Consider the following 72,089-nt stretch of genomic DNA (forward strand, 5'->3'; position numbering starts at 1 on the left):
CGCTGATCATGCACCCTCCACTCCTGATCACCGCACCCTCCCACTCTGATCACCGCACCATCCCACTCTGATCACCGCACCCTCCCACTCTGATCACTGCACCCTCCTGCTCCTGATCACTGCACCCTCCCACTCTGATCACTGCACCCTCCCACTCTGATCACTGCACCCTCCTGCTCCTGATCACTGCACCCTCCCACTCTGATCACCGCACCCTCCTGCTCCTGATCACCGCACCCTCCCACTCTGAACACTGCACCCTCCCCCTCCTGATCACTGCACCCTCCCACTCTGATCACCGCACCCTCCCACTGTCATCACTGCACCCTCCCTCTCCTGATCACTGCACCCTCCCCCTCTGGTCACTGCAACCTCCCGCTCCTGATCACCGCACCCTCCCACTCCTGATCACTTATCCTCCCGCTCCTGATCTCTGCATGCTCCCACTCTGATCACCACACCCTCCCACTCTGATCACTGCACCCTCCCAGTCTGATCACTGCATCCTCCCACTCTGATCACCGCACCCTCCCACTCTGATCACCGTACCCTCCCCCACTGATCACTGCACCCTCCCACTCTGATCACCGCATCCTCCCACTCTGATCACCGCACCCTCCCACTCTGATCACTGCACCCTCCCACTCTGATCACTGCACCCTCCCACTCTGATCACCGCATCCTCCCACTCTGATCACTGCATCCTCCTACTCTGATCACTGCATTCTCCCTCTCTGATCACTGCATCCTCCCACTCTGATCACTGCTTCTTTCCCTCTGATCACTGCATCCTCCCACTCTGATCACCGCACCCTCCCACTCAGATCACCGCACCCTCCCACTCCTGATTAACGCACCCTCCCACTCTGAACACTGCCCCCTCCTGCTCCTGATCACTGCATCCTCCCTTTCCTGATCACTGCCCCCTCCCACTCTGATCACTGCATCCTACCTCTCTGATCACTGCACCCTCCCACTCTGATCACTGCACCCTCCCACTCTGATCACCGTACCCTCCCACTCTGATCACTGCATCCTCCCACTCTGATCACTGCATCCTCCCACTCTGATCACTGCACCCTCCCGCTCCTGATCACCGCACCCTCCCGCTCCTGATCACCGCATCCTCCCACTCCTGATCACCGCATCCCCCCATTCCTGATCTCTGCACCCTCCCGCTCCTGATCACTGCAAACTCCTGCTCCTCATCACTGCACCCTCCCACTCTGATCACCGCACCCTCCCACTCTGATCACTGCACCCTCCCGCTCCGGATCACTGCACCCTCCTACTCTGATCACTGCACCCTCCCACTCTGATCACCGCACCCTCCCACTCTGCTCACTGCACCCTCCCACTCTGACCACCGCATCCTCCCACTCTGATCACCGCACCCTCCCACTCTGATCACTGCATCCTCCCACTCTGATCACCGTACCCTCCCCCACTGATCACCGCACCCTCACACTCTGATCACCGCATCCTCCCACTCTGATCACTGCATCCTCCCACTCTGATCACTGCACCCTCCCACTCTGATCACCGCACCCTCCCACTCTGATCACTGCACCCTCCCGCTCCTGATCACCGCATCCCCCCGCTCCTGATCACCGCATCCTCCCACTCCTGATCACCGCATCCCCCCATTCCTGATCTCTGCACCCTTCTGCTCCTGATCACCGCAAACCCCTGCTCCTCATCACTGCACCCTCCCACTCTGATCACCGCACCCTCCCACTCTGATCACTGCACACTCCCGCTCCGGATCACTGCACCCTCCTACTCTGATCACTGCACCCTCCCACTCTGATCACCGCACCCTCCCACTCTGATCACTGCACCCTCCCACTCTGATCACCGCATCCTCCCACTCTGATCACCGCACCCTCCCACTCTGATCACTGCATCCTCCCACTCTGATCACCGCACCCTCCCACTCTGATCACTGCACCCTCCTGCTCCTGATCACTGCATCCTCCCACTCTGATCACTGCACCCTCCTGCTCCTGATCACCGCACCCTCCCACTCTGATCACCGTACCCTCCCACTCTGATCACCGCACCCTCCCACTCTGATCACCGTACCCTCCCACTCCTGATCACTGCATCCTCCCACTCTGATCACTGCACCCTCCCACACTGATCACTGCACCCTCCCACTCTGATCACCGCACCCTCCCCCTCCTGCTCACTGCACCCTCCCCCTCCTGATCACTGCACCCTCCCACTTTGATCACTGCACCCTCCCCCTCTGATCACTGCACCCTCCCACTCTGATCACCGCATCCTCCCACTCTGATCACCGCATCCTCCCACTCTGATCACTGCACCCTCCCGCTCCTGATCACTGCATCCCCCCGCTCCTGATCATTGCATCCTCCCACTCCTGATCACCGCATCCCCCCATTCCTGATCTCTGCACCCTTCTGCTCCTGATCACCGCAAACTCCTGCTCCTCATCACTGCACCCTCCCACTCTGATCACCGCACCCTCCCACTCTGATCACTGCACCCTCCCGCTCCGGATCACTGCACCCTCCTACTCTGATCACTGCACCCTCCCACTCTGATCACCGCACCCTCCCACTCTGATCACTGCACCCTCCCACTCTGATCACCGCATCCTCCCACTCTGATCACCGCACCCTCCCACTCTGATCACTGCATCCTCCCACTCTGATCACCGCACCCTCCCACTCTGATCACTGCACCCTCCTGCTCCTGATCACTGCATCCTCCCACTCTGATCACTGCACCCTCCTGCTCCTGATCACCGCACCCTCCCACTCTGATCACCGTACCCTCCCACTCTGATTACCGCACCCTCCCACTCTGATCAGCGTACCCTCCCACTCCTGATCACTGCATCCTCCCACTCTGATCACTGCACCCTCCCACACTGATCACTGCACCCTCCCACTCTGATCACCGCACCCTCCCCCTCCTGATCACTGCACCCTCCCCCTCCTGATCACTGCACCCTCCCCCTCTGATCACTGCATCCTCCCGCTCCTGATCACCGCACCCTCCCCCTGCTGATCACTGCATCCTCCCGATCTGATCACTGCACCCTCCCGCTATTGATCACTGCACCCTCCCACTCTGATCAATGCACCCTCCCACTCCTGATCACTGCACTCTCCCAGTCTGATCACTGCACCCTCCCACTCTGATCACTGCATCCTCCCACTCTGATCACCGCACCCTCCCACTCTGTTCACCGTACCCTCCCACTCCTGATCACTGCACCCTCCCACTCTGATCACCGCATCCTCCCACTCTGATCACCGCACCCTCCCACTCTGATCACCGCACCCTCCCACTCTGATCACTGCACCGTCCCTCTCCTGATCACCGCACCTCCCCCTCTGATCACTGCATCCTCCCACTCTGATCACTGCACCCTCCCACTCTGATCATTGCACCCTCCCTCTCTGATCACTGCACCCTCCCACTCTGATCACTGCACCCTCCCACTCTGATCACCGCACCCTCCCACTCTGATCACTGCATCCTCCCACTCTGATCACTGCATCCTCCCACTCTGATCACTGCACCCTCCCACTCTGATCACTGCACCCTCCCACTCTGATCACTGCATCCTCCCACTCTGATCACTGCACCTTCCCACTCTGATCACTGCATCCTCCCACTCTGATCACCGCACCCTCCCACTCTGATCATCCGTCCGTCCCACTGAGATCACCGCACCATCCCATTCCTGATCACCGCACCCTCCCACTCTGATCACTGCACCCTTCTGCGCCTGATCACTGCATCCTCCCACTCTGATCACTGCACCCTCCCACTCTGATCACTGCACCCTCCCTCTCAGATCACCGCACACTCCCATTCTGATCACTGCATCCTCCTGCTCCTGATCACTGCACTCTCCCACTCTGTTCACCTCACCCTCCAACTCTGATCACTGCACCCTCCCACTCTGATCACTGCACCCTCCCACTCTGATCACTGCATCCTCCCACTCTGATCACCGCACCCTCACACTCTGATCACTGCACCCTCCCACTCTGATCACTGCACCCTCCCACTCTGATCACTGCACCCTCCCACTCCTGATCACCGCACCCTCCCACTCTAATCACTGCACCCTCCTGCTCCTGATCACTGCACCCTCCCACTCTGATCACTGCACCCTCCCACTCTGATCACTGCACCCTCCCACTCAGATCACCGCACCCTCCCACTCTGATCACTGCAACCTCCCACTCTGATCACCGCATCCTCCCACTCTGATCACCGCACCCTCCCACTTTGATCACTGCACCCTCCCCCTCTGATCACTGCACCCTCCCACTCTGATCACCGCATCCTCCCACTCTGTTCACTGCATCCTCCTACTCTGATCACTGCATTCTCCCTCTCTGATCACTGCATCCTCCCACTCTGATCACTGCTTCTTTCCCTCTGATCACTGCATCCTCCCACTCTGATCACCGCACCCTCCCACTCAGATCACCGCACCCTCCCACTCCTGATTAACGCACCCTCCCACTCTGAACACTGCCCCCTCCTGCTCCTGATCACTGCATCCTCCCTTTCCTGATCACTGCCCCCTCCCACTCTGATCACTGCATCCTACCTCTCTGATCACTGCACCCTCCCACTCTGATCACTGCACCCTCGCACTCTGATCACCGTACCCTCCCACTCTGATCACTGCACCCTCCCACTCTGATCACTGCATCCTCCCACTCTGATCACTGCACCCTCCCGCTCCTGATCACCGCATCCCCCCGCTCCTGATCACTGCATCCTCCCACTCCTGATCACCGCATCCCCCCATTCCTGATCTCTGCACCCTTCTGCTCCTGATCACTGCAAACTCCTGCTCCTCATCACTGCACCCTCCCACTCTGATCACCGCACCCTCCCACTCTGATCACTGCACCCTCCCGCTCCGGATCACTGCACCCTCCTACTCTGATCACTGCACCCTCCCACTCTGATCACCGCACCCTCCCACTCTGCTCACTGCACCCTCCCACTCTGAACACCGCATCCTCCCACTCTGATCACCGCACCCTCCCACTCTGATCACTGCATCCTCCCACTCTGATCACCGTACCCTCCCCCACTGATCACCGCACCCTCACACTCTGATCACCGCATCCTCCCACTCTGATCACTGCATCCTCCCACTCTGATCACTGCACCCTCCCACTCTGATCACCGCACCCTCCCACTCTGATCACTGCACCCTCCCGCTCCTGATCACTGCACCCTCACGCTCCTGATCACCGCATCCTCCCACTCCTGATCACCGCATCCCCCCATTCCTGATCTCTGCACCCTTCTGCTCCTGATCACCGCAAACTCCTGCTCCTCATCACTGCACCCTCCCACTCTGATCACCGCACCCTCCCACTCTGATCACTGCACCCTCCCACTCTGATCACTGCACCCTCCCACTCTGATCACCGCACCCTCCCACTCTGATCACTGCACCCTCCCACTCTGATCACCGCATCCTCCCACTCTGATCACCGCACCCTCCCACTCTGATCACTGCATCCTCCCACTCTGATCACTGCACCCTCCCACTCTGATCACTGCACCCTCCTGCTCCTGATCACTGCATCCTCCCACTCTGATCACTGCACCCTCCTGCTCCTGATCACCGCACCCTCCCACTCTGATCACCGTACCCTCCCACTCTGATTACCGCACCCTCCCACTCTGATCACTGCACCCTCCCACTCCTGATCACTGCATCCTCCCACTCTGATCACTGCACCCTCCCACACTGATCACTGCACCCTCCCACTCTGATCACCGCACCCTCCCCCTCCTGCTCACTGCACCCTCCCCCTCCTGATCACTGCACCCTCCCCCTCTGATCACTGCATCCTCCCGCTCCTGATCACCGCACCCTCCCCCTCCTGATCACTGCATCCTCCCGATTTGATCACTGCACCGTCCCGCTACTGATCACCGCACCCTCCCACTCTGATCAATGCACCCTCCCACTCCTGATCACCGTAAACTCCCACTCCTGATCACTGCACCCTCCCACTCTGATCACTGCATCCTCCCACTCTGATCACCGCACCCTCCCACTCTGATTACCGTACCCTCCCACTCCTGATCACTGCACCCTCCCACTCTGATCACCGCATCCTCCCACTCTGATCACCGCACCCTCCCACTCTGATCACCGCACCCTCCCACTCTGATCACTGCACCCTCACGCTCCTGATCACCGCATCCGCCCACTCTGATCACTGCATCCTCCCACTCTGATCACTGCACCCTCCCACTCTGATCACTGCACCCTCCCACTCTGATCACTGCACCCTCCCACTCTGATCACTGCACCCTCCCACTCTGATCACCGCACCCTCCCACTCTGATCATCGCACCCTCCCACTCAGATCACCGCACCCTCCCACTCCTGATCACCGCACCCTCCCACTCTGATCACTGCCCCCTCCTGCTCCTGATCACTGCATCCTCCCGCTCCTGATCACTGCACCCTCCCACTCTGATCACTGCATCCTCCCACTCTGATCACTGCACCCTCCCACTCTGATCACTGCACCCTCCCACTCTGATCACTGCATCCTCCCACTCTAATCTCTGCACCTTCCCACTCTGATCACTGCATCCTCCCACTCTGATCACCGCACCCTCCCACTCTGATCATCCGTCCGTCCCACTGAGATCACCGCACCATCCCATTCCTGATCACCGCACCCTCCCACTCTGATCACTGCACCCTTCTGCGCCTGATCACTGCATCCTCCCACTCTGATCACTGCACCCTCCCACTCTGATCACTGCACCCTCCCTCTCAGATCACCGCACACTCCCATTCTGATCACTGCATCCTCCTGCTCCTGATCACTGCACTCTCCCACTCTGATCACCTCACCCTCCAACTCTGATCACTGCATCCTCCCACTCTGATCACTGCACCCTCCCACTCTGATCACTGCATCCTCCCACTCTGATCACCGCACCCTCACACTCTGATCACTGCACCCTCCCACTCTGATCACTGCACCCTCCCACTCTGATCACTGCACCCTCCCACTCCTGATCACCGCACCCTCGCACTCTAATCACAGCACCCTCCTGCTCCTGATCACTGCACCCTCCCACTCTGATCGCTGCACCCTCCCACTCTGATCACTGCACCCTCCCACTCAGATCACCGCACCCTCCCACTCTGATCACTGCAACCTCCCACTCTGATCACCGCATCCTCCCACTCTGATCACCGCACCCTCCCACTTTGATCACCGCACCCTCCCTCTCTGATCACTGCATCCTTCCACTCTGATCACCGCAGCCTCCCACTCTGATCACTGCATCCTCCTACTCTGATCACTGCATTCTCCCTCTCTGATCACTGCATCCTCCCACTCTGATCACTGCATCCTCCCACTCTGATCACCGCACCCTCCCACTCAGATCACCGCACCCTCCCACTCCTGATTAACGCACCCTCCCACTCTGAACACTGCCCCCTCCTGCTCCTGATCACTGCATCCTCCCTTTCCTGATCACTGCCCCCTCCCACTCTGATCACTGCATCCTACCTCTCTGATCACTGCACCCTCCCACTCTGATCACTGCACCCTCGCACTCTGATCACCGTACCCTCCCACTCTGATCACTGCATCCTCCCACTCTGATCACTGCATCCTCCCACTCTGATCACTGCACCCTCCTGCTCCTGATCACCGCATCCCCCCGCTCCTGATCACTGCATCCTCCCACTCCTGATCACCGCATCCCCCCATTCCTGATCTCTGCACCCTTCTGCTCCTGATCACTGCAAACTCCTGCTCCTCATCACTGCACCCTCCCACTCTGATCACCGCACCCTCCCACTCTGATCACTGCACCCTCCCGCTCCGGATCACTGCACCCTCCTACTCTGATCACTGCACCCTCCCACTCTGATCACCGCACCCTCCCACTCTGCTCACTGCACCCTCCCACTCTGACCACCGCATCCTCCCACTCTGATCACCGCACCCTCCCACTCTGATCACTGCATCCTCCCACTCTGATCACCGTACCCTCCCCCACTGATCACCGCACCCTCACACTCTAATCACCGCATCCTCCCACTCTGATCACTGCATCCTCCCACTCTGATCACTGCACCCTCCCACTCTGATCACCGCACCCTCCCACTCTGATCACTGCACCCTCCCGCTCCTGATCACTGCATCCCCCCGCTCCTGATCATTGCATCCTCCCACTCCTGATCACCGCATCCCCCCATTCCTGATCTCTGCACACTTCTGCTCCTGATCACCGCAAACTCCTGCTCCTCATCACTGCACCCTCCCACTCTGATCACCGCACCCTCCCACTCTGATCACTGCACACTCCCGCTCCGGATCACTGCACCCTCCTACTCTGATCACTGCACCCTCCCACTCTGATCACCGCACCCTCCCACTCTGATCACTGCACCCTCCCACTCTGATCACCGCATCCTCCCACTCTGATCACCGCACCCTCCCACTCTGATCACTGCATCCTCCCACTCTGATCACCGTACCCTCCCACTCTGATCACTGCACCCTCCTGCTCCTGATCACTGCATCCTCCCACTCTGATCACTGCACCCTCCTGCTCCTGATCACCGCACCCTCCCACTCTGATCACCGTACCCTCCCACTCTGATCACCGCACCCTCCCACTCTGATCACCGTACCCTCCCACTCCTGATCACTGCATCCTCCCACTCTGATCACTGCACCCTCCCACACTGATCACTGCACCCTCCCACTCTGATCACCGCACCCTCCCCCTCCTGCTCACTGCACCCTCCCCCTCCTGATCACTGCACCCTCCCACTCTGATCACTGCATCCTCCCGATCCTGATCACCGCACCCTCCCCCTCCTTATCACTGCATCCTCCCGATCTGATCAATGCACCCTCCCGCTATTGATCACTGCACCCTCCCACTCTGATCAATGCACCCTCCCACTCCTGATCACTGCACTCTCCCAGTCTGATCACTGCACCCTCCCACTCTGATCACTGCATCCTCCCACTCTGATCACCGCACCCTCCCACTCTGTTCATTGTACCCTCCCACTCCTGATCACTGCACCCTCCCACTCTGATCACCGCATCCTCCCACTCTGATCACCGCACCCTCCCACTCTGATCACCGCACCCTCCCACTCTGATCACTGCACCGTCCCTCTCCTGATCACCGCACCTCCCCCTCTGATCACTGCATCCTCCCACTCTGATCACTGCACCCTCCCACTCTGATCATTGCACCCTCGCACTCTGATCACTGCACCCTCCCACTTGATCACTGCATCCTCCCACTCTGATCACCGCACCCTCCCACTCTGATCATCGAACCCTCCCACTCAGATCACCGGACCCTCCCACTCCTGATCACCGCACCCTCCCACTCTGATCACTGCACCCTCCCGCTCCTGATCACTGCATCCTCCCGCTCCTGATCACTGCACCTTCCAACTCTGATCACTGCATCCTCCCACTCTGATCACTGCACCCTCCCACTCTGATCACTGCACCCTCCCACTCTGATCACTGCATCCTCCCACTCTGATCACTGCACCTTCCCACTCTGATCACTGCATCCTCCCACTCTGATCACCGCACCCTCCCACTCTGATCATCCGTCCGTCCCACTGAGATCACCGCACCATCCCATTCCTGATCACCGAACCCTCCCACTCTGATCACTGCACCCTTCTGCGCCTGATCACTGCATCCTCCCACTCTGATCACTGCACCCTCCCACTCTGATCACTGCACCCTCCCTCTCAGATCACCGCACACTCCTATTCTGATCACTGCATCCTCCTGCTCCTGATCACTGCACTCTCCCACTCTGATCACCTCACCCTCCAACTCTGATCACTGCACCCTCCCACTCTGATCACTGCAACCTCCCACTCTGATCACTGCATCCTCCCACTCTGATCACCGCACCCTCACACTCTGATCACTGCACCCTCCCACTCTGATCACTGCACCCTCCCACTCTGATCACTGCACCCTCCCACTCCTGATCACCGCACCCTCGCACTCTAATCACAGCACCCTCCTGCTCCTGATCACTGCACCCTCCCACTCTGATCGCTGCACCCTCCCACTCTGATCACTGCACCCTCCCACTCAGATCACCGCACCCTCCCACTCTGATCACTGCATCCTCCCACTCTGATCACTGCATCCTCCCACTCTGATCACTGCATCCTCCCACTCTGATCACTGCATCCTCCCACTCTGATCACTGCATCCTCCCACTCTGATCACTGCATCCTCCCACTCTGATTACTGCATCCTCCCACTCTGATCACTGCACCCTCCCACACCTGATCACCGCACCCTCCCACTCTGATCACTGCACCCTCCCACTCTGATCACTGCATCCTCCCACTCTGATCACTGCACCCTCCCACTCCTGTTCACCGCACCCTCCCACTCTGATCACTGCACCCTCCCACTCTGATCACTGCACCTTCCCGCTCCTGATCACTGCATCCTCCCACTCTGATCACTGCATCCTCCCACTCTGATCACTGAACCCTCCCACTCCTGTTCACCGCACCCTCCCACTCTGATCACTGCACCCTCCCACTCTTATCACTGCCCCTCCCACTCTTATCACTGCATCCTCCCACTCTTATCACTGCCCCTCCCACTCTTATCACTGCATCCTCCCACTCTCATCACTGCATCCTCGCACTCTGATCACCGCACCCTCCCACTCTGATCACTGCACCGTCCCTCTCCTGATCACCGCACCTCCCCCTCTGATCACTGCATCCTCCCACTCTGATCACTGCACCCTCCCACTCTGATCATTGCACCCTCCCACTCTGATCACCGCACCCTCCCACTCTGATCACTGCACCCTCCCACTCTGATCACCGCACCCTCCCACTCTGATCATCGCACCCTCCCACTCAGATCACCGCACCCTCCCACTCCTGATCACCGCACCCTCCCACTCTGATCACTGCACCCTCCTGCTCCTGATCACTGCATCCTCCCGCTCCTGATCACTGCACCCTCCCACTCTGATCACTGCATCCTCCCACTCTGATCACTGCACCCTCCCACTCTGATCACTGCACCCTCCCACTCTGATCACTGCATCCTCCCACTCTGATCACTGCACCTTCCCACTCTGATCACCGCACCCTCCCACTCTGATCATCCGTCCGTCCCACTGAGATCACCGCACCATCCCATTCCTGATCACCGCACCCTCCCACTCTGATCACTGCACCCTTCTGCGCCTGATCACTGCATCCTCCCACTCTGATCACTGCACCCTCCCACTCTGATCACTGCACCCTCCCTCTCAGATCACCGCACACTCCCATTCTGATCACTGCATCCTCCTGCTCCTGATCACTGCACTCTCCCACTCTGTTCACCTCACCCTCCAACTCTGATCACTGCACCCTCCCACTCTGATCACTGCACCCTCCCGCTCTGATCACTGCATCCTCCCACTCTGATCACCGCACCCTCCAACTCTGATCACTGCACCCTCCCACTCTGATCACTGCACCCTCCCACTCTGATCACTGCACCCTCCCACTCCTGATCACCGCACCCTCCCACTCTGATCACAGCACCCTCCTGCTCCTGATCACTGCACCCTCCCACTCTGATCGCTGCACCCTCCCACTCTGATCACTGCACCCTCCCACTCAGATCACCGCACCCTCCCACTCCTGATCACTGCACCCTCCCACTCTGATCACCGCATCCTCCCACTCTGATCACCGCACCCTCCCACTCTGATCACCGCACCCTCCCACTCTGATCACTGCACCGTCCCTCTCCTGATCACCGCACCTCCCCCTCTGATCACTGCATCCTCCCACTCTGATCACTGCACCCTCCCACTCTGATCATTGCACCCTCCCTCTCTGATCACTGCACCCTCCCACTCTGATCACTGCACCCTCCCACTCTGATCACCGCACCCTCCCACTCTGATCATCGCACCCTCCCACTCAGATCACCGCACCCTCCCACTCCTGATCACCGCACCCTCCCACTCTGATCACTGCCCCCTCCTGCTCCTGATCACTGCATCCTCCCGCTCCTGATCACTGCACCCTCCCACTCTGATCACTGCATCCTCCCACTCTGATCACTGCACCCTCCCACTCTGATCACTGCACCCTCCCACTCTGATCACTGCATCCTCCCACTCTAATCTCTGCACCTTCCCACTCTGATCACTGCATCCTCCCACTCTGATCACCGCACCCTCCCACTCTGATCATCCGTCCGTCCCACTGAGATCACCGCACCATCCCATTCCTGATCACCGCACCCTCCCACTCTGATCACTGCACCCTCCTGCTCCTGATCACTGCATCCTCCCACTCTGATCACTGCACCCTCCCACTCTGATCACTGCACCCTCCCTCTCAGATCACCGCACACTCCCATTCTGATCACTGCATCCTCCTGCTCCTGATCACTGCACTCTCCCACTCTGATCACCTCACCCTCCAACTCTGATCACTGCACCCTCCCACTCTGATCACTGCACCCTCCCACTCTGATCACTGCATCCTCCCACTCTGATCACCGCACCCTCCCACTCTGATCACTGCACCCTCCCACTCTGATCACTGCACCCTCCCACTCTGATCACTGCACCCTCCCACTCCTGATCACCGCACCCTCGCACTCTAATCACAGCACCCTCCTGCTCCTGATCACTGCACCCTCCCACTCTGATCGCTGCACCCTCCCACTCTGATCACTGCACCCTCCCACTCAGATCACCGCACCCTCCCACTCTGATCACTGCAACCTCCCACTCTGATCACCGCATCCTCCCACTCTGATCACCGCACCCTCCCACTTTGATCACTGCACCCTCCCACTCAGATCACTGCACCCTCCCACTCTGATCACTGCATCCTCCCGCTCCTGATCACTGCATCCTCCTACTCTGATCACTGCATTCTCCCTCTCTGATCACTGCATTCTCCCACACTGATCACTGCTTCTTCCCCTCTGATCACTGCATCCTCCCACTCTGATCACCGTACCCTCCCACTCAGATCACGCACCCTCCCACTCCTGATTAACGCACCCTCCCACTCTGAACACTGCCCCCTCCTGCTCCTGATCACTGCATCCTCCCTTTCCTGATCACTGCCCCCTCCCACTCTGATCACTGCATCCTACCTCTCTGATCACTGCACCCTCCCACTCTGATCACTGCACCCTCGCACTCTGATCACCGCATCCTCCCACTCTGATCACTGCATCCTCCCACTCTGATCACTGCATCCTCCCACTCTGATCACTGCACCCTCCCGCTCCTGATCACCGCATCCCCCCGCTCCTGATCACCGCATCCTCCCACTCCTGATCACCGCATCCCCCCATTCCTGATCTCTGCACCCTTCTGCTCCTGATCACTGCAAACTCCTGCTCCTCATCACTGCACCCTCCCACTCTGATCACCGCACCCTCCCACTCTGATCACTGCACCCTCCCGCTCCGGATCACTGCACCCTCCTACTCTGATCACTGCACCCTCCCACTCTGATCACCGCACCCTCCCACTCTGCTCACTGCACCCTCCCACTCTGACCACCGCATCCTCCCACTCTGATCACCGCACCCTCCCACTCTGATCACTGCATCCTCCCACTCTGATCACCGTACCCTCCCCCACTGATCACCGCACCCTCACACTCTAATCACCGCATCCTCCCACTCTGATCACTGCACCCTCCCGCTCCTGATCACTGCATCCCCCCGCTCCTGATCATTGCATCCTCCCACTCCTGATCACCGCATCCCCCCATTCCTGATCTCTGCACACTTCTGCACCTGATCACCGCAAACTCCTGCTCCTCATCACTGCACCCTCCCACTCTGATCACCGCACCCTCCCACTCTGATCACTGCACCCTCCCGCTCCGGATCACTGCACCCTCCTACTCTGATCACTGCACCCTCCCACTCTGATCACCGCACCCTCCCACTCTGATCACTGCACCCTCCCACTCTGATCACCGCATCCTCCCACTCTGATCACCGCACCCTCCCACTCTGATCACTGCATCCTCCCACTCTGATCACCGTACCCTCCCACTCTGATCACTGCACCCTCCTGCTCCTGATCACTGCATCCTCCCACTCTGATCACTGCACCCTCCTGCTCCTGATCACCGCACCCTCCCACTCTGATCACCGTACCCTCCCACTCTGATCACCGCACCCTCCCACTCTGATCACCTAACCCTCCCACTCCTGATCACTGCATCCTCCCACTCTGATCACTGCACCCTCCCACACTGATCACTGCACCCTCCCACTCTGATCACCGCACCCTCCCCCTCCTGCTCACTGCACCCTCCCCCTCCTGATCACTGCACCCTCCCCGTCTGATCACTGCATCCTCCCGCTCCTGATCACCGCACCCTCCCCCTCCTGATCACTGCATCCTCCCGATCTGATCACTGCACCCTCCCGCTACTGCTCACTGCACCCTCCCACTCTGATCACTGCACCCTCCCACTCCTGATCACTGCACCCTCCCAGTCTGATCACTGCACCCTCCCACTCTGATCACTGCATCCTCCCACTCTGATCACCGCACCCTCCCACTCTGTTCACTGTACCCTCCCACTCCTGATCACTGCACCCTCCCACTCTGATCACCGCATCCTCCCACTCTGATCACCGCACCCTCCCACTCTGATCACCGCACCCTCCCACTCTGATCACTGCACCGTCCCTCTCCTGATCACCGCACCTCCCCCTCTGATCACTGCATCCTCCCACTCTGATCACTGCACCCTCCCACTCTGATCATTGCACCCTCCCTCTCTGATCACTGCACCCTCCCACTCTGATCACTGCACCCTCCCACTCTGATCACCGCACCCTCCCACTCTGATCATCGCACCCTCCCACTGAGATCACCGCACCATCCCACTCCTGATCACCGCACCCTCCCACTCTGATCACTGCCCCCTCCCGCTCCTGATCACTGCATCCTCCCGCTCCTGATCACTGCACCTTCCAACTCTGATCACTGCATCCTCCCACTCTGATCACTGCACCCTCCCACTCTGATCACTGCACCCTCCCACTCTGATCACTGCATCCTCCCACTCTGATCACTGCACCTTCCCACTCTGATCACTGCATCCTCCCACTCTGATCACCGCACCCTCCCACTCTGATCATCCGTCCGTCCCACTGAGATCACCGCACCATCCCATTCCTGATCACCGCACCCTCCCACTCTGATCACTGCACCCTTCTGCGCCTGATCACTGCATCCTCCCACTCTGATCACTGCACCCTCCCACTCTGATCACTGCACCCTCCCTCTCAGATCACCGCACACTCCTATTCTGATCACTGCATCCTCCTGCTCCTGATCACTGCACTCTCCCACTCTGATCACCTCACCCTCCAACTCTGATCACTGCACCCTCCCACTCTGATCACTGCACCCTCCCACTCTGATCACTGCATCCTCCCACTCTGATCACCGCACCCTCACACTCTGATCACTGCACCCTCCCACTCTGATCACTGCACCCTCCCACTCTGATCACTGCACCCTCCCACTCCTGATCACCGCACCCTCCCACTCTAATCACCGCACCCTCCTGCTCCTGATCACTGCACCCTCCCACTCTGATCGCTGCACCCTCCCACTCTGATCACTGCACCCTCCCACTCAGATCACCGCACCCTCCCACTCTGATCACTGCATCCTCCCACTCTGATCACTGCATCCTCCCACTCTGATCACTGCATCCTCCCACTCTGATCACTGCATCCTCCCACTCTGATCACTGCATCCTCCCACTCTGATCACTGCATCCTCCCACTCTGATTACTGCATCCTCCCACTCTGATCACTGCACCCTCCCACACCTGATCACCGCACCCTCCCACTCTGATCACTGCACCCTCCCACTCTGATCACTGCATCCTCCCACTCTGATCACTGCACCCTCCCACTCCTGTTCACCGCACCCTCCCACTCTGATCACTGCACCCTCCCACTCTGATCACTGCACCCTCCCGCTCCTGATCACTGCATCCTCCCACTCTGATCAATGCATCCTCCCACTCTGATCACCGCACCCTCCCACTCCTGATCACCGCACCCTCCCACTCTGATCACTGCACCCTCCCACTCTTATCACTGCCCCTCCCACTCTTATCACTGCATCCTCCCACTCTTATCACTGCCCCTCCCACTCTTATCACTGCATCCTCCCACTCTCATCACTGCATCCTCGCACTCTGATCACCGCACCCTCCCACTCTGATCACTGCACCGTCCCTCTCCTGATCACCGCACCTCCCCCTCTGATCACTGCATCCTCCCACTCTGATCACTGCACCCTCCCACTCTGATCATTGCACCCTCCCTCTCTGATCACTGCATCCTCCCACTCTGATCACTGCACCCTCCCACTCTGATCACCGCACCCTCCCACTCTGATCATCGCACCCTCCCACTCAGATCACCGCACCCTCCCACTCCTGATCACCGCACCCTCCCACTCTGATCACGGCACCCTCCTGCTCCTGATCATTGCATCCTTCCTCTCCTGATCACTGCACCCTCCAACTCTGATCACTGCATCCTCCCACTCTGATCACTGCACCCTCCCACTCTGATCACTGCACCCTCCCATTCAGATCACCGCACACTCGTACTCTGATCACTGCACCTTCCCACTCTGATCACCGCACCCTCCCACTCTGATCATCCGTCCGTCCCACTGAGATCACCGCACCATCCCATTCCTGATCACCGCACCCTCCCACTCTGATCACTGCACCCTCCTGCGCCTGATCACTGCATCCTCCCACTCTGATCACTGCACCCTCCCACTCTGATCACTGCACCCTCCCACTCAGATCACCGCACACTCCCACTCTGATCACTGCATCCTCCTGCTCCTGATCACTGCACTCTCCCACTCTGTTCACCTCACCCTCCAACTCTGATCACTGCACCCTCCCACTCTGATCACTGCACCCTCCCACTCTGATCACTGCATCCTCCCACTCTGATCACCGCACCCTCACACTCTGATCACTGCACCCTCCCACTCTGATCACTGCACCCTCCCACTCTGATCACTGCACCCTCCCACTCCTGATCACCGCACCCTCGCACTCTAATCACAGCACCCTCCTGCTCCTGATCACTGCACCCTCCCACTCTGATCGCTGCACCCTCCCACTCTGATCACTGCACCCTCCCACTCTGATCGCTGCATCCTCCCACTCTGATCACTGCATCCTCCCACTCTGATCACTGCATTCTCCCACTCTGATCACTGCATCCTCCCACTCTGATCACTGCATCCTCCCACTCTGATCACTGCATCCTCCCACTCTGATCACTGCATCCTCCCACTCTGATCACTGCACCCTCCCACACCTGATCACCGCACCCTCCTACTCTGATCACTGCACCCTCCCACTCTGATCACTGCATCCTCCCACTCTGATCACTGAACCCTCCCACTCCTGTTCACCGCACCCTCCCACTCTGATCACTGCACCCTCCCACTCTGATCACTGCATCCTCCCACTCTGATCACTGAACCCTCCCACTCCTGTTCACCGCACCCTCCCACTCTGATCACTGCACCCTCCCACTCTTATCACTGCCCCTCCCACTCTTATCACTGCATCCTCCCACTCTTATCACTGCCCCTCCCACTCTTATCACTGCCCCTCCCACTCTTATCACTGCATCCTCCCACTCTGATCACTGCACCCTCCCGCTCCTGATCACTGCACCCTCCCACTCTTATCACTGCATCCTCCCACTCTTATCACTGCATCCTCCCACTCTCATCACTGCATCCTCGCACTCTGAACACCGGACCCTCCCACTCTGATCACTGCACCCTCCCGGTCCTGCTCACCGCACCCTCCCGTTCCTGAACACCGCATCCCTCCATTCCTGATCTCTGCACCCTCCTGCTCCTGATTACTGCACCCTCCCAATCTGATCTCTGCACCCTCCCCCTCTGATCACTGCACCCTCCCACTCTGATCTCTGCACCCTCCCCGTCTGATCACTGCATCCTCCCGCTCCTGATCACCGCACCCTCCCACTCCTGATCACTGCACCCTCCCACTCCTGATCACCGCACCCTCCCGGTCTGAAAACTGCATCCTCCCTCTTCCAATTGCTGCACCCGCTCTCTCCTGATCGCTGTAAGCTCCCAATCCTGATCACTGCACTCTCCCTCTCCCAAACACTGCACCCTCCCATTCTCTGATTACCACTCCCTCCCTCTCCCTGATCACTCCTCCTTCTCTCTCCCAATCACTAACCCCTCTTTCTCCATTAACTGCTCTGTCCTTTTTTGGTCCCTCCATCTCCTGATCATTTCTTCCTCCCTTCCCTGTTCATTGTTCTCTCTCTCTCCTGATCATTGCTCCCACCCCCTCCTGATCACTGCTTCATCCCTATCCCGATCGCTGCTTCTTTGTTCACCCGATCACTGTCCCTCCTTCTCCTGAACACTGTCTCACTATCTCTCCTGGTTGCTGCCTTCCTTCTTCTTGAAATGCTTCTTCTAGTTGCCCTCCTGATTACATGAACCCCTCCTCTTCCCATGGCCCCCACATGAGTGTTCGCTTTCTTCTGGCCAACACTTCATTTGTGTCCATTCTGTCCATTCAATGAAGGGTGCAGGAGGGCATGTCAGGAGGAGCACCAGGCATACCTAAAAATAAGTTGTCAAACTGGTGAAGCTATAACACAGGACTACTTGTGTGCCAAACAGTATTAGCAGCGAGTGATTGATAGAGGCAAGTGATCCCATAATCAACTGATCAGATCTAAATTCTGCAGTCCTATCACATCCAATCAGGAATAGTGGTGGATAATTTAAAAATTTACTGGAGGAGGCTCCACAAATATCTCCATTCTCAATGATGGAGGAGCCCAGCACATCAGTGCAAAAGATAAGGCTGAAGCATTTGCTATAATCTTCAGCCAGAAGTGCCAAGTGGATGATCCATCTCGGCCTCCCCCTGAGGTCCCCAGCATCACAGATGCCAGTCCTCAGCCAACTCGATTCATTCCAGGTGATATCAAGAAATGGCTGTAGGCATTGGATACTGCAAAGGCTATGGGCCCTGACAATATTCCGGCAACAGTACTGAAGACTTGTGCTCCAGAACTTGCCATGCCCCTACCCAAACTGTTCCAGTACAGCCACAACGCTGGCATCTATCCAATGTGGAAAATTGCCCAGGTATGTCCTGTACACAAAAAGCAGGACAAATCCAACCTGGCCAATTACTGCTCCATCAGTCTACTCTCGATCATCAGTAAAGTAATGGAAGGAATCATCAACAGTGCTATCAAGCAACACTTGCTTAGCAATAACCTGCTCACTGGCACCCAGTTGGGTTCTGCCAAGGCCACTCAGCTCCTGACCTCATTACAACGTTGATTCAAGCATGAACAAAAGAGCTGAACACCCGAGGTGAGGCGAGAGCAACTGCCCTTGACATCAAGGCCGCATTTGACCAAGTGTGGCATCAAGGAGCCCTAGCAAAACTGGAGTCAGTGGGAATTAGGAGGAAACCTCTCTGCTGGTTGAAGTCATTCCCAGCATAAAGGAAGATGGTTGTGGTTGTCGGAGATCAGTCACCTCAACTCCAGGACATGACTGCAGGAGTTCCTCAGGGTAGTGTCCTAGGCCCAACCATCTTCATCAATGACCTTCCTCCATCAAAAGGTTAGAAGTGGGGATCTTTGCTGATGATTGCACAATGTTCAGCACTGTTCATGACTCCTCAGATACTGAAACAGTCCATGTCCAAATGCAGCAAGACCTGGACAATATCCAAGCTTGGGCTGACAAGTGGCAAGTAACATTCGCACCACACAAGTATCAGGCAATGACCTTCTCCAACAACAGAGAATCCAACCATCGCCCCTTGATATTCAATGGCATTACCATCACCAAATCCCCACTATCGACATCCTGGGCGTTACCATTGACCAGAAACTGAACTGGACTAGCCATACAAATATTGTGGCTACAGGAGCAGGTGAGAGGCTAGTAATCCTGTGACGAGTAACTCACCTCCTGACTCTCCAAAGCCTGTTCACCATCTACAAAGCACAAGACAGGAGTCACTTGCCTGGATGAGTGCAGCTCCCACAACACTGAAGAAGCTGAACACCATCCAGGACAAAGCAGCCGACTTGATTGGCATCACATCCACAAACATTCATTCCCTCCACCACTGATGCACAGTTGCAGCAGTGGGTATCAGCTACAAGATGCACTGCAGGAATTCACCAAGGCTCCTTAGACAGCACCTTCCAAACCCACGACCATCACCATCTGGAAGGGCAAGGGCAGCAGATACATGGGAACACCACCTACTGGAGGTTCCCCTCAAAGTAACTCACCATCCTGACTTGGAAATATCTCGCTGTTCCTTCACTGTCTCTGGGTCAAAATCCTGGAACTCTCTCCCTAACAGCACTGTGAATGTACCTACTGCATATGGACTGCGGTCATTCAAGAAGGCAGCTCACCACCATCTTCTCAAGGGCAACTAGGGATGGGCAATAAATGCTGGCCAAGCCAGTAATGCCCACATTCCATGAATAAATATAAAAAACCTACTTGCAGGTCACAATGCAAATAATCTTTGGCAACGAGGAGCTGGGAATGCCCAGCAGGCTCAGCTCACTGTAACACTGAGGATAAAAAATTTTTGACGGTTCTTTGAAGGCTCTGATATGGCAGGTAATATAGTTGACAAAGCCAAATTTATGAAGGGATAATACTTGCTGATGCAATGACACCCACATGCCTACTCTACTCCAGTGTTGGCACAGTCAGTGTATAAGAAATGACAAAACCCAACAGAAAATAGTTCTGAGATGTTCATACATAACGTGGGCTCTGGACCATTTTCTAGGGAGCTGGGGAACCGTCCTGCAGGCTGGGACTGCAGGCTGGGACTGCAAGGTCTATCTCCCTCTGTAGCTTAATTCTTTTTCCATGACGTACCAATTCCCATGATGCAGGTTGCTTTAATCACACGCTGAATGATTTTATTAGTTTTTTTAACATTCAGATAACAGCACAGATTTTCCAAACAACACATACCATTGCAGCAGACTGCCGTTATGCTGCTGCTGCACTGTGATATGATCGCGCAAGAGTTGTTGAATCCCATAAGGTGCCAGGCTGGCTAGCGTATGGCTTGTGAGATGGTTCTAACAAATAGTGGTGCATTTTGACCATTGTTTTATTATATGATAGTAATTGAATATGGTATCATAATGGTTATATTACTGGACTAACAATCCCAGAGTTTTGTAACTGTAATCCTGGCAATGTGGGCTCAAATCTCAGTTTGTGTATTTATATTCAAGTTAAAGCAAGCTGGAAATAATTGTTCTTTTGGGAAGGAAATGGCTGTTATTACCTTTATCTGACCCATTTATGACTTCAGTCCCACGCCAATGTGTTTGACTTTTAACTACTTTTTGAAGTCAAGTAGCAAGCCGTTCAGTTGTATCGTGTTGTTCCTAAAACAAAAGAATCGCAAGATCTCCCATCATCTTTACAGTGCAACCATGCATAGGCAATAAATGCCAGCTGTGCTAGCAATGCTCACGGCTCAAGAATGAATAAAATATAAAGTACTTCAACAAATATGTCTGTATTTTTGTGGTGGCTCTTCCATCGTAAGTTCATTAGAAATCACAGAGATCAGGAGAACCTCTGTGGATGTTCTACCTTATAATTATTGTAACAAAAATAACTGGCATAGAAAGGGCTAATATTCAGCAAAAGAATCTTTCTCATTAGTAGCACATAGTAGAAAATTGTGGGCAGTATGCTGTAGTTGAGATTGCATGTCAACAGCACAGACTTGGAGCATTACCTCCATAAAGTTAGCATGAGAGATTACAATTTGAAAAGATAGCCTCACTGAGTGTTGATGTGCATGTGTCACATGTTACATTGTGAGCTAAAAATGGGACTACTTTCAGAAATAATCTGCAAATAAGTCATTGGTATTCATTCCACATGTCTCAGTATTATACAGAACAATGGAAATCATTCAGTGGAAGCCTGCATCAGCTGTAACTATGTATTTATATACTTATATATATATATAAATAATATAAATAAAGCTATGGTATAAAATTAATGACTGTTTTAAGGTAACTTGTTTTAAAATGGGGAGAGAGTGTATTCAAGTTCAGGAGATAATTAGATAGACTTTAGTGAAGGCAATGGAGGCTCAAGCTGTAAACAGAATTAAATATTTGTAGTGTTTGCATTGAGAGTGTTTATACTAGTAGCAAAATCTTGAGGTAGAGATATGGGGAGGACTCAATTATTTAATATCTTAATAGACACTTTCTTCCCCTTTGAGGTATAGTGGGGAAGTTTCAGAAGGATTATAGACTGATTTTCAATCTTTTTATACTGGGTCAGGAATGCTCCTCCTGTGGTGAACAAAGGGGCTTTTAGCCAGAGCTACTGTTGCACTACCTAGTGCATCACAAGACCTCAAAGGATGCAATAATTCTGAAGACAACATTCTAAGAAAATGCCAAGGATTCTAACACATTGCAGTGTAAGTTCTGAGCTCCAGTGTATCTGCGGGTACCCAAAAGATGTGCTGGGGAACACCCACCAGATTTTCCCAGGTAAGGATTGTACAGCAATTGCCCAGGAAGTTCAAACTTCTGACCCTGCACTGGGAACCATCCAAAAATAGAATTTAAATCTCAAACTTTGGATGGTTCTTACTGTCCTACAGCAATAGTTACCCAGAAAATGTCAGAAGAATTAAAATCACCTCTAGCTCCTGGGTAACAATTGTACTGACCTCCCCTGACCCCCCACGGGAACCTCTGACCATACCACCCATTTTCCCCTCTGAGTCTACACACCTCTGTCCAACTGCCCACCCCCGGATCACCCAACATCCCCACCCCTCCGGACCACCCTAACCCATTCCCCAGGACCACCCCATACACCTCCGCACCCTATCCTGCCCACTTACCTTATATGCCTATTTCTCAGCAGCTGAACCTTTACCTGGCTTATGACAGCTAGTGCCATAAAAAGGGTGTGTGGCTTACTTACCTTCGACTGAGCTGCCCTCGAACGTAGGCCCCAGGAACCCATTGCGCTACACAGATCTCATCCGGCCTGAGTGAGAGTGGAAGATGGGAGGTGGAGTGGAGATCAGATTAGATCTGAGTCAACTGCCACTCCACCGGGAGTTATGGGCCATTGTGATTACTAATTGCAGCACTGTCACTGACAAAGCCCATAAGGTTCAAATTATATAGTATCGCATAATATTTACAACTTAGAAACAAGACATTGGTCCCAACAGGTTCATGCTGGTGGTTATGTTCCATATGAACCTCCTCTAGCTCTTCTCATCCTATCAATATAACTTTTTATTCCACTCTCCCTCATGCGTTTATCTAGCTTTCCCTTAAATGCAACAATGCTAGTCACCACAACCACTCCTTGGAACAGAGAGTTTCACCTTCTGACTACTCTCTGGGTAAAGATATTCCTCTGAATGCCCTGCTGGATTTATTAGCGACTATCTTATACTTACGCCCCTAGTTCTGGTTTACCCACATGTAGAAACATTTTCTCTTTGCCTACCTTATCAAATCCTTTCATAATCTTAATGATCTCTTCTCAGGTGACACCTTAGTCTTCTCTTTACTTGAGGAAGAGTCCCAGTGCTTTGTTTTCTTTTGAGCTTATTAACCTGCATCGCTATTTATCTTTATCATATCTGTACTCTCAGGGTCCCTCTGCTCCTCTATCCCATTTAGACATTTATTTCACAAGGACTATTTGAACTCTGTATTTTTCCAATCAACATGTCCCACCTTATCTGTATTGATGTTCACTTGCCCAATTACATGCCCATTTTGGAAGTTTATTAAAGCCTTTCTGTACCTTGTTGCTGTCCTGCTCTGTATTAACAATATCCCCCAATTTGTTGTTGGCATAAATTTTGAAACTATGTTTCTGATTTCCAAGCCCAAATCATTCATGTAGTCCAAGTCATTTAATATTTTAGTATAGTTTGGCATCAAGTTTTGTGGTAAAATTGTTCCATTTATGTTTTTTGTTCCAGTGATAGAAATGGTAAGCCTGATTATGCAGATGATTTTTAACAGAAGATGTGGACATGGCCATTTTATTGCTTTTCATGTCACATTTTTACTTTGCAGCATAGTCTAGGATATTTAGGTCGGTGAGCAGGGTGGGGGCAGGGCCCACTAGCCGACGCTTAAAATGACGTGGGGTGATATCAGGCGGAACTCCCGATGTCACTCCGCATCATTTCAATTTTCAGGTTGGCAGGGGTGCAGCCGAATCAGCGCTGCGCCTGCTGACCTGTCAACAGCCTATTGAGGCCATTTAAAAAGTAATTGAAATAATTAATGGACCTGCCCGTCCAACCTTAAAGTTGGCTGGGAGCCCTGGCGGGCTTCAGAAAAAGCATGAAACCTCATCCACAGGCTGGATGAGGTTTCATGAGGGTTTTAAAAAATTTAATAAATGTTTGATTAGATGTGATGGACATGTCCCAACTCACGTGGCAGTGTCACATGAGGGGACATGTCAGGGAAATTTTATTTTTGCCTCTTCACCGTTTTTGAATTTGGCACCAATCTCCCTGAAGCAGCACTTAGCCTCAGGGAGATGAGTGCACCTTTTGCACTCCTGTACGAAAGAGCGCACTCTCAGCTGAGGGATTCCCCTCTGCCCGCACAGGGAGTGCATAGCGCTTCCTGGCGGACGTCACGCTGGGCGGCCTTAATTGGCCCACCCACATAAAATGGTGGCGCGCCCCTGATCGGGGGCGCTGATTGGAGGCACACTTCCACATGCCTGCTCCTGAACTTCCGCCCGATGGGGGGAAAATACTTCCCATAGTGGCTATGTTACTGGTCTAGTAATCCAGAGGCTTGGACTAATGATCCTGAAACATGAATTCAAGTCCCACCACTATAGCTGGGGAATTTAAATTTAGTTAATTAAGTAAGTCTGGAATTTAAAAAAATAGTATCAGTCCAGGTCGCCATGTCGCAATTGGATTGTCATAAAAACCCTTCTGGTTCTTAATGTCCTTTAGGGAAGGAAATCTACCATCCTTAGCTGATTTGGTCTATATGGCAATGTGGTTGACTGAACTCACATTCAAAAGACTGCACTATCCACTCAGTTGCACTAAACTACTACTACAACAATAAAAGCAACAACTTATATTTATATAGTGCCTTTAACATAATGAAACTTTCCAAGGCGATTCACAGGAGCATTTTAAAACAAAGTATGACATCGAACCACATAAGGAGATATTAGGTCAGATGACCTCATGTATTAATGTATTAAGAAGTGTCTTAAAGGAAGAAAGGGAAGTAGCGAGGTGTAGGGAGGGTATTCCAGAGCTTAGAGCCTAGACAACTCAAGGCACAGCAACCAATTATAATTGGGAATGCGCAAGAGGCCAGAATTAGAGAAGCAGAAATATCTCAGAGGTTTGTGGAGTTGGGGGAGAGATAGGGAGGGGCAAGGCCATAGGGATTTAAAAACAAAGATGAGGATTTAAAAATCAAGGCGTTGCTTGACTGGGAACCCATGTAGGTCAGCGAGCACAGGGGTGATAGGGGAACAGGACTCGCTGTGAGTTATGACACGGCCAGCAGAGTTTTGGAAGACCTCAAGTTTACGGAGGCTAAAATGTGAGAAACCAGCCAGGAGTGCGCTGGAATCAAATCTAGAGGTAATGAAGGAATGGATGAGGATTTCAGCAACAAATGACCTGAGATGGGGGCAAAGTCAATGATGTTACAGGGGTAGAAATAAGTGATAAAGTACAGTACTATGAAAAATCATAATAAGAATAAGGCCTGGTGGACCACCTGGCCTTGACCTAGACACCAGGTTTAGACACGAGAAAAGTGAAACTAGCCCAGTTGACTTGACACACTAACATCTGGGGACTTGTACTAATATTGGGAGAGCTGTCCCACAGGCAAGTTGAACAAAAGCTGACAGATTCATACTCACAAAATCATACCTTACAGCCAATGCCGTAAACTCTTCTATCACAATCCCAGGGTATGTCCTGTTCCACTGGCAGCACATATTCGCCACAAGTGGCAGGAGAGTGGTATGCTGTCAGGAGGGAGTGGCCTTGCAAGTCTTCAACATTGACACTGTGTCAATGACATCAGTTCAGGCATGGGCAAGGAAACTTCCTGCTCATTACCATCGACTGTACTCCCTCAGCTGATGAATCAGTACTTCTCCATGTTGAACCCCAGTTATGGTGGCAAGGGCATAGAACACAATCTGGGTGGAGAACTTCAAAGTCTATCATCAATAGGTGTTCAGTAGCACCACTATACTGACTCAGTTAACCAGGAGCAGCATCAGGCACAGCTAAAAATGAGGTGCCAATCAGGTGAAGCTGAAAGACATTCATGCTAAACAGCAGAAGCAGCATGCTAAGGACAGAACAGAGCGATCCCACAAGCAAAACATTAGATCATTGCTGTCACATCCAGTCATAAATGGCTCTGGGCAATTAAAAAAATAATAGAAGGAGCTGGGTCCATGAACTTCCCCAACCTGAATTATGGTGAAGTCCAGCATGTTAATGCAAAAGACAAAACCGAAGCATCTGCAACCAGCTTCAGCCAGAATGGCAGAGTGGATGATCCATCTCAGAATCCTTCTGAGATCACCTCCATTATTAATGTGAGTCTTCAGCTTTTCACTCTATGTGATATTGAAAAATTGAGTGAACTGGAAACAGCAAAGGCTATGGGCTCTGAAGACTTGTTCTTCAGAAATAGCTATGCCTCTATAAAAGTGTTTCTAGTACAGCTGCATCAGTGGCATAACTACTTGACAATTTGGAAAATTGCCCAGGTATGCCCTGGGCACACAAAGCAGGACAAATCCAATCCAACCAAGTACTGCCCTATCAGTCCACTCTCAATCATCAGCAAAATGATAGAAGGTGTCATTGACAGTGCTATTGAGCAGCATTTACTCATCAATGGTAAGTTTGGTGTTTTGCCAGGGTCACTTGGCCCCTGACCTCATTATAGCAGGGACAGACCATGGACAAAATAATTAAATTCCAAAGGCGAGGTGCAAGTAGCTGCCCTTACTATCAAGGCAGCATTTAACCAAATGCAGCACCAGTAAGTTCTATTAGATTGAAGTCAATAGGTATCAGGGGGAAACCTCTCCACTTGTAGGAATCATACAAAGTAGAAAGGAAGGTGCTTGTTGTTGCTGTTTTGCTCTGTGCAAAGCCCTGAGCCAAGTTGGAACTTTACTCCTCAATGTTCCTTGACAATGACAGTAGGCTTTTTGGCAGGTCAGACAATGCACCAAGTATTTCTGTTAGAATGCCAATCAGCCTTTCTCTGCATACCATCTCATCGAAGACCTCCTGTGGCAGAACTCATGTGCAATGTTGCCCTTTGGGGAGCTGGCATCCATGCTATCATTTTTCCTGCCTAGGCTGCTGTGCACTTGTGACTTGTGGCAACTCACTTGCGGATCCCACCTTAATGCTGCCTTCTAATGTGTGCACAGTGCCACTATCTGAATTGGTGGCTGCGAGTATGACATTGGGTGATAGCGTTTATTCATCATCAGTGTTCTATTCCTCTTGGCTTTTCTGCTGCCCTACTGTGCCTGGCCAGGGTGGTTCTTGAATATCTGAAAGAAGGAAGGCACGAGGCTTGTTCTGAGGGGAGTGGGTGTGGGGTGGGAGATTCAAGATGTCCACACTGATAGCAGCTGCAGCTTGTACAACAGAAGAGATTGTGGGCTGAGTGGGAAGTGGGATGTGAGAACTTGGATTAGATTGGAACATATGTCATCTTCTATGGTCTCAGCTCTGACATTGGCCAAATTCTAAGCAACGGCTACTCCAATTATGATGACCACTTTCTCTTGCATCAGGGTGAGGACATGTAGCCATAAGGCATAAGCCATAAAATAGCTGAATCTACATCCGTCTATGATCCCTGAACAAAAGAAGCCATGCCATAGTTTCAGGGAAACTTGCACCTCATCATCTCTAAGGAGCCACAAAGGACCACCTGTGGACTGTGCAGCCCAACCTCAAAAAGAGCTATGCAAACGCCATCTTCATTTAATAACACAGGCTGGCCAGAAGAAGACTGATGGTCTTCTAACACAAAAGGCGCCACAACCTTTCTTTCAATTCATAATGGCTGAGACATTTAGTAAACTTTGAGACCCAGCTAAACTCCAGGCATGGGGTACACATCCTTTGTTGAAGACCTAGTGAAGAGGTGGGGTCATGTGATGTAGGCCACTGGCTTGTTGAACAAGTAATATTGCCTTGCTGAGTTGAAGAGTTCAGTCTGCTGCTTTAACATCTGAGTAGCAGGCCACGCTGAAAGAGTGCTCTCCCAGGTTGGACACCTGGCCCCTTCTACCCTGCTTCTAGTATAATTTCTGTACCATTGCCTACAAAACTGATTCATCTCCGACTGCCTATTTCAGCATGTGAAGTCAACACCACCAGAAAAGAGAATTATACAACATCAGTTTTCAGCCAGCCGACATCCATTTGGATTTTGATTCTGGACTCTGGAACTCATGTGAGCCAATATTTGTATTCTCTGCGGTCTCTGTACTGTAAAGCCTTCCTTTCTCTAACACTTTCTTTACAATCTGAGTGTGGAGGTGACGATACGACCCTCCTTTCGTGTTTTGAATATGTTCATCCTATCTCGAGTTTGCTGTGGGGTTAGTCATAGAAAATTAGATCCACAAAAACCGAGGGGTTGGAGAAATACATCACTGCTTATAACAAGGGAAACACATCAAAACATCTTTCTGTTTACGGATGGGTGGTGAGAGGAGAAATTAGTGCTGTTTAAATTTTCCGTAACAGTGAAAACCTGGGAACTCACACTCTGCACGTTGCACCATTGACATTCTTCCCATTGGCCAGGCACTCACCTACAAATAATTCCAGTACCTGTTGCAGCAAGAATGCCCCTCCCCTTTAAGAGGTGCAGCCTGGCTTTCAGTGGTGCTAATCTCACGCGAATTTAGACCCCTGCTGAATTGTGCAGTCACTCAGCAACATGTTTAGCTCTAGGCTGCACTCTACCATCATTTAACTGAGTAGGTAGCAGAAAGTTTTCAGCAATTGTTGAACTTTTAGTGCGGTGAGTTTAACGATAATAATCTATCAGTGAATGAGGTCAAGTCAGGGAAAATGGTAAAAAGGTATAATTAAAGGTGCTTTATCTGAGTGCATGAAACTTTTGTATCAAGGTAAATGAATTAATGGCACAAATAGCGATAAATGGATCTCATATAATTGTCATTACAAAGTTAATCCCATTGGTGGAAGGATCAAGAACCAGAGGTAAGGTAATTGGCAAACGAAGCAATGGGGTCATCAGGAAAAGCTTTTTCACACAGAGTGGTTAGGATCTGGAATGCGCTGTTTGAGACTGTGGTGGGGAAAGGTTCATTTGAGGCTTTCAGAAAAGAATTAGATCAATATCTGAAAAGGCGAGTAATTGCAAGGCATTGGGGAAAGACACCAAGTTAACAACTGTTTTCCTGCTTTGACATGAAATAAGCCTCATTGTTTTAACTTCATTGTGCTTCCATTATCTTCTATTAATCATCAGAGCTAATATCAATAAAAATATTAGTTTCAGATAATGAAAGCATGTTTTTAGGGGCTTTTAGTTCTATTTCAATTCCTTGAAACATTCAGGATTTCAGTAAGATTATAAAAGGTTATTTTTTTTTTCTTTTGCGTTATTAATGCCCCAGGTTATTACCATGGGAGTTCCCAAGGGTAGTGTCCTAAACCCACCTCTCTTTCAGCTGCTTCATGGATGACCTTCGCTTCAACAAAAGATCAGGAGTGGTGATAAAAACAAAAATTGCTGGACATGCTCAGTTGGTCAGGCAGCGTCTGTGGAGAGAATCAGAGTTAATGTTTCAGGTTGATTATGTTTCATCAGAACAATCTCCCTTTGACAGCACCTTCCAAACCTGGACCTGTACCACCTAGAAGGAGAATGGCAGCAGGTGCATGGAACACCACCGCTTGTAAGTTCCCCTCCAAGATGCACACCATTGTGACTTGGAACTATATCACCATATCTTCACTGTTGCTGGGCCAGCATATTGGAACCATCTTCACAACAGTAATGTGGATGCAACTACACCACATGGACTGCAGCGATTCAAGAGGGCAGCTCACCACCACTTCCTGAAGGGCAGTTAGGAATGGGCAATAAATGCTGGCCCAGCCAGCAACGCTCACATTCCAGGAACAAATTTTTAAAATGATTCGTGCTTACAAATGACAAATTATGATGTTTTGCTGTACCACTGTAGGCTTTTCAAAGTTTGTTTTAAAATGTTTTGCATTCAGAATACATGAAAAGTATTTTCCAGACTTTATGTCATAAGAAGGGCTTGTCATGGGAAACCTCTTGTGGGAATTCTTACTGAGTTGCTTGGAAACAGTCCTACTTTTTAAAATAAACAATAAAGTTGAGAAGCAGTTTCCATGACTGTACTGACATTGTAAAAGTTATTCAAATTGCAATGGCCTACAGAGCACCATACTTGAGAATTAAACACAGACTAAGTGTTCAAGTATAAAATGCATCTATGCTGGCAAATTCCTGCTAACTTCAATATGCATTTATTGAGTGTGACCTTTCCATTACTGAACTACAGGGGTCTACTAGTATGTGATATTTGTAGAGATAATTACTTATTTGTGGCATTAGAAATGAAAAAAAGGAAAATGAACTATGCAACATTTGTCACTTATGGAGTAGCCTTTAAACTAGAAGAATGTGTTCCAAAAAATGCATTCTACAGTTATATGCAGTGACATCAGCAAGGCTGGACTTTGGCATATTGGTGAATTGAGCTGTTGACCCTTCTGGAATTTACAGGATCAACCCTATACCATATTGAATGGTTAGTCAGGAATACAACAGCAGCGTGACACAAGAGTACATCAATGGGAAAGAGGTCCTTTTGCTGAAACTTTCATAGGCCTACAGCAAGTTGGGTTTACAGCAGATCCATGGAGGTGCAGCAAGCAGGTTTGCAATTTTGCAAAACAATATTTAACCTCAGTAATTTTTTTCCGTCAGAATACGAACCATTTTACTGAAGTCTCTCTCTTGATTGAGCACAGATGGAATTGAAAAGCCATTAAGGAGACATGATTGCAAAGTGACCAAGGTTAGGAGCTAAATACTTAAGAGAAAGATAAAATAAAAATGGGAAATTGCTGCTCTGGTAATAAAAGATTGGATAAAGACAGTGGAGAGAAGGAACCTTAGCTCAGAAACCACAAAGTGGACTCAGTTTGGGAGGAACTAAGAAACAGCAAGGGTGAGAAAAAATGATGGCACTTGTAATTGTAAAATAGGGCAGATAATGATCAATCATGATCATAATGAATGGTGGAGCAGGTTCGAAGGGCCGAATGGCCTACTTCTGCTCCTAGCTTCTATGTTTCTATTATAAATCAGGGATTCAGAGGCATACATAATAAAGATAATATAGTAATCATGGGGGATTTTAATCTTCATATAGACTGAACAAACCAGATTTACAGTAATAGTGAATGGTGCAGAGGACAAGTTCATGGCATGTATACAAGGTAGTGTTCTAGCTCAGGAGGTCAAGGAACCGATATGCAGAGGCTATTTTGGATCTGGTATTGTGCAATAGAAAGGGCTAGTTAATAACCTTGTAGAAAAGGGGCCTCAAGATCATAATATAATAGAATTTGACATTGAGTTTGAACGTAATTTACTTCGTCCTGAAAGCAAGGCCTTAAAAATAAACAAAGCAAGCTACTGTGGCATGAGGGGTGAGTTGGCAAAGGCAGATTAGAAACCGCATTAAAAGTATGAGGGTAGACAAGCAATGGCCAGTATTTAAGGAATTAAAACATAATTTGCAATAAATATGCATTCCTTTAAGGCTCTACAGAAGAAGTGATCCAAATATGGCTAACAAGAGGAGTTAAAGATATCATTAGATCAAACAAAGAGGTTCTTAACATTGCCAAAACAATTGGCAAGTCTGAGGATTGGGAAAACTTTAGAATTCAGCAGAGGAGGCCCATGAAATTGATGAGGAAAGAGGAAAGTGAATATGAGAGTAGACTAGTAAGAGTCATGACAACAGATTGCAAATATTTTGAGAAGTATGTAAATTGGAGGAGATCTGAGGAAGTAAATAAAGACTCTTCAGAAGCAAAGGCTGGTGATATTTCCCAATGGGGAATAAGGAAATAGCAGAGACATTAAACAAATGTCTTGTATCAGTCTTCATGTTAGAAGGCACAAAAAAATTCCAATTATGATGTAGGTCCAAGAGTCTTGCAAGAATGTGGCATTTAAATCGGTCAGTATAAGTAAAAAAATAGTACTATAGAAATTAATTGGACTATGTGGTGACAAATTCCTTGGATAGGATGAATTGCATCCTAGGGTTTTAAAAGAGATAGCTGCAGAGGTAGTGGATGCTTTGATTTTGACCTTTCAGAATTTTCTAGATTCTGGAAGATCAAAGGATTGAAAGTAATAAGCAGAACCCTGTTATTTAAGAAAAGAAAAAAAGACTTGATTTATATAGCACTTTTCACAACCACCAGATATCTCAAAGTTCTTTACAGCTAATGAAGTGCTTCTGAAATGTTGTCACTGTTGTAATTTAGGAAATATGGCAGTCAATTTCCATGCAGTAAATACTCACATACAGTGATGTGATAATTCAGGACCACATAATATGTTTTTGTGATGTTGATTGTGGGTTAGATATTAACCAAGACACCAGGAATAATTTCCTGGACCTTCTTCAAAATAGTGCCAAGTGATCTTTTACATTCATTCAGCTAGGCAGGTTGTGGCTCATTTTAATGTTTTATCTGAAAGACAGAACCTCCAGTGTACTGCACTAGAGTGTCAACCTTGAAATTTGTGCTTAAGCCTTGTAGTAGGACTTCAACCCAGAACCTTGTGACTCAGTAGCAAGAGTGCTACAACTGAGCCACAGAAAGGAGAAAGAGAGAAATGGGGAACTATAGGCTAGTTAACCTAATGTCAATGGTAGGCAAAATCTAAAATTTATTATTAAGGACGTGGTCACAAGGCACTCGGAAAAGCATAATATGATTAAACAGAATCAGCACAAGTTTATAAAAGGGTTTGTATTTGACAAATCTGTTCAAATTTTTGAAGATGTGACTAGTAGGATGGATAAACTGGAAACCAATGGGTGTGGTATACTTGGATTTTCAAAAAACATTTGATTATGTACCATGCAAGAGGTTATTACACAAAATTAGACTCATGGGATTGGTCGTAATATATTAGCAAGGATTGAGGATTGGTCAATGGACAGAAAACAGAGTAGGAATGAACTGGACATTTTTTGTGTTGGCAGGCTGCAACAATTGGTGTACAGCAAGAATCATACTTAGGCCTCAGCTATTTATAATCTATATTTGTCATTTATATGAGGGGACTGAATGTATTGTATCTGGGTTTGCTAATGATATGAAATTAGGAAGGAAAGTAAGGAGTGAGGAGGATGCAAAAAGGATGCCGAGGAATATAGACTGGTTGGGTAAGCAGGCAAGAACAATGAAGAGAAATGCAAAGTTATCCAATTCGGTAGAAAAAATAAAAAAAACAGAATATTTTTTGAATGGTAAGGACTGGGAAATGTTTACATTCAATGGAACCTGAGTGTCCTTGCATATGAATCACAGAAAGCTAACATGCAGATACAGCCCAAATTAGCAAGGCAGCTGGTATGTTAAGTTTTGTTACAAAGGGTTTGGAGCATAAGAATAAAGAAGTCTTGCTACAGTTATACAGGGCATTGATGAGGCCACACCTGAAATGCTGTGTGCAGTTTTGGTCCCCTTTCCTGAGGAAGGACATGTTTGCCTTGGAGAGAATGAAACAAAGGTTAACTAGACATGTTCCTGGGATGAAGGTATTGTCCAGTAAGGAGAAATTGCGTAGACTGGGCTTATATTATCTGGTGATTAGAAGGATGAGAGGCGTTCAAAATAAAATTTATAGAATTCTTAAGGAGCTTGACAGAGTAGATGGTAAGAAAATGTTTCCCTGGCTGGGGAGTTTAGATCATGGAGTCACAGTCTCAGAATAAGAGGTTGGCCATTTAGGACTGAGATGAGGAGAAGGCTCTTCACCTAAAAGTTGTGAATCTTTGGAATTCTCTACTGCAGAAAGCTGTAAATGCTCAGTCATTGCAATGTGGCTGCCATCTATTGTTATTGAACTCCAGGAAATTCAACAGCATGATGAAATTGAACATCTCTTTCATTCAAGTGCCTAGGAGTCAACCCAAGTAAAATTGCCACCTCTCCTGCATATGCCATTGGTGTCCTGAAGTAGGCACATGTGGGTTCTGATAGTTCCCTGGCTGATATTGCTTAAGTCTTTGCTTGTAGCTTGGAAACTGTAAGGAAAGTGTTAATGGATTAGCTATAAGTTCAGAGCAGTGTTTGTTATGTAGAAACCAGATGGGTGCGATACTTGCTAATTTCATTGATCTGTGTTAACTGCAGTGACGCTGCTGAATTGTCTAGACCAATTTGAATTGAATGGAACTGTTAATCACAGCAAACTGGTTGAAACCAGTGGAGGCCGATTGAAACCAGACAGTTAATCACAGAGGGACAGGAAGAAGTCCTTACATGGCTAAGCCAATGGTAGACTACTTGGAAATATGCTAACCAACCAACAGCTGATCTTGCACCTAACAAATCTGCATCCAGAAAAAGATTGTGCATGAGCTCTTATAAAAATTGTAATCTCTATGTAAACCTCTGAAAAATCTCTCAAAGGAACGCTCAAGAAAGAAGACAGAAGATACATATTGATGAGCAGAGACCTGATGAACTAAGCGGGAAGATGTTGGTCAAAGGTTGCTCCAAAGCGACATACAGTTATATCAGGTTGACCACCTGTGAGGCAACTGTATGATTTAATTGAAACTGTTTTGTTTAAAATTCTCAATAAGGATGTTGGATTTCATGTGACATTATGTCAATTGTAATTCTTGGTCTCCAAATTTAAGAGAGAAGCAAAATCACCAGCAGTGAGTGTAGCATAAAAGCTGAGAGTTGTGCTGATTTTGAAAGGCACAGAAAGAGCTGTTTTGTTTGTTGATCTAGATTGCAGGTCATCATGAAGTCATCATGTGGTATAACTCAGCCAATGTAGTAAAGTCACCAAAGACAGAGCTCCTTGTTAAGTCCCTTGTCAGGTTCCAATGCCGATATATACTCTGTGGGGGTTATTGCTGGTTGGTGTTATTCATCCTTCATGCTACTTCTCTCTCCTTTGCTTCTTCTCCTTTGCCATAAAGATAGCATAAAGAAACTTCCCAGCGTGAAACCTAAGGCTGAAATCTTTGGTTGGTGACTGGGGGCAGGGCCTGCTCGCTGACACGTAAAATGACGCACGGTTATGTTGGGTGGGTGCCCTGATGTCACCGTGCGTCATTTAGATTTTCAGTTCGGCAGGCGCGCGGCCGAGTCGGACTTTTAAGGCCTATTAAAAACTAATTTAAATAATTAAATGATCTGCCAATCCAACCTTAAGGTTGGCGGACAGGCGGAGGGCCCAGACGGCTTTTGCGTTTTTCATGGAACCTCAGCCAGGGCGGGTAATCACAGAATCACAGTGCAGAAGAGGCCCTTCGGCCCATCGAGGCTGCACTGACACATGAGAAACACCTGGTGTACCTACCTAATCCCATTTACCAGCGCTTGGCCCATAGCCTTGAATATTATGACATGCCAAGTGCTCATCCAGGTACTTTTTAAAGGATGTGAGGCAACCTGCCTCACCACCCTCCCAGGCAGTGCATTCCAGACTGTCACCACCCTCTGGGTAAAAAGGTTTTCCTCACATTCCCCCTAAACCTCCTGCCCCTCACCTTGAACTTATGCCCCCTTGTGACTGACCCTTCAACTAAGGGTTACAGCTGCTCCCTATCCACCCTGGCCATGCCCCTCAGAATCTTGTACACCTTGATCAGGTCGTCCCTCAGTCTGCTCTGCTCCAACAAAAACAACCCAAGTCTATCCAACCTCTCTTCATAACTTAAACATTTCATCCCAGGCAACATCCTGGTGAATCTCCTCTGCAACCCCTCCAGTGCTATCACATCCCTCCTATAATGTGGCGACCAGAACTGCACACAGTACTCCAGCTGTGGCCTCACCAAGTTTCTATACAACTCCAACATGACCTCCCTACTTTTGTAATCTATGCATTGATTGATAAAGGCAAGTGTCCTATATGCCTTTTTCACCACCTCACTAACATGCTCCTCTGCCTTTAAAGATCTATGGACACACACGCCAAGGTCCCTTTGTTCCTCAGAACTTCCTAGTGCCATGCCATTCATTGAATACTTCATTGTCAAATTACTCCTTCAAAAGTGTATCACCTCACACTTTTCAGGGTTAAATTCCAACTGCCATTTATCTGCCCATTTGACCATCTCATCTATATCTTCCCGTAGCCCAAGAGACTCAACCTCACTGTTAACCACCCGGCCAATTTTTGTTTCATCCGCAAACTTACTAATCCTACCCCCCACATAGTCATCGATGTCGTTTATATAAATGATGAATAATAGGGGACCCAGCACAGATCCCTGTGGTATGCTACCGGACACTGGCTTCCAGTCACTAAAGCATCCTTCTGTCATCACCCTCTGTCTCCTACAACTAAGCCAATTTTGAATCCATCTTATCCAATTACCCCGTATCCCATGTGCCTTTGCCTTCTTTATAAGTCTCCCATGTGGGACTTTGTCAAAGGCTTTGCTGAAATCCATATAAACTACATCAACTGCACTAACCTCATCTACACACCTGGTCACCTCCTCAAAAAATTCAATCAAATTTGTTAGGCTTGACCTCCCTCTGACAAAGCCATGCTGACTATCCCTGATCAAACCTTGCCCCTCCAAGTGGAGATAGATTCTCTCCTTCAGAAATTTCTCCAAAATTTCCCTACCACTGACGTGAGACTCACTGGCCTGTAGTTCCCTGGCTTATCTCTACAACCCTTCTTAAATAGCAGAACCACATTAGCTGTTCTCCAGTCTTCTGGCACCTCCCCCGTGGCCAGAGAGGAATTAAAAATTTGGGTCAGAGCCCCTGTAATCTCATCCCTTGCCTCCCTCAGCAGTCTGGGACACAAATCAAGGTTTCATGAAGTGTTTAACAATTCAATAAAATTAAAAAAAAAATCATTGATACGTCCCAGCTCATGTGGTATTATCACATGAGGGAACATGTTTTAAAAGTTTTGAAATACTTTATTTTGAAGTTTTAAACTTAAACAAATCTCCCTGAGGCACCTTTGCATGTGCGAAAGAGCACAGGCCCAGACTCAGGGAATCCAACCCCCCCGCGCCCTCAAAGGGAGCGCTCAGTGCTTTGGGCGAGCATCATGCTGGGCGGGCCTTAATTGGCCCGCCCACATAAAATGGTGGCGCGCACCCAAACGGGTTCGTGCTCGCTCCCACCCACCCCCGCACAAACCCCCCCCCCCCCCGACGGGGGGCAAATTTCAGCCCCTAATGTAAAGAACCTATTTTTTATTTTCTTGGACTGTGGCTTTAAAAAACTACCATAGCTGCATTTGAAAGACATGTTTGCTGGAACAGGATGAAGAATATCTACAATGTTGCTATCCTGGAACATAGAGTGCCATAAGAGAATAACATGGTGCTGGAAAGGAGCTTTGGACGAGGGGGAACTGCCTAACGACAGCATTTTAATTGGCTCCTGACTAGCTGACCAGGGTTTTGTGTGGTAACAGTGCTGGCAGAACAGCTCCTAGCCTACAAAGAGGGAAGGCCTGAAACCTCTTTTTCCTGTGTTTGTAAGATTCCAGCAATTCTTCCATAATATCTAGCTGGCTGTCCTTCATATCTCTGTAACCAGCTTTCTCTGAAAATCCCTGTCAAGAGGAAAAGGGGAAAATCACCAGTAGAGACATTGAAAAGCAAGTTTTTTCAACCAGTGAACCACAGGCTGAAAGTGCTGGGAGACCACCTTGTGTCATCAACAACAAATTGCAAGGAATTTTGAAGACATCAGTGAAAATCAACCCATTTAATCTTGTACTCCAGATTGGTGCTATTGAACTGTTTTATCTCACTCTTAAAATCCATGTTTTGTGTGTCTTATGTGTGTGTGTGTTTGTGTATAGGGCTTTAAGATGGGGTAGAGTTTAAGTTATTGAATTAGAAATTAGCAGTTCATATTTCTTTCTATTGCCACTAGTTACAGACAATTTGTTCAACAAACAGTTACTTAATTATTAAATTTACAAACCGGGTGCTCATATTCTGTTAACCTAAATTAAACAGTCAGGCAGAATTGGGGTAATCTGGTGGTTCAGTCAAACTTTTCACATTTGTCATGGTTTGGGGAACAGTGGGGCTTGTTATTACAGCACACTAACCCCAGTGAGTTTTGACACTAAGCAGATCTATTATATCCCTTACTGTGGATGAGGATCAAAAATATGCTGGTGACCAGAGTGTCTCAACCTGGCAGTTTGAAATGCAGCTCAACACTTCTCAAGGCAAAAAGTGAGTAAGCAAACAGACCTGCCAAACGTGCAGAAGTAACTGGGAAGTAACCACATTTAAATGGATCACATTCACTTAATGTATCAACTTGTGAGAAGGCTAACTACTTATAAGTTGGATTGATGGAAACTGTCTAAAGGGGGCATTAATTGATGAGCATTCTGATGCCTTGCACCAAGCATCTGATTTGGATGTGCAGAGCAAAGTGGCACCTATAGGAAATAGACCCTTCCATCTCGATGCAAAGAAGAATGGGTGAAATATTGATGTTAAAGTTCCCGGTTGAGAAACCTGCCCTTCAAAATGTTGTTACCTTAACGTTACTTTCATAATCCTATCAAAATCAAGACAGAGTTTTGGTCTCTGGACCTTTATTCTTTACCCCCTAATCTCTAGAAGGAACTAGTTCATGCTAGGGTACAATCCTGTGGGCTTAACAATCTTTCAGTAACTTCCCTAAATGGCTATTCTCCAAATGTAACTGGACAGGGTGTTGTGAACATTTTTAACCCAGGCGGGAACTTCATTGATGAGCTATTTCTCACCTGGTGTCTACATACTAGTACTTTCACAGTAATGGCTTCACTAGATAACCATAAGGAGGGGAATTCTGGCTGAGTAATTCTTCTTTCCTAGCCGGGAAACACCAAATCTAAGAGTAGCAAGTTGCCATCAACTAAATTGAGGCCAGCTAATTTAGCACAGATCAGGAATCCAATCTTGAATCATCCTGCTCTGCATCACTCACATCAGGCAATGTACTTACACCTGGGCCACTGGGGAGTTGATCTATTGTTCATTCACAAGAAATCTTAGATTGCCATATCATGGAAAATACTTGACAGTGCTATTTCATAGACCATTTTTTTACCTTTCATTTTATGCATTGACTGAGTTTTCAACTGTTCCTCATGCAAACCTGTTCCTAATTGTTGCAATGATTTGAATTTATAAACAGAGATTGTGTAATTAGTTATAACAAGCTGAATCAGCACTATATACACTAGCAAGAAAAACAATGTAGAGAAGGATAGATTTATTACTGTCCCGTGTTTATATTCCTAGCCTGGGGCTATGGCTTTTTCTGCAGAAGGCCGTTCAATTTTTCCCACAAAATAATTATGTTTGTTTTTTATGGAATGTTTGCCCAGATCAGCAAAAATCTCTGGATCATTGGAGGTTCTTGAGGGTGAATAATTTGTCTGGTGTGTTCTAGTACTCAAGAATATAAAACCTCTACATCAAGATCTGGGGGATAAAAACACAACGTAGTTTTTTTTAAAAATCCGACTGATGACATGTTCACTTCTTAAACCACACCAAAGTTTCATCTCCTAAGTTTATCAAGTGTGAGATCAACAGGTTCCAAATGGAGTTAGTTGTTACTCCCGCCTTCACCAGTCATTGCAGTTCGGAACTTCCTCCCTAACAGCACTGTGGTGAACCTATACCACAGGGACTGCAGCTGTTCGAGAAGGCACCACCGTTTCAAGGGCAATTAGGGATGGGCAATAAATGTTGGCCTAGCCAGCATCCCACATCCCATAAATGAATAAAAAGAGTAATATGACTTGATCATTAAAAGCAAGTTTAGTGTTTTGTGATGGCTTCCAATGATTAAAGTTCAAGACATTGGCTTATATTTTGAATTAATTAAAACTGGAGAAAATGAGTTAAAGTCTCCAATTTTTTCTGCAGTTCTGCATTAAAACTACCCAGACGTGGATGCTCAATTTTACGTAAATCGTAAAATTTTAAGACCTGCTATGTGCAGATAATATTGGAACGTGAAAAGAATTACATTGTTTATTAGTTTAAATATTTGATGTAATTCGGGAAGTTCCTTCTATGTAGGGAAATTACTCATGTATGTTTAGAATATTTTTGAAGAAGTTCGTCCACGTATCCATATTAACACCTGTTTAAAGATAATTGAAAGTAATTTAACAAAGTACCTTTGGGGTTTCTGACAATCCCTAATGAGCACAATCGACAAAATGGATAGTAGCGCAAGTATTTGAAAGTCTCATACCAATGTCATTTTATTTTCTTACATTAAATGCCGAACAAGAACAATGATTTGGAAATTCAATGGGACAGTATCCATTTTTCAGATACTGAACAGGCAGCCTAGAATCCAATATGATAAGCAGAATGTGCTCATTACGAGCTGGTAGTGTGCTGCCACTATATTAGATCAGGCAACTTATCATCAAAGATTTGTCATAGCTGTAACTCTAATGCTGGAATGCCCTGAAAAGATACACTAACAAGGTATTCTGATAACCCAGCTCCATATTCAACAATAAAACAGAGAGAAGCTGCAGTAGGCACAGTCAGAACAATAATAAAATTGTAATTTGATACCACGAAAACATTAATGCCAATCAGAAGTGGAATCTAAGTCTTTAACTTTAATGTGGTTTGACATAAGACGCTTTTTACTGGAGACTCATCTACTGAAATTAAATTCCCTGAAGCAAATATTTTGGTTTAATTCTTAAATTGTCAAAGTGTGACTGAGATTCAACAGGAAATTGAGGTTTTTTTGTTCCTGGGATGTGAGCCTCGCTGGCAAAGTCAGCATTTATTTCCCATCACTAATTCACCTTGAGAAGGTGATAGGGAGCTGCCTTCTTGAACTGCTGCAGTCCATATGGTGTGAGTCCATCCACAGTGCTGTTAACAAGGGAGTTCCAAGCTTTTGGTCCAGAGACAGTGAAGGAACAACAATATAGTTCCAAGTCACGATAGTGTGTCGTTTAGAGAGGATCTTGAAGGTGTTGGTGTTCCCATGTGTCTGCTGCCCTTGTTCTTCTGGGTGGTAGAGCTTGTGGGTTTGGAAGGCATTGTTGAAGGAGCCTTGATGAGTTGCTGCACTGCATTGTGCATCTGGTATACACTGCTGCCACGTGTGTCGGTGGTGGAGAGATTGAATGTTTAGGGTGGTTAATGGGGTATCAATCAAGCCAGCTGCTTTGTTCTGGATGGTTTTAAGATTCTTGAGTTTTATTGGAGCTGCACTCATCCAGGCAAGTGAGGAGTATTCCATTTCACTCCTGACTTATCCCTTCTAGATGGTGACCAGGTTTTAGGGAGTCACGAGATGAGCAAATATTTTGGTTTAATTCTTAAATTGCCTTTAATTGGAGTGTGATTGAGATTCAACAGGAATCCCCAGAATTCCCAGTGTCTGACCTGCTGTTGTAACTGCAATACTTTTATCGCTGTCTCAGTTAATTTTCTTCTCAATGGTAATCCCAAGAATATTAATTCAGCATTGATAATGCCATTGAATAGCAAGGTGCAATGTTTAGATTCTCCCTTGTTGGAGATTGTCATTGCCTGACATCTGCATAGCAGGAATGTTAGTTGCTACTGATCAGCCCAAGCCTGAATACTGTCCAGGTCTAGTTGCTTGTGGGCATGGATTATTTCATTATGTGGGAAATTGCGAATGGTACTGAACACTGTGCAATCAGCAGCGAACTTTCCCACTTCTGACCTTAGGAAAGATACCTTCCATTCCTTCCAAACACCCTGCTATGTCACTAAAATCAATTCTCAAAATCTGAACCATGTTCACATGAGAATACCTCTGAGAAACATTTCTCAAGATACACATGAAATGACCTTACATCAGGTTATCGACCTGAAATGTTAACTTATGGCCAGCATAATGGAGAGGGGAGGGGGTGGACAACATGCACCCCCAACTCCCGCACCAGAAACAATGTCGGCCCTACAATGATCTGCTCCGCATCAGGATGGATTAATGAGGGCCAAGTGGAACTTCTGCCCCTCATGGGGTGAAAGTACCGTCCTCTGTATCTGCTGGCCGATCGGATTGATTGACAGCTCCATCAGTCCTGGCAGTGCCACAAAGGCGTGAATGGCCACTGCTGGGACTGCAGCAGAGGGAGAAGATGAATAGCTGGAGCAGGTGAGCCTGGGGTTTTGGGCTGGGAGGGTTTGATTAGGTTAGGGAGAGGGGCATTTGAGAGGAAGTGGGTGGGACCTTGGGGGGGGCCACCCACAAACGGCAAAGGACAGCTCCCAAAATGCGGACACCCCCTCCCCCCACTTCCTTCTTACCCATTACCTTTCTTGGGGGAAAAATAAATTGGCTGCCCGCTCGTACCCGGCTGCCCATGCCCATGTCTTACGGTATGTGCAGCATATTATAAGGGTCAATTGGCTTGATAACAAACCCAACTGACTGTTAATTGTTCATTCAAATATGGCAGGTGGGCTGCCAATTTTGGCACCTGCTCATTCTTCGTATTATGGGAGTGAGCTTGTGGGTGGCTAGAGAGGTGGGTGGGGTGGTGGGGGGGGTGGGGCATCCATTTTACATGCCACTCCCCTCCCACAGGAAACATGCCTGCTGGGGGCACATAAAATGCAGCCCTATTTCTCTCCACAGATGCTGCCTGATCCCCTGACTATTTCCGGCATGTTCTGTTTTTAATTTCAGATTCCCAGCATCTGCAGTATTTTGCTTCTGTATTAGGGAGGTATCGTTTATTTTTGTGTCTGTGCCAAGGTTTCATAAAGGATGGACACAGGAAGTATTCAGTAGCTGAGTACAACTATGTTTATGCAACTGCAGGAATGTTTATTTTGCCACAAATGATTTTTTAAAAATTTGTCTCATGCTAAATACAAAGATTAGCTTTTGTTATTCAGTGTAAATCCATCAAAACACCAGAACAGAATTGATGATAATTTACATGAGAATTACGAGCCATCTCTCAATGATCATTAACTTAAGTAGAAAAAATACACCAAGAAGCTTTTCTTGGTGCAGATGAGCTTTTATTAATGTCAATGATCCATGGACAGCATGAAATAGCATTCTAAGCATATATGAATAGTCACATATACATAAATCTGCTCTTCACTTTAACAGCAATAATTTCAAAGACATTTTATTGGGTATTTAGTTAGTGTCTACCTTCAGGTCACTGATATTGAAAGAACAAAACTTTAAAAAAATTTCCATTACAACATTTTGTTCAAAGACAAAGGTAAAAAATGAAGTTTCAGTTTAACATTGTTCAATTTATTTTTATATCTATTTCTCTTAAGTCTGGCATAAATTTCTGTAATGCAAAGAAGGAACATTCTTTGACCTGGATCTGGTGTTGGATGTGGCAGAGAAGAAATTTTACTTCTGTCCAAAATGGGCATGAAGTGGTCATGGTGCCACTATGCCTACCTCGTGATGTGTGCGAGAGGCTTGAAGCAGAGTCATGTTCATGCCTCATTACTCAAGTGAGCCACCGGCACGGTAAGTGCTGTCCCCAACAGAAGACCCTTCCATTGATGTAATGGGCAGAGGCTGGCTGTAAGAATAAAACATGTTAAAGCTGGAGGAGAAATTTTGCAGATGCTTGGTCACCTTAACCCCTTTATCTCTTCTCACTGACCTCTCTCTCACATTCTGCATGACAATCAGGTGTTGATTTGAGCTACTACTCATTTATTTCTGCTATGCCTTGTCAGTGACTTCTCCTTCAAGATCCATCGCAAGTCACAGGCCCAACCAGAGCAGAAAAAGAAATGGAGAGTCTATTTGAAGGTACACCATCACCTGAGCTTACCTTTGCAAGTACCAGCTCTAAAATCAACACCTTGGATCCTTTAGACAGTCAGCCTGAGGGGTCTACAAGGCTTATATATAGGGAACAAGTGCACAGAAGCAAGGATAGCAGGATTAGGGCATTTGGTACATTTAACTGGCTTCCAGGATGCTTGCACATAATGAAGGATAACATGGAGCAATAAACATACAACTTGAGGGGGCATTATGTGCAGCAACAACTCAATGCAGTCAACCATGTAGCATGTGGTCACCTCTGTGCTCTCAATACTCCATGGCAGCATATTTGATAGCTTTGACTGTTGCCATTTAGATTATAGATTCCTCCAGATTGCTAAGTATCACATCACTCCTGTAAAGTGTTCTTGCTCAGTGCACTGGCTGTGCTATGGCACAGCCCCATGCAAGCGGTAGTCAGGACGGCAACAAGCTTGCTTCCCTACCAGTCTCCCAACCAATCCCTATGTTGGTGCCACACTGCCAGCTGGGAAAGATAATCCCAGACATTGCCTTGACATCATCTTCCATGGTCATCTCAAGTGCCTTCAATGGATAATCAGTGGTCTCCCTGCTTCTATATTGTAACCACAGGAGTAGAACCTCATCGTATAAAGTATACCTTTACATTCAGTGAACAATCTTTAGCCGATCTCCATGGATGCTATTCTATTACTAGATGAGTGGTGAGAGCAGATTTTATTAAATTTTATTTTGTATTTCTAATAGATCATGCAGATCTTGCCAGCCTGATACAAATACTCCCAGAGAAGTGGCAGTTGATGTGGTACTTTGAAAAACAAACTCTGTGCGTATTGTTACTAAATGATGGTTAATTTATTGTGATGGTTATATTCTTGACAATAATAATTTACCCTGATGTGATTAGAATGAATGAATACTGTGAATTTGACGATGATTAAATGATCTCACTTCCGCCTTTCAGATTTAACTGGTTCTTTACCTCAGACGCAGTACTCAGAATTTTACTCCCATTAAGAGTGAGATTTGAGGTGGGGGTGCCACAAAATGAGAGTGAACTACATTTGGCCTGAAGTCCGATTTATTCTTTTCCTCATCCGGATTTTACCGGTGGTGGGCACCATGGAGGATGGACTTTTGACATTGAGGTGGTGGGACACCAATTAAGGCATTTAAAAGGCCAATTAACTCAGATTTTATGGTGCATTTCAGATTTCATCAGTGATGCAGGGGACCATGGGGCTTCAATGTCCCATCCGGTGAAACAAGGCGGCAAGGAAGTGGGGGATAAGTGCTGAATCTCCAACAAAGCCATCATGTAGTGTCAGGAAGTGTGGTAGGCAAGGGCCAATTTCAAATGTTGGAAGAAGAGGGAGAAGATGCCAAGGCTGAGGGGGCATTTGGCCTGGATCACATGGGGTCAATGGCACTTGCCCTGAAAGGACTCAGGGGCTAGTTTAGGGGATGGGGGAAACCCTAGTAGTAGGCCAAGAAATTAGAGAGGGGATACCTGCCATGGATTTAATTCACCCAGGCCTCAATAGCTCCCACTGAGGAGGAGGAGCAGCTCAGAGGGAGGGAGGTCCTGACATTGTGGGGAGCAGGGGCGGGCACATCATCAGACATATGACCTGCAAGAGGGCCAACCTCAGGGTAGGCACAACAGAGAAGGGCACATAGGTGCATGCCGGCAGCCACATGTGTGCAGAAGATGAAAATAAAATACTGTCGATGCTGGAAATCTGAAATAAAAACTTAGCAGGTCTGGCAGCATGTGTGGAGAGTGAAACAGAGTTAATGTTTTGAGTCAATATGATTCTTTTTCAAAGCCAAAGAGAAGTAGAAATGTGATGGATTTTAAACTGTTTAAGAGGGGGTGGAGCAGGTGAAGCAAGATAGATGGTCAGGGATATGTGGGAGCTAAGGACAGATTGACAAAGATGTCATGGACGTAAGACAAAGAGGGTGTTAATGGTAGTGGTAAGGACTAAAGAAGGTGCTGATAGTGGCAGAATGTGTTAATAGCTGAACAAAGGTGAGCACTTTGTGAAAGCACAACACAGAAACAAGCGACAGATGACCCTGTGGGCTGGGATGGGGACAGTGTGGCGGGCAGGGGTTGAGGAAAAATGAATTTAAAAAATGAATAAATAAATAAAATAAGAATAAAAATACAAATTTAAGAAATAATAAATATGAATTAAAAAAGGGGTTGAGATGGAGGAGAGGGTTCATGGTCTGAAGTTGCTGAACTCAAGTCCAGAAGGCTGTAAAGTACCTAAACGGAAGATGAGATGCTGTTTCTCCAGCTGCGTTGGGCTTCACTGGAACATTACAGCAGGCCAAGGATGGACATATGGGCATGAGAGCAGAATGGTGTGTTGAAATGGCAAGCAACAGGAAGGTCTGGGTCATGTTTGCGGACTGAGCGAAGGTGTTCCACAAAGCGGTCATCCAGTCTACGTTTAGTCTCCCTGAAAAAGAGGAGACCGCATTGGGAGCAGCAAATACAGTAGACTAAATTGAAGGAGGTGCAAGTGAAGCACTGCTTCATCTGAAAGGAGTGTTGGGACCTTGGACGGTGAGGAGGGAGGGGGTAAAGGGGCAGATGTTGCGCCTTCTGCGATTGCATGGAAGGTGCCATGGGAAGGGGATGAGGAGTTGGGGGTGATGGAGTAGACCAGGATGTCATGGAGGGAACAGTCCCTATGCAATGCTGATGTGGGGGGTGAGAGGAAGATGTGTTTGGTGGGGGGCATCATGCTGGAGTTGGTAGAAATGGTGGAGGATGATTCTTTGAATGTGGAGGGTGGTGGGATGAAAAGTGAGGACAAGGAGGACCCTATCATTGCTCTGGGAGACAGGGGAAGGGGTGAGGGCAGAGTTGTGGGAGATGGATCGAACATGGTTGAGGGCCCTGTCAACCATCATGGGGGGATTGCTTGGTTAAGAAAAAAGGAAGACATATCAGAAGTGCCATTTTGGAAAGTGGCATCACAGGAACAGATGTGATGGAGGCAGAGGAACTGAGAGAATGGGATGGAGTCCTTAGAAGAAGCAGGATGTGAAGAGCTGTAGTCGAGGTAGCTTGGGAGTTGGTGGACTTGTAATGAATTTTAGTGGACAGTCTATCTCCAGAAATGAAGACAGAGAGGTCAAGGAAGGGAAGGGAAGTGTCAGAGATAGACCATGTGAAGGTGAGAGAGGGGTGGAAATTAGAAGCAAAATCGATAAATTTTTCCAGGTCCAGACTAGAATATGAAGCGGCACTGAAACAGTCATCGATGTACTGAAAGAAGGGAGGGGGCCTGAGTAGTACTGAAACAAGGAATGTTCCATATACCCCAAAAAAAGACAGGCATAACTGGAGCCCATGTGGGTACCCATAGCAACACCTTTTATTTGGAGGAAGTGAGACAAATCAAAGGAGAAATTGTTCAGTGAGGGAATGAGTTCAGCCAGATGGGGGAGAGTCGTGGTGGATGGGGATTGTTCAGGCCTCTGTTCAAGGAAGAAGCAGAGAGCCCTCAGACCATCCTGGTCAGGGGTTGGAGGTGTAGAGGGATTGGACACCCATGGTGAAGAGGAAGTGGTTAGGGCCAGGAAATTGGAAATTGTTGACATGACGTAGGGCATCAGTGGAATCACAAATGTAGGTGGGAAGAGACTGGACAAGGGGAGAGAGAATGGAGTCAAGATAGGAAGACATGAGTTCTGTGGGGCAGGAACAGGCTGACAGAAGAGGCTATCTTCAGGAGAGTGTGTATCGCCAGGAGCTGAACTTTCTTCAAATGTCCGAGTGGCAGTATCAATGAAAACTGCGCCTCTCTGGGGAGGCAATCAATCATCTCACTCTGAGACCCATGGGGATTGGTGGATATCCAATGCTAGTGCAGCTGAACATCGCAATGCTTTCAATTCCTGTCCCAGGTTCTTTCCCAGGATCTACTGGGGCTCTGTGTGGTATCTCCCAGTCTGCAGCCCATCAGTACATCGAGGATGTGGCTTGGGATGTGCTGCCTGAGGCCTGTAGGGCCCCTGCATGCTGAGAGACTTCACAAAGGTGCAGGACTCTCATCTGTACTTATGGCTTTCTGAGGCAATGGCAGCAGTAATGGGGGGACTGAGAAGCTGCTATCCACACCAGGAATGCCCTGAGAGAAGCCCCCTGAGAAACAGAAGGCCACTGCTGCTCCTCACTTACAAGAGAGGAAACTGTTGCAAAGTTTCTTGCTGGGGATGATGGCAATCTCCTCACAGACCCTTTTATTGGTGTGAAAGTCATTGCCAAGGTGGGTGTAGTATTTCTCAATGATCACTCGGGCAGCTTTCTTGACCGTCTTAGTCCTGACAATATGAACGCCATATTCAAGAGGGCCGGTAACTGTGTGTTATTGCACCGATCTGTACAGTGAGGCACAACTGTTGCACATACTCTAAGTACTATTTTCAGTTTATTTGGTGGGTCTAGACAGATCATTATGGATAATAATCTTCAATTTATTGGTAAGCTATTTCAGGATGTGTGAGAAGAGATTGGTGTCTTTGTAAAAACACAACACATTCAGGGGTGGCTACTGTCTGAGGAACTCTTACATGGAATCAGATGATAGGTACAATACCTGCCAGTGGTCAACTTGAGCAGGCCATTGATATCTGAAGATACAATTGAGGTGCCTAGACCAACCCAGTGGAGCCCTTCAGTATACCCAAGCATGGGTCTCTCTTTTCATGGTGAACTGCTGTGCAATCTAGCACTGCAGAGTGGGGAGGCATTGAACAATGAGCACATCATTGATCATGATGTCTCCTCCAACAAGGAGGATGTGGAGAAGCCACAGAGACCCTCTGCATTTTGAACTCCATTCCACAGCATTAGGGCACATAGCGCACAGCTGTAGCTGGTGATGTGTTGCTGACCACACCAGAGTCTCATCATCAGCCTGGGGCTCAGCATGCGTCTGGCATTTGTGGTGGATGGGGTGTCAATCAGGTGGACTGCTTTGTCCTGGATGATGCTGAGCTTCGAATGTTGCTCATTTGGAATGACCTTGGTGGTTGTCCTCTGTCCATTTGTTGCCCATCCCTAATTGCCCTTGAATTGACCTTGCTAGGCCATTTAAGAGTCAATCGCATTGTTGTAGACCATGCCTGCTAAGGACAGCAGATTTCCTTCCCTAAAGGGCATTAGTGAACCAGATGGATTTTTGTGACAACCAATGATAGTTTCACTATCACTGAGACAAGCTTTATATCCTAGATTTATTAAATGAATTCAAATTCCACCCGATGTCATGGTGGGATTTGAACCCGTGTCCCCAGAGCATTTGCCTGGGCCTCTGGATTAATAGTCTGGTGACATTACCACTATGCCACCATCTCAAGCACAAGAAGGAATTCTGTTAGTTTTTCCATGGCGACTTGCACAATACTTATGCTGGTGGGGGCCAAGTGACCCATGATGAAGGCTCACGAATAACATCTGCATATGGCCACTCTCAAGAGACATTGAGCTCAGCAAAGACAGGTGGGCATCTCCCACCAGGATGCAATCTTGCCTCTGACAGGATATACTGCTGCCTCATCCCCTTGCCACCAGCTGAGTGGTTAGTCCCTTGGCACCATGCCAACCATCTCTCATTACCACAAACAAACCCAAAAGGGAGAAGAGGCATGGAGTACTCACCATGGTGGACCAAGTGAGGTCATTCATGAACCTGCTGGATCCAGGTTTGGAAAGGGGTGACATCACGGCTGCTGACCTCCACTGCAACCTCTGACCAGGCTTGCTTGTTTCGGCAGGGCCCTCTCCTCCTCTTATCTCTTGGGAAGAGGTGCTTTCATCTTGCTCTTGCAGCCTGGAAGAGGACCTGCAAAGAGGCATCAGAAAGCATAGGGCCACCTGGGGTCTTCCTTCAGCCATTGTTGCTTTGGCCTTCCACTGAGCTGGATGGTTGGTTTGAATCTTCTGTGAGAGGAGCAGCAGTAGCAGCAGGATGGTTCAAAGCAGCGGTAGCAGGAAGGAGTTTTCTGTTCATGCAGCAATGAATGCTGAGCTGGCAGCCTTTTGAAGATGATGCCAGTGCCATCAGCCTGATGCTGATCTCGCTGCCTCTGTTTCCACCTTGGGCCCGGGATTGGATGGCGTTCGTGGTGCGCATTCCTCAGTTGGCTGGCCACCATGAGATTGTGTGTGGCTGGCCTCTTAAAGAGAAAACAGAAGCAGCATCTACCCCAAGTGCCGCTGCCAAGACCATCACCTTCGGGACAAAATTCAGTTCAGAAGTTCAAATATTACAGGATAAAAACAGCAATAGGTCTATAAGAATATTTTAATTCAGCTTCTCACAATAAAAATAGACAGTTATACTGCCAATATATCTATCCCTTAAAAGAAATACTGTTTTTCATATGAAGATTATAGGAATGAAATAATTTGAGGGAAGATAATCTGGAACAAAAGCAGAAATACATCTTGTAGGCTTTTCCATTTTCAGAAAAAAGATCATGGAGTTAATTTAAAATTTACCTTGGAATAACTTCGTATTTTTGTGTACTTCATCTGTTAGCTTCAACCAAAAGGTCAAAGTATTACTGCAGGCAAGGAGGAAGTTATAACCTATACATAGCTGGCTGAAAGAGAATACTTCCCTCTTCTGCTGAATTCTTGCTGGCTCCAATGGTTTTGGAGGTGGATAATAGAGATGAGTGGGAGGCTCACTAATGAATATAAACTGAGTTTCATGACATACCTTGAATCTTCATGGCATTTTAACCCACTGCTGGGAAGGGCCCTGTTCATAGCCAGCCCAGCAGGTAAAGCCATCAGGAAGCACCTGAGGTCCATTACAGTAAGTTTAAGAAAGAAAGAAAGCCCAGACTTCTGTATGCCCTTGTTGCCTCCAACCCCACTCTCCAGACAGTTGGTTTACAAAGTTGTGCAAGTCCAAAAACAAGCAATTGGCATCTGAATGAATAGGCCTGAAGTGCACATAATATTGGGTCTCATCATCATCAAATTGGTGACCTTCAGAAACCTAATGGGTATCCCCAGTCTACACATTGGAGAAGGGGACTTAAAGTTCTGGCTGCAGCAATGATAGCAGCAACCCTGAGGTAAGTTCTTAAAGAGGGTCCTGAGAGGTGGCCAATTAAGAAGAGGGGGATATGACTGGGAAATGGCTGATTGGGAGGGAGAATAGCGGTGGCCAGGAGGGCATTATCGATGACTGGGAAGGTGGGTGGTGGTCAGCAGCAATCAGAGGCTATAAGCCAGGAAGAGGTGGCGATATGTTGGAAAGAGACCAGGATGGTTAGGGTAGAGGCCAGGAACAGGAGGGTGGAGACCGGGAATGGGAGAATGGGGGGGGTGGGTGGGGGGGGTAGGGACTGAGATGGGGAGGGTGGGAACTAGGATGGGGAGTGTGGAGACCGGAAAATAATGTTTAGGGCCTGGGATGAGGAGGGTAGAGGTCAGGAAATGAAGGGTGGTGCTTGGATGTGCAGGACAGAGACTCTGATATGGGGGGTAGAAACTGTCATATTTTTGTAATGATATAAAAGCACCAATCGCTCATAAGGGATTGTGCAAGCATTATGCAGGTTCATTTATTGAGACTACAGAAGTATATCTAGTTACCATTACATAAATGTATAGAACAGATAAATCAATGATTCTCTAAAACAGAGGCAATCTGCTGGAACACCCAGATCTTTTAATAGTAACCTTGTTTGGAGATGTCTTTAATTGCTCACAGTGATCTGTGGGATTGTCATTCTTGGATGTTGTTCCATAGATGCAACAGGACTGTACAGTGGTTGAGGAGCTGGGATGGATCTGATTTGCCCTTGGTTGTGTCTCACCGTTGTGCCTTTAGGACCTTGATTCTGAACAAATCTTTGCCTTTTCCTGGTTGCCATGTATCTTCTGTGGGATCCTGGATGTAAACTTGTTGTCCTAACTCTAAACTTGGCAATTCTGTACCTGTATTTTTATCATGTGGTTTAGGCATCTCCTTTTGCATTTTTAAAAGTTGGTCTCTATTTTTCTGAGTAGAATGGGTAAGAGTACATAAACTGGTATGCACTGGTCTGCCAAACATGAGTCTCACCACTAATGGAATTGTTGCATTTAAAGGTGTTGCTCTCAGATGTAACATTGCAATGTGTAGATCTTGCTTGGTCTTCCTACATTTCAGAATTAGGGATTTCACCATGCAAATCATTTATTCAGCTAGGTCATTAGATCTAGGGTAAAAGCAAAATACTGCAGATGCTGGAAATCTGATACAAAAACATAACATGCTGGAATAACATACCAGGTCTAGCAGCATCCGTGCAGAGAGAAACAAAGTTAATGTTTTGACTCCATATGACCCTTCCTCAGAGCTCTGAAGAAGGGTCATACGGTCTCAAAATTTTAACTCTGTTTCTCGCTCCTTAGATCTAGGGTAATGAGAGAAGAAGTAGTGTGATTGATATTCCAATTCTCATACATATCCTGAAATGGCTTATCAATAATTTGCGGACCGTTATCCATAATGATCTCTCTTTGCACACCAAATAAACTTAAAATGGAACCTAGTGTGCACAACAGTGGTGCTTGAGGTAGTGTGCAACTGTTGAATAATGAGATGCTTGGTAAAGTAGTCAATGAGGACAATGAAGTCACTACCATGGACATGAAAGAGGTTGGTTGCAATTTTGGACTAAGGATGTGTAGGAACTTCATGGTGAAATTAGTGCTTCTTTGTGCTGACTTGGCACTTGCTCTTGACGTACTTTGCACAATTGATGACAACTTCAATGTCATTGTTTGTACTCGGCCGATAGACTGTCTTCTCTTCTAATCTATGCCCATGTATGAATGATGAAGTTGTTGAAGAATATCAGGTCGCAAAGATTCCGGTATGGTGACCTGCTTGCCTTTAAAAATGACTCCCTGGGAGATGCCTAGCTCATCCTGATAAAGCCAAAGTGATCTCACTTGTCTGTAGACATGCTGAATTAATTCAGGCCATCCTTCAATGATGGTTTTCCACAGTTTCTATAGCTTGGAATCTTCCACTATTTCTTATGTGACTGTTGACATTTGTGTTGCACACAATGTACCAGGCTAATTGACAGACTTACATTCTTTTGCAAGTGTAATGTTGCATCTCCCTTGAAATTGACAATTTTGTCAACACTCTAGATATTTCAATATTAGACTGTGAACTGAGGCGATAGGGATAGTTTCTGAGGTTGATCTGCCTTATGAAATCTGATTAATTCCATGGATGGCCACTAGTGTGAGGTCATAGCCTGCAATCACTGGGTTTTTAGTTTCCACAATGTAGAAATTCTGTGACACCAAGGAGGATTAATTGTACTTGTACACCTGGACTATGGAATCAGTGAACCATTGTATGCTGACAGTTTCACAGCAGTAGGTTTCACCATGGTCTTCCGTGTCTGTGGATACATGTCTATTAGAATTTGCAGGGATAGTATGTTGGCATTTGCTCCATGTCAATCTTGGCCCCTAATGAGTCATTGCCAACTTTCTTAGGACAGATAATTTCTATCTTGGCAAGACTTTGGATGGTGAGATGGAACCTGTGTTTTCCATGAGATTGACGTGTGAAACATGTTCACCACTCTTCGTCTAGTCGTGCACATCACTGTCATTTTCTGGTTTGTCAGTCAACTCATGTTTATTTTTCTGAGGTGATACCATGGTCATTCTTATTGTTGGAATGTATCTCTTGTGTACAGTCTGTTTAGATCAGTGCATGGCTCTTTGTAGCTGCATCAGCCTTTGCTTTATGTACTGCTACTGCCAATGATCCTTTCTGCCACATGCCTTGCAGAATTGTTGAAAAGCTGGGCATTTGCTTGGTGCATGCAGAAGGCCACACCTTCCACATGTCTTGCTAGGTTTGGGTGTTCTAGTGAATGCGTCAACAATTGGGGTTGTGCTTAGGACTTTTAAGCTTTGTTGACCTGTGAGGATTGCTTCGTACTTGTATCTATCCTTGAGTAGCTTTTTGTTATATGTTTTGGCCTTGTCTAGTAGATCTTTCTGAAAATCTTCCATTGGAGTGGATGTGGTCATCAACTCAAAAATTCTTTCTGCTGGTTCTGCATTTGAAAATTTACAGTATGTACCCTTTTCTCTGCATCTGTTGACAAAATGGTCTATGGATTCTTCAGGCTGTTGTTGAAATGACATGAACTCTAGTCAATAAATACATATATGAATCAAGAAACCGAAGCTCTGAACACTGTTTAAACATTTTGAATTCTGATGGCAGATTAGCTGCATCCCAATTTAAACTAGGAAATTTTGTGAACATTTGGCAATATCCCTTTGACCTTTCTTCTATAGTATCTGGGATGATTGTCGCTGTAGCTGTTTTCATATGCTTTTTTCAAGCTCTGCCCATTATAATCACAACCTTATCTGGCCAGATTTTTAGGACTTATTTTGGATTTTTTCATTTGATTCTCCCTCACTTGCTATTGATCTGGTCCACACCCTGGTCACTCGCCTTTCCCAACTGATCTAACCCAGTGCTGGTCCTCTTGACACACTGTTCCATTCACTGAACTGACAGGCTACATGCTGCAATCGCACCATAAGGGGTCTGACTGCTTACCAGCTTTTTATTTGAGCACTATGAGATTGCAACAAACTTAATTAACAAGCCAGAGCTGAAATGAGTAGCAACACTTTTAACACAGCTGGGGAGAGACTGCTACAAATTGTATTCCATAATAAATCTATCCGAGGAATGGAAACGCACAAATTGCAGAAATTTTGAAAGCCTAGAGGGCATGCTTTGAGCCCCAAGAGAACGTAATTATGAACTATGTGTGTTCAACATTAGGGCTCAAGGTGAAAAAGAATCCATTGAACAGTCTGTGACTGCAGTAACACTGCTTGCAGAATCATGTGTATTTGGGCAACTAAAAGATGATCTCATGAAAGATAAAGTCTTAGGCATAAAAGATCTGCCAGTGAGAGCAAATCTACTGAGAGAGGAAAAACTTACACTCAAGAAAGTGATAGACATGCGCAGAAACATGGAGGTTGTAAAACATCAGCAAAAGCACAAGTATGGCAGAACAGACCGAGATATACTATGCTGATAGACATTCCAGGTGGAAAGAGCAGAACAATCGCAGGATGCAAATACTGCAGAGGACATCATACAAAGCAATGTTTTAATTGCAAGCAGTCGAATCATTTTGCACACAAGTGTTTGGCTAGAAAGAAGCATAACAGCCTATACAGATGGCCATTGGAGAGATATCAGCCGAAGAGTCTGATCAAGCACTATACACCATATAGCAGGTTGACTCCATCAAGTCTATGGATGATAAAAGGTTTGTGACTATTTGAATGATAACCACAGACGGAGAGCATCAAGTGAACAAGTGTCAGATAGACGCTGATGCATCATGCAAAATCATGACTTTCACAGACCTGTGCAAAGTGGCTCAATGTGGCGACCCAAAAATGAAGCCGTCAAAAGTAAAGGTAAGGCTATATAATGGTACAATACTCATACCGAGAGAACAAATTAATCTGAAAGCCCAGTAAAATGGCAAGAAGGAATATCTGGAGTTCCAGATCATAGATGGTACGCAAAAACCATTCATCTCAGCTGGAGCAAGTCTAAAGCTTGGACTGGTAACCCTGTTGTAGCATACAAAACCATTGACCACTGAACAGATCCTAGAGAAGTACAAAGATGTATTTACAGGGCTTGGATGTCGACCTAGAGAATATCATCTAGAAGTAGGTGAGAGTGTAAGATCAAATCAGCATCTGCTCAAGAAGAATTCCAGCTGCCCTCAAGTCAAAAGCTGGAAAAGAAGGAGTAATCAAGAAAGTGACTGCTCCTACAGACTGGATTAGCAGCATAGTAGCAGTGAAACAACCTGGAAAGCTCTGAGCATGCTTCGACCCAAAGGATCTAAATAAAGAGATAAAAACAAAAAACTGCGGATGCTGGAAATCCAAAACAAAAATGGAATTACCTGGAAAAACTCACAGAAGGGTCATGAGGCCTCGAAACGTCAACTCTTTTCTTCTCCGCCGAAGCTGCCAGACCTGCTGAGTTTTTCCAGGTAATTCTGTTTTTTATCTAAATAAAGCACTGGAAAGGTCTCGCTACCCCATGCCAACCATTGCAGGAATTTTGCCACAACTTGCTGAGACAAAGATCCTTACTACCCTAGATAGGAAGAGTGGTTACTGGCAAGTGCAGCTGGATGGAAGAAGCAGCTTTCTAACGACATTCTGGATGCTGTTCAGGAGATACAACTGCCGTTTGACATCTCCATGGCTTTAGAAGAATATCGACACAGACAACATGAGGCAGTCAGTGATCTTCCTGGAGTGGAAGCAATAGTGGATGATCCACTGGTCAATGGATGTGGAGGCACAATGTAAGAATCCATAGCGGACCATGATCAGAAATTAATACGACTGCTAGAGAGAGCTCATCAGGTGAACCTGAAGCTGAACAAAAAAAATTGCAACGAAAGATGCCTGAAGTCAAGTACACAGGTCATGCATTGACAGCAAAAAGTCTTTGCCCAGATCCTGTTAAGGTGAGAGCTGTAGTAGCGATGCAGCGACCAACAGATGTGAAAGTAGTGCAATGATTTGTTGGATTCATGAATTATTTAGCAAAATCTTTGCCTAATTTGTTTTTGGAGTATTCGGAGCTCACTGCCAAGTATGTGCAGTGGGATAGAGGCACAGAACAAGAAGCAGCATTCACTAAATCAAACAACTAGTGAAGTCAACGCCAGAGTTGAAGTGCTATGACATCAAAAAGGAAGTCACCTTGCAGTGTGCCACCAGTGAGACGGGTCTTGGAGCAACCCTAATGCAGCAAGGACAACAAGTCCCATTTCTATCCAGGGCAGTAGTACAAACTGAAAGATGCTACACTCAGATCGAGAAAGACTAATTGGCTATTGTTTTTGCTTGTGAGCATTTTCATTTCTACCTGCTTGGGGGAGACAAAATAACAGTGAAGCCTGACCACAAGCCACTTCAAAGTATTTTTTTCAAATTGCTACTATCTGCTCCAAAGAATCTGTAAAGAACGTTGCTTTGTTTAGAGATATTCAATCTAACATGACATCCAAGCAAGGGGAACAGATTACACCTGTGGTCACAAGAGCATATTGGGCATACTGAGATTAAGTGACAGCCCAAGATGACATCTTGTAAAAAAAAACCTGAATTATCATCTTTAAGGAGATGAGAGGAGAGATGCTGAAGTGCATCCATGCAAGCCATCAAGAAATTGAAGTGAGTCTGAGAAAGGCAAACATGAGAAATGAAATTAAAGACCACATTGGCCAGTGAGGTGCTTGTAGTGAGTACCAAGCTAAACAAGCTAGGGAGCCAATGATAATGCATGACATCCCAGTCAAAGCCATGTATGAAGCTGGGAGTTGACCTCTTCACTATAGCAGGAACTGATTAGCTTGTCACTGGAGACTACTGTTCTGACTACTGGGAGTTAGACCAGCTGACTTCGATGATGACAGGAGAGATAGTAGAATGTCTGAAAGCATAGAAAGCATACTTCAGTCATTACAACATTGCAGAAATTGTGATGAGTGACAATGGCCCTCAGTTCACAAGTGACAAATTCAGTCAATTCACAAAGGATTGGAAAATTCAACACTGCACATCATCTCCGCACTATCCCCGGTTGAATGGAAAGGCTGAGGTGGCAGTAAAAATTGCCAAAGGAATCATCAAGAAATCGAGCAAATCTAACACAGCTGTACAGAGAATAATTCTCGAGTGGAGAAACACACCAGCTGAAGGCATGGAAAGAAGTCCAGCCCAAAGATTAATGTCATGTTGCACCCAAACTACTCTCCCAATAGCAAAAAAGCTACTAAAGCCAGAAATAGTAACAGGCATGAGTGCAAAAATCAATAAAAATCATGAAATGGCAGAAAGCCAAATTTCATTTTGACAAGACTGCCAAACCATTCCCAGAGTTGAGTATTGGAGAGCCATCAGGGTACAAACCCCCAATGCTCTCAACAGGAGTCAGCCCACACGTAAGCTTGGGACATGTATAGAGCAGGTGTCACCTTGATCGTACACAGTGGAAGTGAATGACCAAACATATCTGGGCATCTGCAGGCATATGCCCGTGACTAGAGAAGCTGTTCCTTCACTGCAGGTGGCCGATCAGGAAGATGGGATGTCGCCAGCTGCACAGAGTACAGAACGACCATCATTCCCAGAGGTCCACCTGCACCCAACAAGGGAAATGGAACAACAACAATAGTTACCACAGCAACAACAAGTGCCACAGGAACAACACTCCCCAGAGAAAAAACATCATCCAGATGAACAGCCAATGGCAATACACAGACATACCATCAAGTGACATGCATGATTTAATGACTGTGTACAATGCATGTGCAGAGACTGAGAATAACAACAGTTTGTTAATGCATGAGAACAGTCGTAGTGTAGTGGGTAGTTCACAAGGCGGGATCATCCGTGCCCGCCGGCATCGGGCGTATTTGGTGGCGTGAGTGGACAATGGTGAGTAGGCCAAAAATCGGTTTCACAATGTCGTGAAACCAGGTTGCGATCATCCACTCAACCTGTCGATGGCAGGAAACGTGGAATCTCATTGTAATGCATCAGCATATCATTATAAGACTAGCCCGCTAGACTCATCCCCCTGCCACTGGGTCATCTGCCCACATCGGCACAATTGCACACAGTTTCACAACAGTATGAAAGGCATTCATTTGGCAGGCTGCACTTTAAGGGGAACTTGGAGATGGACGCAAAGTAACATTGCGGAGTGCTCATGAGGGATACCTGTTGGACTTCAAGCTTCAGGCGCATTGGGAGAGGGTGGCAAAGGCTGCCCTGCAGTTGAGGTAACTTTTGGGGGCGGGGGTGTTGTGGCCAAAGGCTGCCCTATGGTTGAGGTGACTCTGGGGGGGTGGGCAAAGGCTGCCCTGCGGTTGAAGGCCGTGCATGAGCACTTGCGGGGTGGGGGTGGCGGGCGAGGAAAGCAGCCATACGTTAGGGAAACTTGTATAAAGTGACCATTCCTCTGCAGCTGAGACAGTTCAGCCGCAGCCACATTGATATGATTGGAGTCGGGCCTCTAGCTTATCTGTCCACTCAAGCAACTCAGAGGCATGGAAGTGCCACCAAATGTTCCAAAGCTTTTCATCCCTCGGGCACAGACTGCAAACCATTGAGCATTTTAGTGGACTGCAGAAGAGCTGGTCAACTGGGCATGTTGTACAATCTCCTTGCTACAGCTGGCCATGGAGCAGTCACTGGTGGAGGCGTTCATAGCCCTTTGCAATGTCATCATCACGGTTTGGACCAGTCTCCCCCATGGTTTTTGCTAACAGTGCAGCCTTGCAGTGTGGGTTAGGAGAATGCCTGTGCCTGAGCTGAGAGCACAGCATGCAGTCCAGTGGGCAAAGCTGCTGCCAATCAGTCAGATGGAGTGGGGTGAGGTGGCCATCAACAGGTCCAGGCAGCGGGAAATCAAGGGGGTCGTCTGACCCAACTGTCTGACTCTCTTCCGCGGCTATGTTCACAGCCGGGTGTCCCTGGAGAGGGAGCATACGGTGTCTGCTGTCACCATCCATGCTCGGTGGGCACTGTGGGGACTGTGTGTTTTATCAACCCCCTTAATCATGTTTTGATTTAATGTTGGTAGGTTTCCTTTAAATTTTGCCTTTTGTTTTTGTAGTTTACCTTTAAGGGGCTGCCTTTTACTTTGTCCCTTGATTTGTTAATTTAGTTTAGTTGTTTTGTAACAAAAGAGTTACATCTTCTTAACTTCCCTACCCCTGTGCCACTTCTTGGTGCTCTCCGGACATCCACAGCAGAGGTGGAGGCAGCCTGCTGACTGCCTCACCCTGTCTGTGATGACCTTGATGGGTGACCTCTGGATGACCAAGACCTGGAGGGCCCCAGCCTACTTTCGAGGCCCTGCTGTGTGGAGCTGGAGCTGATGCAGTCACAGGAAGAGGGGATTCTAATGGGCCAGAAACTCCTGGAGACACCTGGGTGGATGGCTCCTGGGTGTGGACCTGCAGATCCTGCTCCCTGTGGGTGCCCAATAGCCCCTGGCTGACTGGTTGAAGAGAAGGGGTAGCTGCAGAAGATCATGCACCCTTCTCGCTTACTTTTTTGAGGCCAACTATGACATCAGCGATGGAGTTCAGCCTGTGCAACAGTGCAGGAGTGAAGTCCTGGACCAAAGTCTCCATGGCAGGCACCATCCTACCAGTGTTGACCTTAGTGTGTTGCAATGCCAGCACTATCACCTCAGCCTGAAGGCGGATTGACTTCTCCATTGTGCCTTGCAATCTGAGGAGTGCAGCGGACATCCCTTCCTGATGTTCCCGAGCTTCCCTTTGCAGCTGCAGCAAACGAGGTATGGCCGAGTCCAGCGGCACATCATCTGACTGGGACTCTGCAGATTTCTGGCCTCCAGCAGTCCTGTGAGTTTCAGAGACCTGGTAAGTCCCTGCCGCCGCCTGCTATGGATCAGACAGTGTGATGTGCTCACCAGATTATGATCCTGAGGCTCCTCTGAAGCTCATTCCCCCTGAGGTGTGTGTCTCTGCACTGGTGGAGTGTGTGGTTGAGCTCTGAGACAGGATTTCAAGGAGGGTGCCTTCAAATTCATCTTCAGAGGTTTCTTCTGGACTTGATTGGAGGCCCTGGGTTGTGGACTCTGCCGGCTGTTTCCCAGATACGCCTGCGAAAGCAAGGAGAAATAATTAGTGCATGGCAATGGCCTGTGAAATAGGACAATCACTCACAGCATGGTTATCTGATGGATGTTGCATGGTAGAGCAGCGCTGACCTCACTGTCAACATAGGAACAATCCAGATCCTCACTGGCCAGCTGGATGACTTTATTTTCAAAGTCTCTGAGCATCTTGCTTTCAGACATTCTTCCTCTAGTCTCCCTCTTGTTCTGTGCCAGCTTGTCCTGCATGAATAGAAATGGAGAGTGTGTAAACAGGATGCCTGCCAAACCAGATGATAAGTATGCCTGGCATGTGTGGGTGGTGAGTGGTCGCATCGACGGGATGAGGATAATGAATGTGTTATGAGAGACTGAATGAACTGGCAGTGAGTGAGATCTCTGTGAGTGCATGAGTTGAAAGTGATATGAGTGACTCACCCTGGCGAAACGGATGAGATCATTCATTCTCTTGTGGCACTGGGGGGCTGTCCTCTTTTGCAGGGTATTGGTGCTGACCACCATTGCACTGACTCCAAAGCTGGATTAGTGAGTTCGCTGCCCATTTTGCTGCAAGAGTGGGGGTAGAGGACATCACGGAAAGCCTCCATTGAACTTGTGGGCTGCAGTCTTTTTGCCTTTCGGGGCAGTTGTGGGCTGGAAGCACTGAGAGGTGTGTGCGCAGCTGGACTTTAAATATGGTGCCTGGTGTGATGAAGTGGTGAGATGATGGTGTGGCCAGTGAATGAGAGCCCAATCGCCATGGAAGCAGCATATTTCCTGGGAATGCATAATTAATGTGGCAGGTTTGGGATAATAAGCCATGAAAAGCCGCCATTGTGGCCAGCGGCGAAAACATCATTTTACCTGCCCGCTACTGCACTTAGTGCAAATCTGGGATGATTCCGCTCACAATTACACATGAGAGTGCATGCAAAGTTGTCTTTTATCATTATGGAGAGGGGGATGTTTGGGTTTTGAAATGCAGTTATTACTAAGTGTCCTACCTGGCTTGCCATAGTCATGTGACCTCTGCCATGAGGGAATGTTGGCAGGCAGACATGTTTCATTCAATTCAATGAAGACATTACACTAGAAAGATTGTAGTCTTTAAGCTCGTAACAAGTACTTTTGTTTACACAAAGTAACTCATGAATACAAATATAGCAGAAATGTACCAGTAACCTGGATAAAACAAACTATACAGGCCTTGAATGTTGCTGTAATCCATTATCCAGTTTAACTTTGGAACGAGTAAAACAAATTAACCAGGTATTTTAAAGTCTGGTCAGCTGTGCAATAGACCAGAAGATGTTGGAGCAGAAGTAGGTCATTCGGCCCATCGAGTCTGCTCTGCCATTCAATGAGATCATGGCTGATCTGATAATCCTGAACTCCACTTTCCTGCCTTTTCTTGATAACTCTTGATTTCTTTACTGATTAAAAATCTGTCTACCTCATCCTTGAACATACTTAACGACCCAGCCTCTACAGCCCTCTGCAGTAAAGAATTCCACAGATTGACTACCCTCTGAGAGAAGAAATTCCTCCTCATCTCTGTTTTAAGTGGGTGCCCCCTTACTCTGAGGTTATGCCCTCTGGTACTAGACCTTAGCACAAGGGGAAACAACCTCTCAGCATCTACCCTGTCAAGCCCCCTAAGAATCTTATATGTTTCAATAAGGTCACCTCTCATTCTTCTAAACTCCAATGAGTACAGGCCAACCTACTCAACCTCTCCTTATAAGAAAATTCCTCCATACCCAGGATCAACCTAGTGAACCTTCTCTGGACTGCCTCCAATGCCAGTATATCTTCCCTTAGATAAGGGGACCAAAACTGTTCATAATATTCTAGGTGTGGTCTAACTAGTGCCTTGTATAGTTTTAGCAAGACTTCCCTATTTTTATACTCCATTCCCTTTGAAATAAAGGCCAACATCCATTTGCCTTCCCTATTACCTGTTGAACTTGTATGTTAGCTTTTTGGGATTCATGCAAGACTCCCAAATTCCTCTGTGCTGCAGCCTTCTGCAGTCTTTCTCCATTTAAATAATATCCAGCTCCTCTATTCTTCCTGCAAAAGTGCATAACCTTACATTTTCCTACATTATACTTCATCTGCCAAGCTTTTCTCTATTCACTTAACCTGTCTATATCCCTCCGGAGACTCTTTGTGTCATCCTCACCACTTGCCTACCCACCTATTGTTGTGTCATCCGTAAATTTGACAATTGTACATCCACTTGTCTCATCTAAGTCATTAATGTATATTATAAATAATTGAGGCCCCAGCACTGATGCCTGTGGCATTCCACAGGTTGCCGTCCCAAAAATGTCCCCCTTATCCCAAATCTCTGTCTTCTATTAGTTAGTCAATCCTCTATCCATGCTAATATACTACCCCCAACACCTTATGTGTGGTACCTTATTGAACGCTTTTTGGAAATCCAAATATCTTTAACTACCTGTTCCCCTTTATCTATCCTGCTTGTTACCTCCTCAAAGAATTCTAATAAATTTGTCAGGCATGATTTTTCCTTCATGAAGCCATACTGACTCTGCTTGATTATATTCTGCATTTCTAAATGCTCTGCTGTTACATCCTCTATGATAGACTCCAACATTTTCCCAATAACAGATGTTAAGCTAATTGACCTGTAGTTACTTGTTTTTTGCCTGTCTCCCTTTTTAAATAAGGGCATTTCATTGGCAGTTTTCCAACCCTCTGGGACTTTTGCAGATTCTAAGGATTCTTGGAGGATGACTACCAGTGCATCCATTACCTCTGTAGCTACTTTCTTTAATATCTTAGGATGCAACCCATCAGGTCCAGGGGACTTATCAGCCTTTAGCCCAATTAATTTCCCTAGTATTTTTTCTCTAGTGATAGTCGTTCATTTCTGGGAATCCACCCAGGAAAACTTTCAAGCGACCTATTAAACAGGAGCTAACAGAACACACCAGAGCTTGTTGACCAATTTTTAAACAGTATTGTATGCCATGGAGCTATTTGGATTTAATCCTTTAATCATTTAGAAACATTGCTGGTTATACAGGTCGGCCTTCCAAAATCCGGCTGTCTGAAAACAAGAATTATCCGAAAACTGGGCATTTTTGAAAATATTCCATATGATATTTAGTTAAATGAAATTCTTACTTATTGTCCACATACTGGGACAATTTGGCTAGGAGTTCATTCTCAGTGGTGTAATGGACTAGTTATTTGCCCCACCCAACACCCCCTCCCCACACACCTTAAACCAGCTTATATTTCACCCCTTTCTTGGATTCACTTAAGTTCTGTCGAAGGGTCATGAAGACTCGAAATGTCAACTCTTTTCTTCTCCGCCGATGCTGCCAAACCTGCTGAGTTTTTCCAGGTAATTCTGTTTTTGTTTTGGATTTCCAGCATCCGCAGTTTTTTTGTTTTTATATATATAGTTATTTGTTTTGCTGCTTTGTTTACAATGGTGCGCTGTCTAGTTCTCATGCACTACACAAGCCAAAAGACCGTCAACCCCACTTGAGCAGGCCCGGCCCGAACTGCCTTTGTACTGTTAGTGCTGTTTTACCCATATCATTTTCTGCGATTTCCTGTGTTTTCTGCCACTACAATCATGTCAAAATGGCCAGCTGTTAAACCCAGGGATAGCACTGCAAAAAAGAAGCATAATGCGTTGTCCATGGCCAAGAATGTGGAATTACTGCAGAAATTAGATCAAGGTGCGTTAGTGTGAAAGCTGTGTGAGGAGTATGGGGTGGCTACCTCCACCATTTCCAATTTAAAGAAACAGTATGACCTGCTTGTGAAGCTTAATGCTGAAAATGATGGATATGTACATAAAACACTTATTTGTTTTTTAAAGCTTTATGTTTACATCATTACTTACTCTTTTTCATACTTTATTTCATGTATCTTTCATTAAATTTAGCCTAGGATAAGTGACCTGATTTTCAAAAAATTCCAAATTCAGGAACATCCAAAATCCGGCATGGTTTCAGTCCTGAGGGTGCTGCATTTTGGACGTCCGACCTGTTTTTCATCAGAAATTATTTGAGGACATGTCACCTCTGTTTACAAGTGAGTTGAGGTCTGATTTTCATGCTTCCCTCTGTCCAAAACCAACTGCTGGCTCAGCTCCAAGACCAAAGTTCACAGGCTGCTTAGATCAAGGTCGGGTATCACTGCTTGTTTTTGCTAACCGGGGCCGGTAACATAAACACTCTATAGCTTATTTTGCTGCAAATGAACTGACTCGTGCGTGAAAGAGATATATGCACAGTCGAGAGAACTTCCACCAATTGTTGAACTTTAAATCTATCTGGGTGTACAATCTCAGCAAAGCTCAGAACAAAAGAGAAGAAAAAAATGCAGCAAGCAAAACTATATTAATACTAGGGGAGGCTAAGTTAAATAGACCCTGAAATCAGGCACAGGATCGCAATATGCAATTAGTGTATGCCAGCCAGTGCTAACAGCAATGGTGGCTGGACACATCAGCAGCAGGCCAATATGCTGAGCGGTTAGCACTAACTTAAAGCTATCCTGCGCTGTATTCCCTCAGGAAAACAGCATTCATCCCCCCAACTCACCCCATCCCCCCTCCACCTCTACCACTTCAACAGTGCCCTCACTGTTGCCTGTTAACCAAACAGTCCAAACTGCCACTGCCCTTGCTAAGATGGCGCAGTGTGAAGCCAGGCCTACTAGGTGCAAAGCCACTTGATATTGTCCTACAAGGGCCATATGCAGTTTCGTCCACTGAAACTCAGCAGCCTTCCACCAACCATGCTGCAGCCACTGGGGTAGCCTTGCATCAGATATTAAGACAGGCAAAGGACTATGGAAGACAGGCACTAAGGGAGTGCACCAGCATGATTGGTTGTGTGGAATATGGCATGATTTCATTCATAAATTTGGTTCAAAATACTTATCTTGTAGGGTTTTAATTTTGCATTGTGGCAAAGCGGATACTGTCATAGTTAGTATTAGAGGAAAGGTGAAGTGTGGAACCATTGGTTAATGTGAAATCGGGTCTGAGGTTACTGGTATTGCTCTTGGGTGAGTTTAGTTGCCGCTTTCCTCCTCCTCCCTCTTCGTGCTCTAGCTCCTGTTTACCATTCCCATTCATCAAATTGGCAGCTGTTCCACCTACACATGTAGTAGTATCATTAGCTCTATGGTCCTGCTCAACAATGCACAATGTATATGGACAGCTCTGGTATAAAAATATACCCTAATATACCATCCACCATTAGCATCAGTCAAAAGGCCTCCATAACACCAGCAACTGAGGTATGACTGAGTCCAGAGGTTCATCATCTGACTCAGACTCAGCAGATTTCTGGCTTCCAGCAGTCCTCCAAGTGTCAGAGACCTGGGAAGTCCCTGCCGCTGCCTGCTGTGGATCAGACAGTGCAATGTGTTCACCAGATTCAGATCCTGAAGCTATTCTAAAGGTAGGTTCCCCTGAGGTGTGCGTCTCTGCACTGGCAGAAGGTGTGGGTGAGCGCTGTGACGGGACTTCAAGGAGGCTGCCTTCAGATTCCTCTTCAGAATTTTCTTCTGGACTTGACTGGAGGCCCTGGGTTGTGGCCTCCATCAGTTGTTTGGCAGATATGCCTGTGAAAACAAGGGGAGACAATTAGTGCATGGCAGTGGCCTGTGAAAGAGGACACATCACTCACAGCCTGGTTGTCTGATGGATGTTGCACTGCTGGACCCTCACTTGGTAGAGCAACACCGACCTCACAATCAGCACAGGACTGGTCCAGATCCTCACTGGCCAGCTGGATAACTTCATTTTCAAAATCCATGAGGACCTTGATTTCAGATGTTCCTCCATCAGTCTGCAATCTTTCCCTTTTGTTGTGTGCCAGCTTGTCCTGCATGATTACAGATAGAGAGAGTGTAAGCAGGACACCTGCCAGGCCAGATGATAAGGATGCCTGACATGTGTGGGTAGTGAGTTGTCCCATGGATGAGATGAAGACAATGAGGGTGTGTATGAGAGAATGAATGTTGATATCCCTTGAACTGGCAGTGAGTTAGGGCCCCGTGGATATGTGATGGGTTTGTGAGTGTGTGAGTTGAGAGTGAAGAGAAGAGTGACTTACCCTGGCACAACAGGAGAAATCATTCATCCTCTTCTGACACTGGGTGGCTGTCCTGTTTTGTAGGGCATTGGCGCTGACCACTGCTGCCACTGCCTCCCAAGCTGGATTGGTGAACTTGCTTGGTAGTCTTCACCCAAAGCAGGAGTAGAGAACTTCATCGCGGGCCTCTACTGTGTCCAAAAGGTGACCGAGGGATGCACCATTAAACCTGGGGGCTACAGTCTCCTTGCCTTTCGGTGCCTTGTCGTCTGTGCAGCGATCCTGGGCTGGAAACACTGAAAGGTGTGCACCCGGCTGCACTTTAAATGTGGCACCTGGCATGATGAAGCAGTGAAGTGGTGGCGTGGCAGGTGAATAAGAATCGGCCCTCCATCGAAACGGCGTGTCTCCTGGGAATGCATAATTAATGAGGTGGAATGGGACAATACAGCGTGAAAAGCCGCCATTGTGGCTGGCGGGTAAAACGTCTTTTTTCCTGCCCACTACTGCACTTCCTGCAAATCTGGGATGATTCTGTCCATAATAATGTTTATTTGTACCTATTTCACTCCTATTTTGAGCTTGTGATTTATTTCTAGATGTTGAGATCATCTCCAGTGCGTTTCAGTGTCAGATATGTTTAGTATTGGCTGATAATTTGCCTTTGTTTTATCATACAGCGTTTAGTACTCCATTTGAATTTGGTAACAAAAAAAAGTATTTGAGCCTGCACTGAACTGATGCTAGATGTTCCAGAGGTTGAGATCCCTATCTCTCTTACATGAAAACTATATTATGAATGTGATTGATGAAGTCACTATTTTCAGAGCCTGTATCTCTTTTCCAATGTCATTGTGTGGGACTTGAGGCTTTCTATTTAAAAGTTCAAATGCAAGGTTTGCTAGCATTTGCTGTTCTAGAATTGCTGAACAACTTATTAAGTGATATGGAATGTGTTTCCAGTAGCACATTTCCTTTAAGGTTGGGAATTTCCTCAGAACTGTTTTTGCTCTGTTGCTATAATTTCACTGGAAATATCTGTGTTAACGGATATTTAGTTACATGTCCAGTGGAATTACAGCAGTGGGTGTCAGATTCTGTGTGTACGTTAATTGCTATAAGGACTTTTCCCATATATTCATCAGCACTGAGCAGAGCAAGCACCTGGCATGTTCCTCTTAAGTTTTTTATTTCGTAATGCAGCCTGACCAAAGGTTCATATTGGGAACATTGGAAGCCTGCACCTATAAACTGTTTGAATCTGACCTTTATGTGGAGTTTGAGGGATTATGAGTGCTCCTTCCAATTCCACAGCACTGCAGCAGGTTGCTGCATGTTGGGTGTGTCTCTTTTGTTTTCCTTTGGCCTTCCTCCTTAGGGCTTATCTGAGGGCTGCTGCTGGTGATGCAGACAGGTGAGTAAATAAGCCCTAAATTGCTGCACTTCTAATCAGTGAGTTGTAGTGACTCGATTGGCATTCACAGCTTACTGGAATGGTAAAATGCTGATGAGGCCCAAGGCCCAATTTGGACAACTCTTGTACTTCAGATTTATGAGGCACACTCGGAGCATCTGCCTATTTTAGGCCTGAAAGTAGGCCTGGACCAATTTCTAGTCCCATCAGGTCTGACATGAAAAAAGTTCTGTACTACCTCTTTTGAAAGTAAACTGTTCACTTTTCAACACAAAGCCAGATTCCAAAATAAAACACTTGCACCAATATCAGCAGATACTGGAAACAGGTACACCTCTTCCATTTCTGTCTGAGTTATTTCTGCAGCAATGGGGTGCAAGTCATGGGTTTAAACTAATGATTACATACGCCAGTCATTAGGCAACATTGGCACATGTATCATGAGAATGCTTCTTCTGCCCAATTTTAAATAACAGCACAGCCAGAATGGAGACAGAAACCCACATAAATGTGAGACTCCCTAAGCCCCCGATTTTCAGACTTTAAAAAATAAAATGGCTTTTCCAGTATCAGTGAGGTAATGTGTGTAAATTCAGGAACAAGAAAGTTAATTCACTTTATTTTTGTTTGCTATCCACCAGCTTATTGCTATTCTAAGCTAGGTCACACTGAAATTAAGTTCTGGCATTGCTATGTGGAGCAGCCTGATTTGATCATCATAATTTAGTTTTTAATAGTACAGTGTCACTGTAAGGGAACAGCAATAAATCAGCAGTCCATAAAAAATTATAAAGACCAAATTATTATGGCCTTGTTCTGAGAGAACAGACTGTTCTTAGGCTGTGGGCCCAGCTATATATGATTGTTCAACTTCACATGCTTCATTTAACAGTCCACATTTCACACTGGCCCACTGATTGGGAACAGATCATTTAATAGCCTAAAGAAAAACAGAACTACCTGGAAAAACTCAGCAGGTCTGGCAGCATCGGCGGAGAAGAAAAGAGTTGACGTTTCGAGTCCTCATGACCCTTCGACAGAACTTGAGTTCGAGTCCAAGAAAGAGTTGAAATATAAGCTGGTTTAAGGTGTGTGGGGGGGGGGGGGGGGGGGGGGGGGGGGAGAGAGAGAGAGAGAGAGAGAGAGAGAGAGAGAGAGAGAGAGAGAGAGAGAAGTGGAGGGGGGGTGTGGTTGTAGGGACAAACAAGCAGTGATAGAAGCAGATCATCAAAAGATGTCAACAACAATAGAACAAAAGAACACATAGGTGTTAAAATTGGTGATATTATCTAAACGAATGTGTTAATTAAGAATGGATGGTAGGGCACTCAAGGTATAGCTCTAGTGGGGGTGGAGGGAGCATAAAAGATTTTAAAATATTTAAAAATAATGGAAATAGGTGGGAAAAGAAAAATCTATATAACTTATGGGGAAAAAAAGGAAGGGGGAAACAGAAAGGGGGTGGGGATGGAGGAGGGAGCTCAAGACCTAAAGTTGTTGACTTCAATATTCAGTCCGGAAGGCTGTAAAGTGCCTAGTCGGAAGATGAGGTGTTGTTCCTCCAGTTTGCGTTGGGCTTCACTGGAACAATGCAGCAAGCCAAGGACAGACATGTGGGAAAGAGAGCAGGGTGGAGTGTTAAAATGGCAAGCGACAGGGAGGTTTGGGTCATTCTTGTGGACAGACCGCAGGTGTTCTGCAAAGCGGTCGCCCAGTTTACGTTTGGTCTCTCCAATGTAGAGGAGACCACATTGGGAGCAACAAATGCAGTAGACTAAATTGGGGGAAATGCAAGTGAAATGCTGCTTCACTTGAAAGGAGTGTTTGGGGCCTTGGACGGAGAGGAGAGAGGAAGTGAAGGGTCAGGTGTTGCATCTTTTGCGTGGGCATGGGGTGGTGCCATAGGAGGGGGTTGAGGAGTAGGGGGTGATGGAGGAGTGGACCAGGGTGTCCCGGAGGGAGCGATCACTACGGAATGCCGATAGGGGGGGTGAAGGGAAGATGTGTTTGGTGGTGGCATCATGCTGGAATTGGCGGAAATGGCGGAGGATGATCCTTTGAATGCAGAGGCTGGTGGGGTGATAAGTGAGGGCAATGGGGACCCTATCATGTTTCTGGGAGGGAGGAGAAGGCGTGAGGGCGGATGCGCGGGAGATGGGCCGGACACGGTTGAGGACCCTGTCAACGACCGTGGGTGGAAAACCTCGGTTAAGGAAGAAGGAGGACATGTCAGAGGAACTGTTTTTGAAGGTAGCATCATCGGAACAGATGCAACGGAGGCGAAGGAACTGAGAGAATGGGATGGAGTCCTTACAGGAAGCGGGGTGTGAGGAGCTGTAGTCGAGGTAGCTGTGGGAGTCGGTGGGTTTGTAATGGATATTCGTGGACAGTCTATCACCAGAGATTGAGACAGAGAGGTCAAGGAAGGGAAGGGAAGTGTCAGAGATGGACCACGTAAAAATGATGGAGGGGTGGAGATTGGAAGCAAAATTAATTAATTTTTCTAAGTCCCGACGAGAGCATGAAGCAGCACCGAAGTAATCATCGATGTACCGGAGAAGGAGTTGTGGAAGGGGGCCAGAGTAGGACTGGAACAAGGAATGTTCCACATACCCCATAAAGAGACAGGCATAGCTGGGGCCCATGCAGGTACCCATAGCCACACCTTTTATTTGGAGGAAGTGAGAGGAGTTGAAGGAGAAATTGTTCAGTGTGAGAACAAGTTCAGCCAGACGGAGGAGAGTAGTGGTGGATGGGGATTGTTCCGGCCTCTGTTCGAGGAAGAAGCTAAGGGCCCTCAGACCATCCTGGTGGGGGATGGAGGTGTAGAGAGATTGGACGTCCATGGTGAAGAGGAAGCGGTTGGGGCCAGGGAACTGGAAATTGTTGATGTGACGTAAAGTGTCAGAGGAATCACGGATGTAGGTGGGAAGGGACTGGACAAAGGGAGAGAGAATGGAGTCAAGATAACGAGAAATGAGTTCTGTGGGGCAGGAGCAAGCTGAGATGATCGGTCTACTGGGGCAGTTCTGTTTGTGGATTTTGGGTAGGAGATAGAAGCGGGCCGTCCGAGGTTGGGTGACTATCAGATTGGAAGCTGTGGGAGGAAGATCCCCAGAGGAAACAATGGCTTGATGTTCAGTGGTGGGGTCATGGTCCAGGGAGAGGTAGGAGGAAGTGTCTGCGAGTTGACGCTCAGCCTCCGCGAGGTAGAGGTCAGTGCGCCAGACAACAACAGCACCACCCTTGTCAGCGGGTTTGATGACAATGTCAGGATTGGACCTGAGAGAATGGAGTGCAGTAAGTTCAGAGAGAGACAGGTTAGAATGAGTGAGAGGAGCAGAGAAATTGAGACGACTAATGTCGCGCCGATAGTTCTCAATGAAAAGATCAAGAGAAGGTAAGAATCCAGAGGGAGGGGTCCAGGTGG

At 47.6% G+C, this 72,089-nt stretch overlaps 1 long non-coding RNA gene across 1 annotated transcript; it reads left to right on the forward strand.

Moving 5' to 3' along the window:
* Nucleotides 1-22,095: 22,095 nt before the first annotated feature.
* LOC121278109 lies at nt 22,096-30,171 on the forward strand. Its single transcript, XR_005943057.1, has 3 exons — nt 22,096-22,158; nt 22,517-22,731; nt 30,137-30,171. It is a non-coding gene; the product is annotated as an uncharacterized LOC121278109 (long non-coding RNA).
* The last annotated feature ends 41,918 nt before the right edge of the window (nt 30,172-72,089 follow it).

Source organism: Carcharodon carcharias, chromosome 1, assembly GCF_017639515.1.
Source record: "Carcharodon carcharias isolate sCarCar2 chromosome 1, sCarCar2.pri, whole genome shotgun sequence".
Classification (NCBI taxonomy): domain Eukaryota; kingdom Metazoa; phylum Chordata; class Chondrichthyes; order Lamniformes; family Lamnidae; genus Carcharodon; species Carcharodon carcharias.